Genomic DNA, 72,089 nt, shown 5'->3' on the forward strand with positions numbered 1-72,089 from the left:
CCAACTTGGTCATAATGTGTAATATTTGTAATATATTGCTGCAATCTTTTAGCTAGTATTTTATTTAAGATTGTTGAATCCTTATTCATTGATGAAATTGATCTATAATTTTCTTTCTCTGTTTTCACTCTACTTTCACTTTTTTTTTTAAATTTTACACTGCTTTCTATACATGTTCTCCCTACTGTTCTGAATGGAAAGAATGTCAGAGGAAACCTATGGTTTGAACTTGAGTAATGTTCTACTCTATTTCCTCTTTGCTTTTTGTTTTCCATTGAGTCCTTGCCTCTATTGCCATTGTGGGCAGATAGAACATAACTTGGATTCCAGATACCTTGTCATCAGAAATGTTCAGTCTGGATGATGTCAAAGATTCTAATTACTATTCCCTGTCCAAAAAATTCCTCACCATTCAACACTCCCATACACACACACACACACACACACACACACACACACATACATATATACATACATACATATACATATATACAAACACATATATACATATAAACACACACATAAATATATAAATACATATACATTTTTTCTTCCATTATAAGAATATATAAGTTCCTTCAGAGGACTGTTTTGATTGCATGAATTTCTATTCTCAGCATTTATTATAGTAGCTAGCATTTTGCATGTGCTTAATAAATGCTTTTTAATTAAGCCATTCCATAGCATACCTCTTCTCTTTCCTTTCATGGTCACCAAATTTAGAAAGAGCTCAGATTTTAACTAGACAGTGACACTAGCACAACCTTCCAGATAACCACAGCCTCACCAGAATCCAGCTCTGCCCTGTGTCTGTATTTCTTTATCTCATCCACATTCCTTAGTACATCATCTCATATATGGGGTTACCGATCTATAAGTCTGATAAGTAACATGTTTCATGTTCTTCAGGTTTTCTTCTAATATCTCTCTTTATATCTAGGTCATGTATCCATTTTGACCTTATCTTGGTAAGTGGTATAAGATATTGGTCTATACCTATTTCAACCATACTGCTTTCCAATTTTCTGAACAATTTTTACCAAATAACGAATTATCCCCAAAACTTAAGTCTTTACATTTGTGAAATACAAGGTCTTTGTATTTATATTTGGAACACCAAAAGTCTTAATGAAGTTTTAGGTTTTAATGGCTTAAAACTGCGTTGAGACCTTTGGGAAATAAGAAACAAACTCATTTCCAACTCTCTTCAAAAAGAAAAAAAAAAGAGGCTGCCAAAATTCTAGACACAAAGAAAAACTAAGCTTTTAGGCCTTTTCCATGTCATACTTGTATTTAGATATCTAAGTCTCACAGCAATTTCATTAACTCTACTAAAAGTACCCTAGCGCAAACTTCTTTTTAAATTGTAGTTTTGTGTATTCTTCAGATTGTTTTTTCCTTCTGTATCTGTGCCCTTCCACTCATTGCTTCCTTCATATCTGTAGAGTTTATGTTTGTATCTGGACATGCCATCATGTGGATAGAGTGTAATCATGGCAATTAACAAGATCCCACTTGTCTAAGCCTTCAAAGAAACCTAGTTAGTGGGCTTAAAGGGAATCAAGAAGGGGGCCAATGTTTTTATACACATCAAAAGTTGCTTGGAACTTCTTTTATGTTCTTAAATGTCTACATTGTGAAATTGCTGCCTCTTATACTGTAGACACTTAAGAAATGTCTATTGAATTGACATGAATTAGATGTGTATATTCAATGTTCTTATAACCCACAATGATCTCTATCTCTTTTATGTACAGCACCATCATAGCTTCTGAATTATGCAGGCCTGTAAGGGGGAATAAGGAGTGGAGGGAGAAAAAATATTTCAAACTGATGTCATTGTTACATTTTGCCATTTTATACACACAATCAGCCTTTAGTCATGAGTCATAATGACTCCAGAGTCATAAACCATTTATTATTAGGGTTTTTGTTTGTTTATTTAAGGTTTGTTTGAGAAAACTGAGTCATAGTGATGTAACACAGTAGAGGAAAGAAGTCTAGATTTGGAGCCAGAGTATCCAGAGTAAAATCCTGACTCTGACACTAACTTTACAACTTTAGGTAAGACATTTATTTCCTCTGTTCCTCAGTCTTCCTTTTCAAAAAAATGAGGCAGTTGGACTTTTAATGTCTCTCCCACCTTTAAACCTAGGATTCCATATTATTTTCCTCATTTTACAGATGAACCTCTGACTTAAAAAACTTGGGTGGGGATGCCTGCTGACAGGTTATCCAATATTACCCAAGTTCTGTTTTCTACCTTGGTCTTATCTTGAAGGGGTTTGTGGAAACAAGAAGGAGGAAACAATTGTAAGGAGGATGCTAGTAGCTGCTGGGAAGAGACCAGATAAGTGGGCAGATAAGCCAGGGGAATGCATGATGAAGATAATCAGGCTATGGTCTGGAATAAAACTATATCATTGTTCAAAGTTTAACATTCTGTGTGCTGTTTATTCCTTTCTACTTCTGGTTTCTGTTTGTCCTTCTTAGGGTTTTTGAAAGGAGCAGCCAGAAGTCTTGGAGCTTTTCCTGGATGTACATTCTTTCTTTTACACAGTTAAAATATGGTAAAAGTTGTTGGCTAACAAACTCCCAGCCATGTTTGTCATGTTTTATTAAAGTGCAGATGCAGATAGGAGAGGAGTGAGAGGTGGTGGAAGGGAAATTACCTTTTCAGAGACAAGAGGCATTGTCCTGGAAAGCCTGGATTGTAAGTTAGTGCTACACAGAACTAGAGCCAAATTGATGTCTTTTCCATTAGCTTTAGAGAAATATGCAGGATCAAATATTGGAATATATCTCTATACTTTTTTTTCTCTCCTTTGTGTGAAATAAATCACAATTCCAGAAAATCTGCAGCCTAAGAGTTCCCTTTAGTGTATTCTTTCAGTAGATCTTTGAGTGGATCATTTCACTAAACATATCAACCCATGGCCCCTTCAAAAGAAGGAGAGAGGAGAGGGCAAAAATATGTATTACACACATACACACACACACAAAAAAAAACTAAGCTGGAGGGCTTCAACAGGGTATTTCCAGTTGGCATGATGGTGCTATCATAGTTATTCAGAGATAATACCAATGCCTAAACTCCCATATGATCACCCTCTTATTTTTAGAAATTATTTACCTGGAGTCATATAGTTAGTGACAATGAGAACCAGGATTCAAACTTAGCTCTTTGGATGTGAGACCAGTGGTGGTTTTTTGTTTGTTTTTTCCCCATTATACCATGTAGCCTTTCATTATACACACAGACTTTGAAAGTTGGTAATAACTCAATCATAGTGTGTTATTTCCTTGAATTTTAGTAAAACACTCAAGAAACTGGCAGGTTGGGTAGAAGGAAGTTTTAAAAATAATACTATAATCATGGTGCCAAAATTTAAAATTTGAAAGAAAAAAAAAACCTTCATTTGGATGTCAGGCTCTTAGCCATACCTAAATTCAGCTTTAATAAATAATTTTGAAGGTAAACAGAATTTGGTGTGCCTTCAGCTGCAGACTGAAAAAAAAGTCCATTCTGAATTAATATTATCGAGGAGAAAATGAGAGAGTATCCCTGGAAACAGTAGACAAAGACTGAGAAAAGGAGACTTTCAATGAACACCGTTTTCAAAGTTAAAGTAAGAGACCAATAATGAACATAAAAGACTGATAAGAAAGAAAAAAGAAAAAACAACTACAAAAATATCATCAAAGATGAAGAGTGCCATTAAAGAAAACATCATCAAAGGGGAAAAGAGAGATTAACATGAAGAAAGGAATACATCATCAAAAGGGAGAAGATATGCTGCAAAAGGTAAATGCAGCTCACAACAAGTGACTGGAGCAAGTCCAAAACCAACTGAAAACAGAGGAGTAAAGCTGTAAGAGACAATGTGTTACATCGGAATTTGCATTAAAATTAAAATCAGTCACCAGAAAGGAAGCAATGTCCGACACAAAGGAAAGGACCAGCATCAATGGGAAGTGGACAGGGAAGGCAACCAAGAGAGTAGAAACAGAGAAATATGTCTTAGTCAAGGAAATAAAAGGAAGTAATACAAAATGGGCAATACAGCATTTATAGTTTATAAGCAAATAAATGAAACAGTAAGATATAAACAATGTGCACCATGAGGAAAGCTGATAATAGAGAATGGGAGTGGCATGTATGAATATGGATATTTGGAGTTTTAAAAACAAGCCAAAGTAATTTCTCCCTCCCTCCCTCTCTCTCTCTCTCTCTCTCTCTCTCTCTCTCTCTCTCTCTCTCTCTCTCTCTCTCTCTCTCTCTCTCTCTCCCTCTCTCTCTCTCCCTTCCCCCCCTCTTCTCTCTCTCTCTCTCTCTCTCCTTTCTGTTGTCATACTACCAGTCATTCTTTCTATCAGTAACACAAATAGAGTAGTTGACAGAATTGCTCATTCCTGGGCAGCTAGGTGGCACAGATAGATAGTGCTAGATAGAGCGCCAGACCTGAAGTCAGGAGGACCTGAGTTCAAATCCAGCTTCAGATCAGACACTAGGTGCTTACTAGCTGTGTGACCCTGGGCAAGTCACTTAACCCCAATTGCCTCTCAAACAAAAAAAAAGGAGAGAGAATTCCTTATAAATGACATTCTTTATTTCAGGAAAAACTTTTTGGTCTTTAGCTAAGTTGTGGTACCCATTTTTGACATTCCACTCCCAAAAATTATGCTAAAAAAAGGCTGACTCTACTAATAAGTTCAGTGTTATATGTGAGCATAATGGACTTTCACTTCTTGAATGTTAGAGAAAGAATTGGTACAAATTTCTATATTTAGGAGTCAAGTAGCAGCCATCATCCAAGGGAGTAACTTCAGGGGAAAGAAAAGGTACCAGGTCTCTTTGCCAAATATGTAGGGTAGGCAAACTAGCTGGTACTCAGGGGAGAGAGAAAGTGGAAAGGGCACACAAGTGAAACCAAACTCAGCACAATTAAGACAGAAAAAGAGAGAGAGAGAGAGAGAGAGAGAGAGAGAGAGAGAGAGAGAGAGAGAGAGAGAGAGAGAGGGAGAGAGAGAGAGAGGAGAGAGAGAGAGAGAGAGAGGACCATAAGCTCAAGAGCCCTGGGAAAAGCAGCATTACCCCAAATCATTGGTACTGATTCCACCCTGCCCCTTGCCTCCAGCCACCAATCTAGTAAAACAGCTCTTCTGAACGTCCAACCTGGCAATGGGCTGTGCAGATGCTGTAGCCCCATGTCCTTAGGAGCCACTATTACCAAAACTCAAACAGATTTTTACTGCCAAAGTCCTTGGCACTATCAAATGGCTGAACATCAGAAATGGGTACAGTTTTTACTGTGGAAATAGCATTAAAATGCATTACCATCTGCTTTGCCACTGTACCCTAAGGACCGTGGGCCTTTCCATATCACTTGCAGCTGAAACATCTTCTACATATTGTCTCTCTCTATTAGAATATGAGTTCCTTTGAAACACAGGATTGTCACGCTTTTCTATTTTTATACCCAGAGCTAAGCACAGTGCTTTGCACCTAATAATGAATCATAAATACTTTTTTCATTGCTTCATTCCTTCATTCAATGGTGCCTGAGGTTAGGGGGCCCACAGACTTGATGAAACACAATATGAGTATTTGAAATCATTTGTTAGGGCCTAGGTTTCTATCATATTATGTAGCTGACAGACTCAAGATAAATGCTACTTAACATGCACTAATCAATACTGTGTGTTAGGTGTGCTACTTAAGTCCTCTCTTCTTAAAACAAAAACAGAGCCCTTGTCCTTCAAAGGCTTGTCCTGTCAGCTAGACAAGGCAGTTACAAATACATAGTAGATACATGAAAAGTATGTTATAAAATACCTTAATGGTTCAGTTTGCTTGTTAGAGCCAGGGGCTGAAGAGTTTCATGGGTTAAAGACATGAAACATGAGAGAAGATATTGATTAATTACTTTGGACTCAAAATTAAGATCATACTCATAAGACTGTCTAATATCTTTTTTTGTTTGTTTCTTTTAATCACGGAGGACTGAGAACAGGCACCATTCTAAAGATAGCTATTAGACCTTATCCTTGATGTCTCACATAAAATCATGTTTTACAGAGTACAGTAGAGATGAATTGGAGACATATGGATCATATTTCCTGTATGTTTCAATAAATGTTCAGAAAAGAAGAGGGGGAACTCACTGTCAAAATTAATTTGAGGCTTTGCTGAACCCAAAATATTGAAAAATAATTCCAGATGTTGGGAAGCTTGGATATGTCACCAGATTTCCCATTTCCAAGTTTTTAAGATTTCCCCTCTTGGATAGCAATGTCCATCAACCTAGCATAGTCCCTGGTCTCTGCCATTCTTTTATTACTATTGATGCTATTTCTTAATTAATGATAAACATTTACCATTCATTAACACTTTACTGTAATATTTCCTGGCCACCACAGAAGTCAAAAAATTCAAAAGGTGGTTTCTATTCAATAAAAGTGTCATCTGGTAATGGATGGTAATACCATTAGTATCATACTTGCCTTTTGTTTTTTTTAGTTCAGTTCTTAGAAGCCTCAATCCTCACTTAGTTGAGATTGGAGTCAGAGTAAAGGAAATGTCCTCAACCACTTATAAAATATTTATTTTGGATTTGACTAAAATGTAGCTTGTTGAATTATGAAATAATCTTTCTTTTTAGTCTCTCTCACTATGTTTATCACTTCAGTTTTTAAAATTGGACTACAGGGTCCTCACTTATGTAAAGTGGGAGGGGGAGGACAGAATCTTGTTTTTAGCCTGTGGGTACATTTTCATGTTAGAAGTAGCAAATGGAACATCTAAGCCCAGAAAATGTTCTTGTTAGTCTTCTAAAAAAAAGTAAGTCGTGCCAAGAGACTACCATATTTAGCCTATCAACCACATGGTTGAAAATCCAAAGGAGAAATCAATTCACAATGCCACAGGAGTATTTGAGGGGTAGCTAGGTGGTGCAGTGGAGAGATACCAGGCCTGGAGCTAGGAAGAACCCTCTTCTTGAGTTCAAATCCCTCCTCAGACACTTACTAGCTCTGTGACCTTGGATAAGTCACTTAACCCTGTTTGCCTCAGTTTCATCATCTGTAAAATTAACTGAAGAAGGAAATGGCAAACCCCTCCAGTACTGTTGCCAAGAAAACTCCAAAATGGAGTCAAAAAGAATTAGACACAACTGAAAATGATTGAATGACAATGATGGTATTTGGCCTTTGAGTAGGTAGACCTATGAAAAAGTAGAAAGTTCTCAGACACCATGTCTAATGCTGACAAACCACAAAACTTGAAGCAGGCTGGGAAAAGAAGAAAAAGAAAGAAAAGAGTGTAACAAAGTGGAAAAAGTAGGTCAGAAGAGCAAGAATATCAAGAAAGTAAAGAAATGGAAGAATCTAGTTATTAATTATGGAAGACAATAGGGGATTGGGCCTCATTTCCTATGTGAATCATGATAAAATGGGAAGAAAAATTAAACTCTCTAAAAAAAAATCTGAGTTTGAAAATGAACAGGTAGAGAGAAATACCTACTAAATAAGAATGAAATAAACTAGATTCTTGGCAGAGTTGAAAGGGATGGAATGGTTTGGAGAGCGATTACTGTTTGAATTTATGAAGAAAGTAGAAGGTGGCTCACAGGCCCATCATATTGTAGACAATGGGCACAAAGTATATTTAGTCCTGCACAGAGATAGATAAAAGAAATGACAATAGAATTTTCCAAATGTACATTAAATTAAATCCAAAGTGTGACAATCCTTAATTGCTAGTTAGGTAGGTTCAAGTCTCTAATAACCTCCCCAAACCTCAACATGGAATGATAAGAGAGGTAGCCAAGAGGGATTAACTAAGGACAGTCCCCCTTATAGGACATTCTATAAAAGTAGAATTTTAGTTCTTATCTCTTAGGACTGGCATTCTAAGTACAACCCAATCCCGTTAATCAGGAAGTCTATTTAACTAGATGGCCTAGCTCTAGGGGACAGCACATTAGATTTGGAAACAGAAGACATGAATTCAAATCATGCTTCAAATGTTTCCAGGATGATTATGAGGATCAAATGAGATTATATATATATATATATATATATATATATATATATATATATATATATATGAAGTACTTTTCACAGTTCCTGGAACATAATGAGTACCTAAAAAAAAAAATCTTATTTCATATTACCAACAAAGTCTAGCCAGAAGAGACAGAAACAGAAATTCCATTTAAAATAACTGCAAGGGGCAGCTAGGTGGCTCAGTGGATAAAGTACCGGTCCTGGATTCAGGAGAACCTGATTTCAAATCCGGTCTCAGACACATAACACTTACTAGCTCTGTGACCCTGGACAAGTCACTTATCCTCATTGCTTAACCCCCCCAAAAAATTAAAATAACTACAGAAAATATAAAATTTAGGGGAGTTTACCTGCCAAGACAAACCCAGAGACTATATGAATACAATTACAAAACCCATCTAAATAATTGGACAAATATCAATTGCTCCTGGCTAGCTGAAATAATATAAAACATCATAATTCTACCCAAATTAATTTACTTATTCAATGTTATAACAATCAAACTACCAAAAAATGTTTTATAGAGCTAGAAAAAATGATGACAAAATTCATCTGAATAAAATGTCAAGAATACCAAGGGAATAAATTTTTTAAAAAATTAGGGAAGGTGGAATAGTACTACCAGATCTCAGACTATATTACCAAATGAAAACAATCTGTTACTGGCTGAGAAATACAGTGGTGAATCAGTGAAATAGATTAGGTGCACAGTACACAATAATAAATTACCATAATAAGTTAGTGATTGATAAATCAAAGAACTAAGCTTTTGGGGTAAGAACTTAAAATCTGACAAAAAATTTCTGGCAAAACCAGAAAGCAGTTTGGCAATAGCTAGGTATAGACTAATATCTCACACTGTATATAAAGGATAAGGTTAAAATGGATACAGGATTTAGACATAAAGAATGGTATCATAAACAAATTAGGAGAACATGGAAAATTTTACCTGTCAGATCTATGGATAAGGGAAAAATTTATGTCCAAACAAGAGAAAGAAAAGATCATTGGAAGGAAAATGGATAGTTTTGATTACATTAAATTTAAAAGGTTACACATACACACACACACACACACACACACACACACAAAACAATGCAGCCAAGAAATTGCAAGGAACAATTTTATAGAAAGTTTCCCTGATAGAGGCCTCATTTCTCAAATGTATAGAAAACTGAGTCAAATTCATAAGAATACAAGTCATTCTGCAATTAACAAATAGTCAAAGGAGATAAGCAGCCAGATTTCAGAAGTCAAAGCTATCTATAGTCATATGAAAACAAATGCTCTAAATCAATATTGATTATAGAAATGCAAATTAAAACAACTGAGGTACTAGCTCACAACTATCAGATTGGCAAATATGGCAGTAGAGGAAAATGACAAATGTTGGAGGGGATGTGGAAAAATTGGAACACTAATTCACTGTTGGTGTTGTGAACTGATCAAAGCATTCTGGAAAATAATTTGGAATTATGCCTAAAGGACTATAAAAATGTTCATACCCTTTCATCTACCAATATCACTACTAGGTCTATATCCTAAAGAGATGAAAAGAAAAGGACCTATGTGAAAAAAAAAAAGTATATGTGTGTGTGTGTGTGTGTGTGTGTGTGTGTGTGTGTGTGTGTGTATATATATACATATATATATGCATATATATATATATATATATAGTAGCAAAGATTTAAAAACTGAAGAGATGCCCATCAATTAGAGGATGGCTGAATAAGATGTTGTATATGATTGTATGATTTTGATGGAATACTAGTGCGCTATAAGAAATGATAAACAGGATGGTTTCAGAAACCTGGGAAGACATATAAAATGAGCAGAGCCAGTAGAACATTGTACACAGTAACAGCAATATTGTACAATGATCAACTGTCAATGAATTAACTATTCTGACCAATGCAATGATCTAAAACTATTCTGAAGGACATGATAAAAATGCTATCCTCCTCCAGAGAAAGAACTGATGGAGTTTGAGTCTTGATTAAAGCATACGTTTTTTTACTTTTTTTCCAACATGGATAATATGGAAACCCTTCTCAGTGGGTAGAGGAAGGATTAGAGAGGGAAAGAATTCAGATACAAAATTTAAAAATAATGAATGTCAATTAAAATTTAAAAAAAGAAAGCATATGCTAGTTTCCTTTCTTTTCTTCCTTATGTGATAATGAGGTCAAATCATTGACTTCTCAGCCTCAGTTTTTTTGTTTTGTTTTGTTTTCTGTAAAATAGAGATAATAACAGCACCTATCTGAAAAGGTTGCTTTGAGGATCAAATGAGCTGGTTTTAAAAATATTAAATTGCTATATAAGTGCTAATATTTCTTTTTAAGACTATAACTTACAACCAGTAGAACCAATGTTATTTTTTCCAAAGACTCTCCAAGCAGACAGCTTGGAGCTTTAGATCTATCTTACTATTAAATAACTGGTGACCTAGAAACAATAGACTTTCCTGCCAATGCATAATTCCCAGAGCTATCCATTCCCTTTATGGGCTTTTGGAAATCTATAAAACTACTGTATATTAGTCTTAGCTTGTCTGAATAAATAGGTCACATCACACAAACTTACAAGGAATTTGAGTTAAAGTCAGGTTAGCCCCAAGGATAGAAATGTACCACAGTCCTTGTTATTTTTTTTTCTCAAGGGACACTCCTTTATGGTTATGGGAGCTACTAGGCAACACTGTGTAGTATGAACCCTACTAAAGGTGGTGATGACTTGGGGGAAAGGGTAGGAAAAAGAGATGCTCAAGGATATATATATTTTTTTAATCTCTTGAAAATAGAAAGCACATTATTGAAGCTCATGTACATTGTAGAGCCAAATACAAGATGGATGTCTCAGAAGAGAGGGTTGTGTAACATGGTGCAACATCTTTTTAAAAAACTGCCTGATCAAGAAGGCATTTCCTCTCCTTGCCCTAAGGAAAGCAGGGTCAACATAGAAACCACCAACTTTAACTAAATTTCCATGGAGTAGAAGAGTTCAAGTGTCTGGTTCTTCCTAACATGAGGCCAGTGTCCAGATGAACAAGTACATACCTGTAACCTGAGGAATCATTTCTTATATATCAGGAAAGAAGGGATTTAATTACACAGAATAGAGTATCTTTATTCTAATGCCTTTAAAACTATCGCTTTCTGAGCAGCTGCCTTACACATAATAATAGCTTAGTTTCCTTGACACATTCCCTCCTCCCTGTACTTAAAAAAATTAAAATAAAATAAAAAAGTCTAATCTCTCTGTAGGTTGACATATCCATTAAGTGAATTTCTTTCATTCAGAATCCTTGTACCTCTGCTGGTTTGGGGCTTTTTATGACATCCCCAATTACATCTCCACACTACAATTCTTGCACCCCTAAGACATTTTGTTCATCCTTACCAGTTGTGTCATTTAAGAATCACCAGTGTTTCAACAGCAGCTGTTCTATCTCCTTACAGGAAAAACTGGGCTCCCCCCAAGGCTGCAGTGACCTGCCATCCTAAGTCCCATACTGAATGATCTCAGTTATTCTTGGTAACTAAGAAGGCTGACGAGTACATAAAGACGGCAGGGAAGGAGGGGGATGATATTTGTCTCCTTCAAAGATAATATAAGTGAACTATGACTGAGTGAGAATTTACAGGTTCTCGAATCTGAAACACATGTAGGGAGTAGGGTGGGAGGAGGATAGAAGACATAAACAGAAATGATCAATAAGCAAAAAGTGAGGAAAAGTTTGGTTTGTTCTCTCTCCCTTTGCTTTCTCTCCTTGTCCCTCTCTGTACTCCTTTCTCCCTTCTTTATCTTTTTCCTTGTCTTTTCCCCTCCCTATTCTGCTCCCCCTATACATCTCCCCTTTTCCTCTTCTCTGTCTTCTCTTTGTCTCCTCTTCCTTTCTGCATTCTACTATGTCCCCTCTATATCTGTCTTCACCTTCAGCCTTTTTCCTTCAGTATCCCCTCCCTCTGTCCCATCTTCTCCCTTTCTCCTTCCCCTGTCTCCTCTCCCCTTTTTCTCCTTTTCCTCCCTCTCTGCTCCTTCTGCTCTCTCCTTCCTTTCCTTCTCTCTCCTTCCCCTCTTTCCTCTCCTGTACCCACTCTCCTCCTTCCTCTCCTTCCTTCTCCCTTTTCTCTCCCTCTTCTCTTCCCTCTGCCTCCTCTACCTTTTCATTATCTTCTCCTTCTCCTTCTTTCCACTTTCCTTTCCCATTTCTCTCTCTCCTCTCTGTCTCTCTTCACCCTCCCTTTCCCTTTGTCTTCTCTCTCTCTTTCTTTTTTTCCCCCTCTTTCTATGAATCTTCAGAGCTCATTAACAGTTGTAAAACTATACAGTCCCAAAGACAAACCTAACAGCAGGCCAGTAGAGAATGAACACTTAGGGAAGGAGTGTTTTCAACTTTTAGGAAAGGAATTGAGTTAACCATCTACAATAATTTCTTTCAGATTGTTGTGTTCTAGGAGTGATTCGGACCTTGAGATGCAAGGGCAAAGGGTGTGGGTCTGCCTAAAACAAATTCAACCACTGAAGCCTTCTTTCAATCAGACAATGTTTATTGTATGGCCAATACAAGCAGGTCAGATTTTAAGAATATGAGCATTTGGTAGACAAGACTGACTTTCATTTTTTTTTTTATCGTGAAAAAGATTGTGGGAAGATTTGGATGGGATCAAGGAGTAGCTAATAGACTGGGGTGACCAGGAGGTAACAGAGCAGGAGTCTAGATGGGATTAAGGGTGGGAAGCAGCCTGGGATGGTCAGGAGGTAGCAAACATTGAAGGGCTGGGCTGGGTCAGAAGTAACAGAGAATTGAAGGTTGGGCTGGGTCAGATGTAACAATGAAAGAACAGTTGAGAGGATTATAGTGGGATGAGCTGATGAAACAGGCCAACACTGGGGATCTGAGTTTAGGGGCTGGGTTGCTTAAATTCATGGGAAAGTTCAAAGAGGAGAGGGAGGGTCCAGAGCCCATACCACATCAAGACCTCTGCATGTCCAGCACATCTATAAAATCTATGTCTTTCTTGCCCTAAGTCCCAAATCTGTTCCTGGGTGGCTTCCTCTTCACTGAGTAGCAACTCTGAAAGCATCTTTCATCTATTGCTATTACTATGGCCAAAGACATTTCCCAAAGAGATATTTCTAAGACCCAGATTATATCTCTCTTCTTGGTCAGATAATACTAATCCTACTTTCAGCAAAACTTCCTAATGCTGAAGAGAACCTCAAAACCTTGCCTGAAAGGGGAAATAATCTAAGCGTTTGAATAAGTCAATTCTTCATATAAACCTCTGATGAGTATGGTCCAGTAAAGATGGGAAAATGAAGATAACCCTGATTCTGCCCCCTTGGTCAATGACCCTCATGAGAACAAACAGTAGTTGTGTTATTTTAAATTACTGATAACTGTGTTTTTTTTTCTATCTCCAGAATTTCTCCTAGTATCCCTCTCCCTCATCCTTTCCAGAGACCCTTCGCATATGGCAAATAGTGTTTTAAAGAAAAAAAAAGAGAAAAAAGTTAGCAACTTTGATCAATATATTGAAAAACTCTTAAAATATATGCAGTATTCCCTACCCATGCGGCTATTGCTCTCTTCTTTCCCTTTTTCTCTAGTTCTTCTTCTCCTGCTTTCCTTCCTTTCAATCTTTGCATCCCCAGTGCCTCACAAATAGGGAGATTAGACATGTCATTTCATTGCCATAGAAACTCCCAGATGAGGAAACCCCCTCTACTAATGTAGATTAGAAACCTTCCTGTAATTTATAGTCTTAGAGAGTTGCCTAGGATGTTAAGAGGTTAAATGATTTGTCAGAGTCACACAGTCAGTATGTATTAGAAGTGGAACGTGATCAGTCGACTTCTTGGTTCCCAGGTCAACTTTTTATCCACTATTTACCAAACTGCCTTGCTGCCTTATACATAGTAGGCACTTGATAAATTCTTACTGAATTGAATTCAAGCATTTATTTTGTGCCGCCTACATGGAAAGATTGGTGGTAGGCCCTCTGATGACACAAAAATAAGTGGGAAATAACCCTTGGTCTCTAGGAATTTACAATTTCAATTTACAATTACAACAGGCTCTGTCTCTGTCATAGGAACCTAAGGAAGGCTTAGAACTCAGAGGGTTCTCAGGGATATTATTTCAGCTAACCCAGTCCACATATTTTAATTTTTAAAGTAGTTTGTTATTTTTATTTATCAGACAAGTATTTTAATTAACCTGTTACTCTCACTGTCCTCCTACCCATTGGGAAATTAAGAACAAACCAACAAATCCCTCAACAGTTAAGCTATGTAGTCTGGCAAAACAAATTCCCCATTAAATATATCTGAAAAAATTGTACATCTTTCTGCATTTGAAGTTCATCATTTAGCAGGAGGTGAGTAGCATGTTTCATATTCATTTTTTTGGACTCATGATTTATAATTTCATTGATCAGAACTTCAAAATCTTTCAAAGTTATTTTTCTCTATAATGTTGTTACCATTGTATAAAATTGTTTTCCTGGTTCTTCTTACTTTATTCTGCATCAGTTCATAAAAGGTCTTACCAGTTTCCTCTGAAATATTCATTTCAGCAGTTCTTCTGGCATAATAATATTTGACTACATTCATAAACCTCAAGTTGTCTAACCTGTTCATGTCATTCATCACAGCCCAACCCACTTGGTAAAAATGTGCTGAGCACTAGGGCAGGGAACAGCCTTGCCACAAACAAGACAGCCTAGGGTCACGCATACCACATTTTGCCTGATTGCCCTTCCCATGGAGAGGGAGATTAGTAGAGCTCAACAAAGAAAACAAAAGGAACATGTCCTAGGGCTCCAATCCACTGTCTTTGTGCTGAGGCCACATTCATAAACCTCACCTGGTTTCTTCCCTTGTTCTAATCTCATTCTTTGTAAGTTTACAATTATATAAGTCATTTTTTTAAAATTTCCACTGGTTGCAATGGCTCTCCTTCAGGACTTCCTGTTAAGTACACTGATTATTACAGCTCTGGTTAGCAAGGGTGATATAATCAGACTATAATACTCTCCTTGCCAGTTGTTCCCCACTATCTGAGAATAGGTGGGAACATCTCTTGTTCACATTCCCATCTCTGACCTAGCTGCATTTCTTTTTCTCAGTCTACTGACAATAGTCAAAGAGATAGAACAAATACAAAAATAACTATAATTCAAGACAGAATATGGGAACCATAGTAGATATCAAAACCAAGTAATATCTGGGGTCCCTCCTCTGAAGGAGAGATCAAATCTAATAGGGGTGTTCAGGAAAGGTAACAGACGAATCCTGAAGAGGGATAGGATGTTGACAAGCAAAAAGAGAAAATGAAATAATTATTGAAAGAGGATGTAACATGAACAAAGGTAAAAAACCAGACAGAATTTAGATATGTACAGAAATGAATGACAGCATTTTAAGATAAGGTGAATCCAGATCATGGTGGGTCTTAAGGAACAGACTAAAGATTTTTATAATTAATCTAGCAGGTAATAGGGAAAGTTTGCACAGACTTTCTCAGAGTCATTCATTCTGTATTACTTTCTATGCAAATATTATTAATTTGAGGTAAATACAGAGTAAAAATTTTGCACCTGGTTGTAGGAATGGAGTAAGGGGTTTTAGGGGTGGGAACTGAAGAAGTCTAGAGGTTTTTGGGGTGCTGATGGGAACCCCCAAGATTGTGACACCAGGCCCTGCCTGAATGAACTCAGCTCAAATCTTCTTCCAGCCAGAAGAAAAGTTTATTAGTGATAAAATACATAGGCCAGGTGATACCTGTGGGGATGAGTGGGTATGAGAAAATCTTGGCCTTTTGGGCATTAGATTCTCCGCATCTGAATGGGGGCCAGGGTGGATCTTGTATACAATAAAATCACTTTGGGTGGCCAGAGGAGGGGGCTGGGAAAAGGGTCTAGGTAAGAATTCTGATTGGAAGATCTGAGAGATTGAATAGACAATAGGAATAGATAATGAAGGGAACTGGAAGATATCTGAGTAAGGTCAAAAGGGGCTAGGGCTTTCAAAGGGAGATAAGGAGCTGGAGTGTGTAGACAAATGAGAGTCAGATTCCCTTTGGGGCAAGGGACGAAGATCTCTGATTGAGCTCATGCCATCAGGAACCTGAGGCCTTGAGGCCACATATGCTCCTCTATGTCCTCAAGTTCGGCCCTTTGACTGAATCAAACTTCAGAGAACAATTCCCCTTAATAAAAGTATTTGTTCTGTAAAACTTGGACTCAGTCAAAAAGCTGCACCCAAGGACCTAGAAGGCCACATATGGCCTTCAAAGCAGCAGGTTCCCCACCCCTGTTAAGGGATTTTGCCTGTGGTAGATCTTTAGTAGGGGAAGGAGGACAGTGAAGAAGCATTTCCTATGATAATAAAAGGTTTCTATACTGATAAAGGACTGGCTACTGCTGGAGATGGGGGTGACTGAAGAGTCCATGAGTCAGGGATACAGTCTGTAGGAAGAGTGACCCAGTTTAATGCAGCTATTGCCAATAATAGGGTCAACTGGGGAGACAAGATGGGTGCGAGGGAGAGGAAACATGACCTGGGACAGTACTATCAGAATCCTCTAACTTTCTTCATCTTTGGGCAAAGCTCCAATTATCTCACCCTAGTTAAGGCTCTGGAGGAATAACAGAAAAGTAATCATGGTATTTAAGACCATTTAGTAGAGGTGGTTTACAAACCAGTATTCTTAGTCAACAGGTGTGGTCTTCTATGTCTGTTCTTACATGATTTTCTGGCAGCTTTCCTGATTACTCATAATCTGCACCTGTGAGTACCAAGAGGCCTTCTATCATGAGGGGTGGGGGATTTTCGTAGGTTTTTTTTTCTGTTCTGTTTATAAGTTTTATTTTAAATTGTTTGCTTTATCCACCTATCGACCTAGCTATCCTTTGGAGAATATGCTCATTATTAAAGTCAAGACTTGCAAAACCTGTTCTTGAGAATAGAACACACACAAGGTTTCTAATCAACTTCTAATCCCACCCTTACTCCTCACCCTACCCCCATAGTCTTCCAACCTGTTTCCAAAACATACCCAAACTCTCTCCTAGAATTTTGGAGAAGCATGCTTTCTACCTTGCTGTAGTTCAAACAGAGGAAGAAAACAACAGAAAATCCTTTCCCACACACTGTCACCTATGAGAAAAAAGGTCCCCCAAATGGCTTACCCAAGTACCAAAAGGTTAATTCTAACTGAAATCCTCCAGCTAAGGATTCAGTCTCTGCAGATAAGAAGGCAGAATCACTAGAGCAGATGGATTGATGCTTTAAAAATCCATGACACCAGCCACAGTATTTTTAAAACCTTCCCTCTGCTCCTGAATAATTTTCTGTCTCTGTTAACCTGCCCTCTTAGTTCAGGGACCTTTCCATGACATTGCAAAGAGCCATGGGACCAGAACAAGGTTGCTGTGAGGCTAAACCATAACAAGGACACTAAAATTATAGAATTTATTTTTTTATGAGCACAGATCTTCAATTTTGCTTTTCATCCATGACCCCAAAGAAGATAACCATAGCTCAGTAGAATGCAGAAATAACCCAGAGTTTAGGTACTTGTGATTTCCAATCCAAACTAGATCAATTGTGGCAGAATTTATCTTTAGAGCCTCTGGGTAAAAATGATCAGTATTTTTTTTCTACTATTTTTTTTTAATTCTGATGACCCCATCCCTGAAAAAAAAAAGGGTCTAGCTTCTGACAAGTGTTCTGAATTCTGCTTGATAACAGCTGCAGGCAAATTCATCTGTCATACACACTGAAAGACATTTTCAGGTCTTGTCTTCAGTGAAATATGACACCAGGGTGGTGGCACTATGTCAAAATCCTCAGGTTTTTTTCTCACCTTTAAGTCCCCACAATTGGACAGGTGCTCCCAATTCAGCAGGTGATCCAATTAGCAAGAGACTTGACTGTCTTTCCTTGTTGTGGGTGGTTCATTATACAAGTCATTCAATTAACTCATTCCTAAACAAACAGGATAATTATAACTAACTCCAGTAGAGGATTTAGGCAGCACCTTTTATCTGAGTTGTTTCCCCTAGGAGCTTTGCATATAGTGTGAGGGCATGTAGTTACATATCATCCTGTCTGTCTGTCTTTCACTCCTAAATCTGTGGGTTTGATGATATGTGTAGTTGCTTATTTGAAAATACAGGCAAAATCACATAATCCCATCTTAAAATCATTAAACTCAAATGACCCTTTTAACCAGATTCATATACAAAGAGCTCTCCCAATTAGAATCAAAAGTTCCAATAATGCTGGGACATTAATGGATCAAGCAGATCAGTGTGGTTATTAGAGGGGTCAACATATTCCCCCAACCTGTACTCATCTTCCTCTATAACCAAATGCTATCCAGACAAAGGGGAAATTGTCTTTTATGTGGGAGGTGCAGGGAAAACTAGTCATGCTAATGACTCTTAGTCTAATCCTTCCAAGTTCCCTAAAACTTTTTAAGTAAGGGGTGCACACATTAGAACCAACCGAAAATGACTTGGAAATTACCATGAGATCCAAAGTAGCCAAATGATCCCTGAAAGCCAAGCAAAGTGCTTTCTCACCTACCTATATGTAATGAGGAAAGAGGTTAGAATGACTGTATGATTAAAATGAAAGGGCTCCTGAAAATGTGGGTATGAGTACGTGGAGAGGCTGACAGAGAACAGGAAATGCAGACCTTATATATTCTAAGTGAATAAGCATTTCCCAAGAGTCTGCTATGTTGCAGGCACTTCGCTAAGCTTTTTATAAATATTATCTTATTGATCCTCACAACAACCCTGGGTTGTTGCTAGTATTAGGTTCTAGAATTATCCCCATTTTTCAGATGAGGAAACTGAGACAAATAGAGGTTAAGCGACTTGCTCAGGTTCGACTGAGGCCAAATTTGAACTCAGATCTTCCTGACTCCAGGCTGTACTTACATTTTATTGCATTATGAAATAGAGAAGTTCAATTACTCCTGCAATTAATTGTCATCCCATTGCATCCAGAAGAGAAACTTTTCAGCTCTTCTTACTAATTTAGAAAACTTAACAGTTTATAAAACATTCTTTAAAGGATATTTCTAGAGCAACAGAAAACTGGACAATTCAGGAACAAATCTCAAATGTGTCTGGCTGGTTTTGATGCTCTTCCTCTTGATAAATTAGTAACCAACTAGGACATAAAAACAGATTGAGTTTAAGGGATTTTCTACCAGCATGCAAACTTTTCACTGTTTGTGGCTACTTTGTAAGCATATGACATTTGGGATTGGATTGAGGTGAATACCTGCAGTATTGATACTGTTTCATTGTTGATGGTGTTGAAGTTTTCAGCCATTTGGACTGAGATTTTGTTCAAAGTCTCTCTCTCTCTCTCTCTCTCTCTCTCTCTCTCTCTCTCTCTCTCTCTCTCTCTCTCTCTCTCTCTCTCTCTCTCTCTGTCTTTCCCACTCCTAGATCTGTGGGCTTCTACTAATTTTCATGACTAGGTTACAAAATGGGACACAGCATCTCAGCAAATCAGGTTAACATTGCCCACTAGCTCTCTTTGGCCTCAGTAAAGCCCCATGCATCTGATAAGAAGAAAGGATTTTAAATCAGAACACTAAATCCCCAAATCAGGAAGTTCTAATCTCTGTCCATTTCTCTCCAATACATAATGTAGAGGAAAAGTGAAGGAATTCTTCCATTCCTCATTCTCTTTATGATGCTTCAGTACAAGGCAAAGAAACAGCCAGACTAGACTAGGCCTGTCCTTCCCATCAAATTTGTGGTAAGGTAACAAAAGACTCCTCCCCTAGATTTTCCATGATTATGATGTTCTTAATGGCCAGTATCAATAACACCGATCATAGTAATGTTTACATCCAGGAGTACCTAATCACCACACTGAGATACATCACACAGATACTCTAAAGCAAACTACAGTGCTGTTAAGTGACTTCTTTGTACATTTTTGCCTCGGTGATCATACATTAATATCAGACATTAGTATAGTAACAGCTACATGGGTGAGAAGAGGAAAAGGAAGAGGAGAGGTGAAGGTAAAGATAATCTGCAATGTATTCACAGACATCACAGAACAAATGGAAATGATTTTTTTTTCCCTGGGGAGCAATGTTTTGACTACTTTTAAAATATATGACTGTGGTACAATGAGATGGACCTGTTTAGACATTTGCCTTTAATTCCTCACCTCTACCTTCATCCTTTGGCATTTTTCTGTCTAGAAGAGAGATACATAGCTTTTCACTACATGTATGTCATAGATCCTTTTAGGCAGTGTGATCAAGCTTTTGAACCCCTTTTCAGAATAATGTTTTTAAATGCATATATGAAATACATAGGATTGCAAAGGAAACCAAAGCTTAATGATAATTAAGATGTATTATTTTTTCATCAACATTCATGGAATCCATGAAATTTCTCCATGAAGCACTTAGTAGAGGAAGACCTCAGGGTAAAAACCTCTGGTCTAGTAGGTTTTCATGAAAAACCAGATAAGCTGAGAGTGTGCTGAAAGTATATTTCTTTGAGATTTGGACATGATACATGGTGATTCTGCCACTGAAAGGATCTCTCCTAAAAACCTTTGCTAATTTTTAAAAAATAAAGAAGGTTAAGGGATGATTTTGTATGGAAGTGAAGAAAATAGAAAGCATAAACCTAGAATTTCTTCTCTATAACATTAGTTTATGTTCTTCCTGTGAGTTTCCTTGAAGTCAAGTAGTTAGGCATGGAGTTAGGTAGGGAGATTATTTTCTCCCAACCCCAACCCTTTATTCTTCCTTGGGATCAAATGTTTAATTAGAGGCTTACCTTCCAAAACTGCAAAGAAAATATTAATCTGTGGTTCTTCTAGTGCTGGAAAAAGCATTTTGTTGAAATGATCAAATTTAACACCAGCTTATTTTGTGCTACTCTGTTGGGGCTATATAAATGAAACATCACATTCATGCATGGTTGTGGGAGGAAGCCATCAGTCATACACTGGGCAGAGCAATCAGGGATTTGTCCCAGGGCACTGAAACTTAGAGGGTACAAATCATATTTGTATTCCTTAAGGAAGTAGAAACAAATGGATCTAAGATCTAGTTAGCATGAATAATTAGCTAAAATAGGAAACTACCAGTTAGTTATCCCCAATTTCCCTTGGACACACTCAATGTCTATGTCTCTTCTTTCTCCCACCCCATTCCTTTACCTTATAGGACAGAATCCCAGCATCTCTGTTTCTACATATTTGGGTGGTAGCTTAGAGTTTCTCCTTGGGACATAGTGTGTTAAAGTCAGAATTCTTTCCTTCCCTTGACCTCCACTCAACTTTCAAGCGAAATTATCTTACAAAATTGATTCATGCTTCTTTCCAAGGCACCAGAATTTCTAGCTACTGCTCTGCAGCAATCTTGTCCCTTCCCCTTATCTAATGGCAATGGCCATTCTGATATGGTAGAAAACACGCTTAATATTGGTTCCCTCCACACTGCTCTCACCCCTGGGGCTTCTTTCAGCAAAAGTGAATTATAATGCATAGAATCTTAGATAAATAGGTACATAGATAGATAGATAGATAGATAGATAGATAGATAGATAGATGGATGGATAAATAGCTATAGATGCACATGTAGGTGATGTAGATGTAGATGTAGATATAGATATCAGTTCCAGGATTTTCTCTAGACCATGATTTTATCAAGCTAGGCATTATGTACACATCACTATGCATACAAAAAGATAGAAATGGAGTTAAGGTAGGAGGCAATACTAAAAAAAAAATTCCCCATCTCCCACTATCCCTACATGTATACCCTACTCCAGGGTATCTACAATTTTACTTAATATTAGCCTTGTGTTTTGCTTGGACCTTTGAGTAACTTTTGCTCTGCTGGTTATGTATGTTCTCACTTATAGATTCTGCCCATTGAAAAACAAAGGTCCAGTCAAATTCCCTGTTGTTCATTATCATTGAGGCTTCCTGTGTATTAAGCTTCCCTGTGACAGTTTGGCAAGGTTGTGAGATCTATGAATGTTAAAGAAACTAAAGCTCTGAGTATCAGCTAAAACATTGAAACACTTTGCTGGTTTATATGCTATCCCTTCTATATACTGCTAAACACAGGTTTTCTGTTAAACTTCTATGTTAAACTTTTATCTATGTAACCTAATAATAGCAGAAGTTTATCTTTGTTCTTTTCTAAAAGAACTTGTTGAAGGACTCACAAATTCTTTGATTAAATTAAATGGCAGGGAAGCTGGAATCACTTATCTATTGCCTCACCTGTAGGTAAAATTACAAAAAAATAAATTTAAAAAAAATTTACTTTGGGAGGCTACAGGGCCGTAATTTTGTTTCCATTTGCCAAATGAGTTTATTAGTCCCCTGATAAAAATTTAGAAAATGCATGAAGAAAAAAGCAGATCAAACAAAACAACACAAATTGTGAAGCACAAATGGTCTCTTTGTACTTTTCTTCCTTTTCTGACATTTTAGAAAAGGGTAGGTTATTTTTGTTTATTGAAACTCTATAGTGAATATATCAAAGATGGCCATATTTGGATAAGCCCACTAATTGGTTATCTCATACAGTTTCTTCAAGCTAATATCCTAGTTCAGCTTCTCACAGGCTTTCAGGCCAGCTAGGCCTTTGGCAAAAGAATGGCAGACTTCTAAAAGACAAAAAGCCAACATGAAGGTGTTAAAACCTTAAAGAAAACATCTGAGCAAGGACATGCTTCAATACAAGGTAAGAGGATTTGTTTCTTAACCAGATAAACAAAATTCTAACTGGGGACAGAGGCTACAAAGAGTATATCAGTGGGGCAGGGGACCAAAGTCCTTACATGAAGAAGAACCAAGATGAGGGAGAAGCTACAAGGCTAAATGAGAAGCCATTAGTGAAAAACAGGATGATAAAGGGAAAAGAGCTCTCGATTTAGGCAGGTAGTTGGCATGGTAGATAGAGTGGTGGATTTAGAATCTGAAAGATCTGAATTCAAATCCTGTTTCAGACACTTACTAATTTGTTATGTTAGGCAAGTCAATTATCCTCTCAAAGCCTCAGTTTCTTCATCTGTATTTCAAGGATAACAACAGCAACTACTTAAAGGGTAATTGTGAGAAACCCATGAGATAATATATGTGATGCATTTTTCAAACCTGAAAGTCTGTATAAATGCTAGCTATTATTATTGTTTGTTGTTGTTGTTGTTGTTGTCAGAGGAAGTTGTTTCAGATCTTAGCTTATAACCTTGGGAAAACTACTTAACTTCTCTGGGCCTCAGTTTCCTCAACTACAAATAAGGAAATTGGGTGAGATGATTTTTAAACCTATGAGACTATGAATCATATCTTGGCTACTTAATTTTGTTGTGTGCCCTCGGGTAAATCTTTTAAACTCTGTGAGCCTCAGTGTCCTTAACTATGCACAGAATAATACTTACACAACTCATCTCATAAAGTTGTCATGAAGAAAACACATTTAAACTGCAAAGACTTGTGTAAATGTGAATCATTACAATTCATGAAGTCAGGGCTAAGGATCTCAGAAGGATCTCTGTACTTCTTGATTCACTCTTCTGCATCCTTAGAAAATGGGATTGTATTACTTGTCTTAGGTTCTACAATTAGACTACAGATAAAAAGATAATATAATACTAAAAAGTAAGTTTCCTAAGTCAGTCTCAAAACCAAAACAGTTTTGCTGTTAGTCATTACAATTAATCTCCAAGACTGGGCTTTTGAAGCTCAGTTCCCATAGCTGTTACTTGTTGCCTTCATGATGTCAAAATCCTGCCTGGCTAGACCTACTAGTATTTCAGAGTTTTCCCCCAAACACTTCTCATATCCCTGTAGGTCAGTTGAGTTTCTGGTCCCATTGATTGGTAGAAGTCCCAACACTGATTGAACCCCAATTGTTGTTCATCCTTCATTTTCAAAGAAAACCAATGACATCACAGGGTGATGTCTTGAGTTGCAAATGAATTGGATTGAAGTGAGGCACAACTACACAAAGCATCACTCTCTTCCAGAGTCATCAAAGTCCAGTGGCAGGACAAGAGTCAAGATAACTGGCAGTGGCCCAGGATGGACCTCTGGCATCTTTAATATATGACCAAGCTCTACATGCTCCACAGCCCCTGCATTAGCAGCCTTCGTGTTGGGAAAAAAAACAAAAGATGTTCTTAAGGGTCCATTTGTCTAGAACAACTCTTCCCATGCTTGAGGCAGACATCCCTCTAACTCACTAACGGGTTTGAGGCCTGTTGGTTACCCTCATCCAGGTTTTGCTCATCTACCAAGATGGTTTTACCAGAGTGTGGCTGCTAAGCGTACTATAGCTTCTTGGAGCCACAGGAAACAGTTGGAGGACAGGTGGACACCAAAGGCAGATGAGTAGTTCTGAAACAGGGCTTGGCAAGCCCTCTCACCAGAGGTGCTAGTTCTCCCTGAAAACCCCATATGTCCCAATTACAATAGAACTGTAATATATAGTTTTTTGATCGTATGGTGAAAGGTGAATATATATATATATATATATATATATATATATTTATATTTATATACACACATATATACATATATAGGGAAATATCTCAATCCAGAAAATAGAACCAGAATGATCTTAGGACTATAGAATTTAAGAGTCTAAAGAGAACTTGGAGATTATATATTCTAAAATTTTTATTTTACACATGAAGAAAGTAAGGTCCAGCTAGTAGTATCAGAACTGGGATTCAAACCCATGTCCTCTGACTTCAAATCGATTGCTCTTTCCATAATTATCTAGAAAGGAAGGATAATTAGCAAATATATTGATAAGTCTTATTTTACTTCTTTTGTCAAATGTTAATGATTTCTTGTTTGTACTAAGCCTCTGTTATTGATTGGTACCTGCCAAGGCAATTATAACATATTTGAATTTCAATAGGTATCCATAAATTGTACATAACCTTGGTTTTGCAGAAGGGACCCAGGTTCAATCAATATATAGTATATCAGTCAGTATATTACATAATGATAATTGTCATCAAAGTGTAATCTTGCTCAAGATGACAAATGACAAATAGAACCATAAACTGTTTAGAGTATGCTTACCTATTTTTCTTATTATATTCAGCATTCACTCTTCAAAATTTTCCATAGTATAAAAGTCAATAAGAATTTATTAAGCACTTTCTGTGCTCAAGGCACTCTGCTAAGCCCATGTGCACACATAGATCTCCTCCCCTCACTAAGAGGGTGGGCAGATACTAAGTAGGTAGTCCCTCACAGCTATATGTGACAATGCGAAACAATTCAATAGGATCTTTTGAATTATTAAGAGAGGGTCATGGCACCCATATTTGTCCTTGGTATATTGAAATTGTCACCAGTAGAGTGAATGCCATTCACACAGAACCAACCAAAGTGGTGTCCATGGCTGGCTTGTTCAGGAGTTGTAATTTATTATGGCTACTACTAAGTGAATGTAAAATTACATTTGGAAAATAGTAAAGCTACAAGAAATCCCAAATGGGGTCCAAAAAGAGTTGTTCATGATTGGAAAACAACTCAACAACAGCAAAAGCTACCAGGGCTTGATTTCCCCCCCTACAACTCAGACTTAGACAGAAGTATATACTATTATCAGATGGTAGTCGTACAGATGCTAACTGCTAAACTGGCTTGTGTATGAGTCAGAAGAGCTGGGATACCTTCAGACAATTCCCATTTATCATCTACCCCAGTAAATATATACGTCTTTCTTTAGGAGCTGCTTAGATTTAAGAACTGACTTTTCAGCATGGCAGTCATCTCTGTGTACTGTCAACACTGTCTCAAAGGGTGTAAACATGCCTTAAGACTCTGGTAAGAGAGTCAGCAACTTTATTTATTTATTTACTTGTTTGTTTTTGGTCTGTCTGGTTTCATGCCATATGGTTCCCAGATGCTCACCTCAGTACTTGGTTTGTTACCTAATCATAGCCCTTATTTCTTTTGTTTTTCAGAGGGCACGACTGTTTATCACAAAAACGTACTGTTTACATTTGAAGCACCTGGATATTGCAAAACTCCTTTGTTGACTTAATTACAAAGTTTCCAATTTAATATGACACATATTTTTACACTGGGATTTTCTCAGCTGCTTATAGAGGTCTATTATTTTACATTTTGGTTTGGGTCTACATGGTAGACACACTGTTCCTTCTTCCTCCTCCTTTCATCTTTTCCAGTCTCCCTCCATTCTTCCTTCCTTCCTTCCTTCCTTCCTTCCTTCCTTCCTTCCTTCCTTCCTTCCTTCCTTCCTTCCTTCCTTCTTTCCTTCTTTTCTTCCTTCCTTCTTTCTTACCTTCCTCTCTTCCTATTTTCCTTCTTTCCTTCTTTCCTTTCTTCCTCCCCCTTCCTCCTTCTATCCCCCCCACCTTCCTTGTTTCAATCTCTCCATTCCTCTCCTTTCACTCCTTCCCTTCCTCCCTCCTTCCCTCATGCCTTAATTGCCTACTATATAAAGAGCTCTGTGTTAGACCTGAAGACTAGAATTTGATGTCATGGAACTTTCAGTTGAATAAGCAGATAATTACAAAAACAGAGAACTAAAATACATAAATCTGATACTTTTATCTGGTGAGAGTAATTGCCCTGAGGGGACTCAACCTACCAGTGCAAGTGGAGTTTGGTAGACTTAAGTCCAGAGCATGTGCTACACAAGAAATGTCAAAATTAAAAATTAAAAATAATCCCTAGGGGAAGATCTCTAATGTGTTGGGATTGGCCCGATTTTAAATAATATAAAGAATTACAAAGGATGTGAAAGTATAGAGGAATTTTGTTCTATCACTCCATACACCCATATATATGATATCAGTTCTTTTTCCTTCCCTAAAACCTTTAGGACAGAAGTTCCCAAACTTATTTAGCCTACTGCCCCCTTTAAAAAATTACTCAGTGCCCCCTGGAAATCTACTTATTTAACCCTTTCATGATGTTTTTGCATCATTTCAAAAAATACGATTTTTTTTAAAACAATGCATCTTAAATTTAATAATTTATTGTAAATGGATGGGTTTTCCTACATTGAAATTTTGATGACACTATATTGTGTCATGTAATCGTATAGTATCATATTGTAAATAAGTCATTACATAAACATATTCCAGCAATGCATGGCCTTCCTACAACGCACAACATACTCATATCCCAAAACTTGCTTGTTAAGACCTGTGGGAGGACTTGACCACTGATAATTATAGCTTGCATTTTGTGTGTTTATTTGGAAAATAATGTAATCAATATGATTTTAACCCTGTTACACAGCAGATGAAACACATGAATCATTTTTCAAAATGTTCTTACATTCTCTTCTTTCCTTATGCTTCCACCACCCCCTTATTTTTATTTAATGCCCCTTAATTGTACCCGAGGCTACTACTGCCCCCTGGATCATTTCAGCACCCCTCCCAGGGGGCAGTATCGACCCCTTTGGGAACCTCTGCTAAGGACTGTGCTCTCCATACAGCAGACTCGACAAATCTTGCATTTTCTTGGAATCTTGATCTCCCTCTGTAGCAGTGTTGCATAAAGCAGAGAATGTTGAAGTAAGAGTCAGGACACCTAGGCATCTTGATACTCCCATTAAATAGAATCATAAAGCTAGAGCTGAAAGGGATATCAGAGGCCACCTAAATTAATGCCCCTGTTTTACAGATGAGGTAGTTGAGGCCCAGTGAGCTTAAGTGACTTGCACAAGGTGACGCAAGTAGCAGTCAGCAAAAGTGTGGTTTGAACCCATATCATTTAATTCTTTTGTGCTGACCTCCCCAATTATAACTAGTTTAGTCAATTTCCTTCCTCTCCTTGGGCTTTGATTTTCTCATCTATAAAATGAGAAAGTTGAATTAAAAAAAAATCTCCACATTCCCATCTAACGCTAAAATTTAATGGTTTTCTTATTTTAGAAATAAGTATTTTTATCATTTGTCTGTAAACCTCTTAGCAACTTATTAAGGAATTGGCTTATCTTTTCTATAATAACTAGTAAGAGAAAAGGGAGTCTAAAATCCTATGACTTCTGGACAAATCCATCATATGCTTCTGACTTACTATATTAGACTATGTGATGGCCCAGTGGCAGGACCTCTTTCAGGGGTAATAACCCTGTTGTGTTTATAAAAAATAAATAAAATAAAACATAAAAAAATTCAAATTGGATTAAAATGACACACAGATATTCTGATATTATTAACATAATTTATTTTGGCTATACAGAAAACAGAGTTGAATAATTTTATTAGTGCAAGTCTGAATCATTTCCTTCTGTTACCTCAGCTACATCAAGGCAACAGGGAACTGGTAAATGGGGGCCCAAGCCCTAAAGCATATTCAGTGTGCTTTGCCTCCTGCTAGCTCACATGGAGAGCTTGGTGAAACTGTTTCTGGAAATGCATGGTGAAACATAATGGAAGGGATCTACCTCACTTTAAGAGTATATGCAGGATATCATCTGATTGCTTCCCACCCATTTCCTGTGTGGTGAAGAAAATCTGTTTAATTGACTAATGAAAGGGAACTGAGTGAGAAAAGACTCAAATGGAGGGAGAGAGAGAGAGAGAGAGAGAGAGAGAGAGAGAGAGAGAGAGAGAGAGAGAGAGAGAGAGAGAGAGAGATTTCATCTGGTGTTGATGAAAGAAAGAACTGCTGTAAGCCTCTGGCCATGGAAGGTAAGAAGTGTCAGTTGCCACTCCCTACCCAGATCAACTTGTGGCAATGAAGACATGGTATATCTATTTCTTTGACTTCTAGCATTTGTTCTTTCCTGCTCCCATGTGAATGAGTGCTAAGATGTGATTGACAAGGATGTGGCTTCTGAGCTTAGAAAGCTCAGATGAGTGACCATATGCCCAGCAGCCCAAAGCAGAAAGGAACCCAAGCGACATGATTGACCCATCCCAGCAGTGGATCAACCCAGCACTCAATACAACATATCCTGCAAACAAGGGAGTGACACCCCTATTCACTATACTATACCAGCAAGTCAACCTAGTGGTTGAAATGCTTTGTAGTGATCACTTGTTTCAGTCTATCCCCTTTAGGGACCAAGCTGTTGTGCAGAGAAGAGATGACACCCCACATTCTGGGGGTGTTTGTACCTTCATTGTCGCTATATCTTTCTTGAAAATATTCTTTTGTGAAGCTAATTGATATTATTTATTTATAAGTTAAATCAAGGAGATATAAGTAGGTTAAATTATATTGGGGTTCTAATCACCGGTAATCATACTTGTGGTGAATATACCATATGTTGGTTTGAATCAAAAGTGCTAGAAGAGCCCCACTACCCCTCAGAATACCCTTAGAACATTTAGGGGTAAAAGTAGATAGCCATTCCCCATATGACTTACCTGTTAATTCTTGCATAGATTAAGAGAGTAAGTCCAGTATCTCTCTACATCAGTCAGCAGTAACTTAGAGTCCTTCCCTAATCCAAAAGCTCCTTGAAATCTATAACATGAGGATACTATACTTTGCTCAAGTATTTGTCAAATATTTCACAAAATAATCAGCATGTCTGACAAAGGTAGGAATATACCACAAAGCCAAATATAATGGCTGGTGAACATTCAGGGACATTCTGTTTGATTTCAGAGCCTTTATATTTATTCCTCACCATAAGTGATAACTATTCTACCAGCATGTACGTTAAATCAAAACTAGAGACCCTGCCTTTTTTTGCAACCTGATTTTACTCAAAAACCTTTTACCAGTGAACCATCAGATAACAAAATGTGATTGAGAATAAGACTTCGATTATCTGCATCAACTAAGGATTTAACAACCCAGATAATGGATTTTTTCTGAATAATCAATCTCATCAGATTTGAGCAAATGTGTCATAAAGGAATGAGATGGGAGGTTGGTCTTGGAAATAGACTCATGGGAATAGAAGGCTGAAGGTCAAGAAGGAGGGAAATACCTGGGTGGTGGTAAGAGAAAGGACAGATTCATGAGACCTGAAGGGAATGGAGATAGAAGAAAAAGGATCTGAGTCTTCCAAATGAGTAGGACTTAGATAATTGATAATTAGCAATATTTGATAGGGAGGGTACTTAATACAAAGCTCACTGACTCTGGAATGTATTCACATTATCTCATTTTTATCTTTATGAAATACTATGAGATATATAGTTAAAATATTGTTGCATCCATTTTATAGAAGGAGAAGCTAAGACCCGTAGAGATCAATTCTCTAATCAAGGAGATATATCTTACCAAATACCAGAGCTGAAACTCATATCCAAATCTTCTGCCTCCAAAAGCAGCATACTTTTTATTTTCCCACATTGCATATAGGCAGGGGGGAAAAAAATAGTATCATGGAAGACAGATGAAGGGGGAAAAAAACTGGTCATTAAGATCATTTTATTTTGGACTTGCCTTCAAGTGCACTAGTTACTCTTTAGTGATCATATTTTTATAGGAATACATATGCATATAAGTATATAGATTTCCTTGATACTTCAAAAATATAATCCCTGTAAAAATATAAGGATGAATACAAATTAAGCAGACAATATACATTTTTCAAGGGATTAATAAATGTTAAGGATGAGTAGGCTAATATTTGAATGTCCAAATAGTTCACTTTTATAACATTTTGTATCATTATTGATAATAGTTGACATATGATATTTCAATGTTTGCAAAGTGCTTTACATAAAGAATTTTATTTGATCCTCACAACCCAGTGAAGTAGGTACTATAGATGGTTGGTTGTGGTCCTCCCTTCTTGAAGAGGATCAAAATAACATCACTATGCTAGTCAAGTAACAGTGTGCCTGACTATGGCTAATCTGACCAAAAAGAGTTTGGCATGTTCTACCACAGGTTGGGCACAAATACTCCCTGTGAACACTTAGGGTGGATTCTCTAAATTTGCATATCTCACATTTCCTTTGAGCTACTTCAACTCTGCTTTACTTGTAGAGAACAGCACCTTCTCTGATGTGGGCATGCCATGTGGAGTGGTCCTGTGTCTGTGTCTCCCATGTCACACAATCAACTCCTAAATTCCTTTTTGTTGTTAAAAATTATAGTGTAATTCCCAAATACATTTCATATGAGAATCTTACATAAATCTTCCAAAACACATGGGCATTATCTGGTTTTACCTGCCACTAGTTTTCTATGGCTGAAAGCATGAAAGAAGGAAGTGTAATAAAGTTTGACTATGGCCTATATCTCTCATTGGATGGGGCTTCAAGATAATTCTGGGTCAAATTCACAAGAAGTTTCTTGCATGGGCTGAAGTGAAATCTGTACCCCTTCACTATGCAGAAAGAACTCTGTAAGGCCTCCACATGAAGCTGCATGTTCCCACTTAGCATCTGACAGTTTTAAAGAATGACCCTAACAGCGGGTGAAATATGTATGGGAGTATGGCTGGAGCTTTCCAACATGACCCAAGACCTGATGGTCTCATTTTCCTTTTGGGCTTTGGCCAAGTCAGTGTGAGACCATGTGGGTTGCGGTGGGTGAGGAAACAGCACCAAGTTCACCGTAGAGCCTGAGGACCCTGGACCTGTGAATTTTGTCATCCAAGGGGGGCTTTAATTAATCTAAAAATGTGTTTAAATGTCCTGATATCAAGGCAGCAGTGGGAGAGAAGAAGGTAGGAAAGGAATAAGTCCAGAAGATAATGACAAAGTTATTTATCAGCAGCCCAGGTCTGATGGCACCACTAGGAAGTTGCCCTCCCAAAGAAATTGTTAATAACAGTCCCCTGATGAGAAAAGTCGATAGAAAATCCTAGATAGAGGGGATTTTGCTTCCTACTATTGAGGAAAGGACCAGGAAGAGTGTCCTATTTATAGTGGGCACCAAGAAGTCAACTGAAACCCAGTTTTGTTAAAAAGTATCACAGATTTACTTATAACTGTCCCTAAACTCCAGGGATATATCAGGATTATAACCTATAAACTAAACTCTTTCTTAATGCTGGTCAATGGGGTAGCTGTTCTCTCCAGGGTACAGTAGGGGTGAGTCAGGGGGTTATCTTTCATTTTCACCATAGGTTGTAGGGACATGTGAAGCTAATATGGCATGGGGTGAAGTGAAGAGGCCAGGGCTGAGCAATTCCCCTCCCTTCATACTGCCCATATAGAACACTAAGCTGGAGAAACAGTCCCTTCCCCCTCTGGTTGGTGAACTGAGAGGGAGCCCAGCCTCTTTAGCATCCTAATCTCAGCTGCTCCCATGTTGGTATTCATGCAAATAGGAATTAGCAAGGGAAAAAGAAGGAGTCACTGTATGAAAATATCAAAGGAGAGGGAAAGAAGAAAAAAAAATAAACAACTCCAAAGATGCTTGCTCCATGAGTGGCCCCACTGCTGGAAAGACCCATTATTTTCAGGATGCTAACAGGTGGTCCCCACCATCTGTTGTTACTGGGCAACCTAGGGTCATATATCTGTCAGCTTGCACCTGGCCAGAACAAAATTGACTAAGTATGGTATATAACACCTATTATATACCGTGTCTTAGTTCTCCCTTAAATAGTAACAGAAAAGTACAAAACAATAGAACTTCACTTTCTTAGCACACAAGAACATCTTTTTAAAAACTAAAAAATGGGCAGCTAGGTGGCACAGTGGATAGAGCACTGGCCCTGAAGTCAGGAGAACCTGAGTTCAACTCCAGCCTCAGACTAAACACTTGTCACTTACTAGCTGTGTGACCCTGAGCAAGTCACTTAACACCAATTGCCTAAAAATTTAAAAAAAACCCTGAACAAAAAAGAATTCAAAACATAAACACTTTTTAAAAAGAATCAGCACACCTTACCCTTTCCCAGTCTGCCCTCCTCTCTATCATCCCCCTGCTCTCTTGTCCCCTTCTCCCCCTATTTTCCTGTAGGGTAAGACAGATTTCCATACCCAATTGAATGTGTATGTTATTCCCTCTGTAAGCCAAATCCTACGAGAATAAGATTCACTCATTCCCTCTCACCTTCCCCCATTTCCCCTCCAATGTAAGGGACTTTTCTTTTCTGTTTTTTTTTGTGAGATGATTTACCCCATTCTACCTCTCCCCTTCTTCTTCTCTGAGTATAATCCTCTCTCATCCCTTAATTTTATTCTCCACATATGACCTCTTAATCTTCAACTCACCCTGTGACCTCTATCTATCCATCTATCTATCTATCTATACATACATATAATTTTTTCCAACTACCCTAATACTGACAAAGGTTTCATCATCTTTCCATGCAGGAATGTAGACAGTTCAACCTTAATAAGTCTCTTATGATTTCTCTTTCCTGTTTACCTCTTCATGTTCCACTTGAGTCTGTATTTGAAAGTCAAATTTTCTATTCAGCTCTGGTCTTTTCATCAAGAATGCTTGAAAGTCCTCTATTTCACTGAATGACCATTTTTTCCCCTGAAGGATTATACTCAGTTTTGCTGGGTAGGTGATTTTTGGTTGTAATCCTATCTCCTTTGCCCTCCTGAATATTATATTCCATGCCCTGTGGTCCTTTAATGTAGAAGCTGCTAGATCTTGTGTTATCCTGATTGTGTTTCCACAGTACTTGAATTGTTTCTTCTGGCAGCTTGTAATATTTTCTCCTTGACCTGGGAACTCTGGAATTTGGCTATAATATTCCTAGGAGTTTTCCTTTGGGGATCTCTTTCAGGAGATCTGTGGATTCTTTCAATTTCTATTTTGCCCTCTGGTTCTACTATATCAGGGCAGTTTTCCTTGATAATTTCTTGAAAGATGATGTCTAGGCTCTTTTTTTGATCATGGCTTTCAGATAGTCCAATAATTTTTAAATTCTCTCTCCTGGATCTATTTTCCAGGTCAGTTGTTTTTCCAATGAGATATTTCACATTGTTTTCTAATTTTTCATTCTTTTGGATTTGTTTTACAGTGTCTTGATTTCTCATAAAGTCACTAGCTTCCAATTGCTCTATTCTAATTTTTAAGGAAGTATTTTCTTCAGTAATCTTTTGGACTTCCTTTTCCATTTGGCCAATTTTCTTTTAGGGCATTCTTCTCCTCATTGGCTTTTTGGACCTCTTTTGCCATTTGGGTTAGGCTATTTTTAAGGTTTTTTAGGTTATTTAGGTTAGTTATTTTCTTCAGTATTTTTTGGGTCTCCTTTAGCAAGCTGTTGACTTGTTTTTCATGATTTTCTTGCATCACTCTCATTTCTCTTCCCAGTTTTTCCTCTACTTCCCTTACTTGCTTCTCAAAATCCCTTTTGAGCTCTTCCAAGGCCTGGGACTGATTCATATTTTTCTTGGAGGCTTTGGATGTAGGAGCTTTGACTTTGTTGTCTTCTTCTGGTTGTATATTTTGATCTTCTTTTTCACCAAAGTAAGATAATATAGTCTGACTCTTTTTGCACTGCTTGCTCATGATCCCAGCCAATTACTTGAGTTTTAAACTCTTTGTTAAGGTAAGAGTCTGCTTCCAATGTGGAGAATGTACTGTCCCAAGCTTCAGGGGTTTGTACAGCTGTTTTCAGAGATACTTGTAGGGACCTGTAAATTTTCAGTTCTTCCAAGTTGGTATGATAAGGCGGGAGGTGTTTACTCCTTTCCTGGCCTGTAACCACAAGTATTCCTTTCTGTCCTGTAACTGTGAGGAGGGGTTCCTCTCCACAGCCACTACAAGCTCCACCATGCCAGCGCTCCTCCTCACCCCAGCACTGCTGCCCAGAACTGTGACCCAGATCCACACACGGGCAAAGCAAGAGATTCCTGCCTCAGCACTGGCAAAGAGATCCCTGCAATCCCTCTCTGATCAGCCACTGGATTCCCCCTCAGTTTATGGGCTGGAAGCTCAGGAGGCAGCTGCCCCCCCAGAGCCACGCTCTTGGGGAATGGAGCTGAGACACTGCATTCCTCTCTCAGCACTGCAGAAACAGTCTTTTCCCACTGACCTCCTAAATTGTCCTTGGCATTCATGGTTTGAAGAGTCTGGAAACCACCACAGCTGCCCAGGATTCAGTTCTCTGAGGCCTGATACAGGTTCACTGTGGCCTGTGCACCCATGCTGCACTGGCTCCACTACCAGCCTGGCACAATATACTCAAAAGCATATGGAAGTGATTGTTGATAAATCAAAATAAATTAATAAAAGAAAAAGAAAAAGAAAAACCTGGAAAGACTTACATCAATTGATGATGAATGAAGTGAGTAGAACTAGGAAAACGTTGTATACAGTATCAGAAACATTGTACAATGATCAAGAATGATAGACTTAGCTCTTCTCAGAACTGCAATGATCCAAGATAATTCCAAAAGACTCATGATAGGAAATGCCAGCCACATCCAGAGAAAGAACTATGGAATCTGAAAGCAGACTGAAGCATACTTTTTTCATTTTTTTTGTGTCTTTTTTTCTTTGTAGATTTTTTTCCTTTTGTTCTGTTTCTTCTTTCACAACATGACTGATGTGGAAATATGTTTAATATCATTGCACATGTATAACCTATATCAGATTGTTTGCCATCTTGGGAGTGAGGGGAAGGGGAAAGGAGGGATAGAATTTGGAACTCAAAATCTGATTAAAAAAATGAATGTTGAAAACTATCTTTACATATGATTGGAAAAAATAAAATTCTATTAAACAATTTAAAAAAATTTAAAAAAGGATCAGCACAATAGAAACCCAACCCCCCAAAAAGATATTGGACACAGGAGGGGAAGGAGGAGTTAGTGAAATACCTACTGGGCCCTTCAATGCTGCCTGGGGGTTTGGACCTGGAAAACAGGGGCCAATGGAAAGAGTGGGTTCCTGAGGCTGGCCAGATTGCCCTTATGGTGAAATGGACCAGATGCAAAATACTCATCCTGTCCATTCTCCAAGGAGCCTAAACTTGGGAGGTGGAGCTGTTTGAGAGTGATGAGTTAGGGGAACAGAAATTGCTCAGTGTTTCTTCCCTGCATCTGAGCAGGGGTTCTAAGAATCAAGTGGTAACAAGGTGAGGAGGACAGACAGACCTAAAAGCCATTGCTAAAGCCCAGGGGTTGCTGCAAAATGAGTTTCCAGAGGCTGGTGTCATAAGAGCTCCTGAAGAAAAGGAATCCTCAGGTCATGAGGAGCGGTTGTGTGTGACAAATCAATGCACCATTTCAATGAAAAGAGGAGGAAAAAAGGCTATTTTTTGCTCATCAGGATGATGAGGTTTCATGTCCCAAACCACATTCACGTAGTTTTCTGAGTCTGCTTTGTGTGGAATCAACTGCTCCAGGCCAAAGAAACCCAATTCCAAAGTTCTTAAGAGAGACTTGAGAGTGTCTTTGTATCGCTTCTTCTGACTACTTGTGTTGAGTTCTCCATAAAATAGTGGTATTATTAGTTCCAATTTACAAATGAGTAACCTAGAGCTGAGAGAAGTTAAATGACTTCCCCTTACTAATTAAGGTTGTCGGCAAGATTCTAATAGGGATCACATGTCATAGTTCTAGAGCTAGAAGGGACCATAGAAGACACCTAGTTCAATCCCAAAATTTAAACCTGAGCAAACTGAGAGGAAAAGAGGTTGTAACATGCTCATGGTTCTACTGGTAGTAAGTGTCAGAAGTGGAACTTAACTCAGGTCCTCTGAGCTTTTCATATTGTACCTTGCTTCTTTCCAAGGAATTATCAAAGGGAATTGTAAAATACCTGGAGATCACTCTATTCAGGACATTTTAAGAATAGAGGGGATGCCTCAAGGTCTGAGGACCTATCTCATCTTATGCTGATGTGGTAATTTCTACTGAGAAGTATAGCAAAACTAATCCACATGCTGGCTGCAGCCTCTTTAAATTGAAATATGAAAAATCAGCAATGGCTTGATTTAAGTAAACCTTCTGGTATGTTTCTGATCACCATTTAAAATATGGCTTTGGGAACAAAAGTACCTGAATAACTCACATTTCCCTCAATCCCTTTTTGATCCTGGGAAGTAATTCTTTGATTTGCTTCATTGCCCACTATCTGTAAAAACAAATCAAACGTTTGTCATCTACCATCTAACTCAAAGCCACCTGACTGGAGTTGTGAAAGGAGCTCTTTATATTACACCTTTCCTTTAGCAACAAAGAGCATCTCACTCCAAATCTCAAGCACAATGCTCACACTGCACATAGTTATTTGAACACTAAATGGATTGACTACAATAGAGGAACATACTGTTACCATCAGGTTTTCCCCCAAGTTAGGTTTACACAATTAGAATAATTCTCTAAGGGCAGCAACTGGCTTTTCTTTCCATTTTCCAGAAACTGTGCTTTTGTTGCAGGACTCTGTTTCCTATTTGATGGTTTCAATGTTTGTCAGGGTTTCCATTTTGAATTTCATCGTGTTGAGTATATATTTTTTTTAACATTTTCAACTGTGCTGACTTAAAATACTGTGCTGCATATTTTCTCCTTACACGAATTTTTTTTTAAAGTCTTAAGTGGTCAAAAATCATTTGTGAACTTTTTTTAAAGCAATGAGTTATATAGTAATAATATATGTGTATCCACATATGAGGCTGCTCCAATAATATACATAAACTCTTGCAATTTCCTTGCATTTTCTTTAAATTTAAATCCCCACATGTACTTTGTCTAAAATGCAACCTTCCTTTTAGGAGAGAAAGAGGAGAGATAGTTTGCTGGTGGATACAATAACATTGCCTTTAATCTTAAGGGGAACTTATCCATTTCTCACATCATGTGAACCATGAAAATGTTTGCTTAGTGACAATAAATTTTTTACTGAGAGCACAAGTTGTGAAAAAAACCAACAAAATCTGGTGCTGTAAATATTTATTAACAATTTGTTCTCTAACACAATTCATTGTCATTTAATTATTTAGGGTTTCATCAGTGTTCCTGGTGGCAAGGAATACCATGACACCAGTGCAAACATTTCTTTTAATTATTAACTGATGCCACCTGTCCTTTTTCCTGGCCTCTCCTCCACTCATTCCTCTCAACTGAAGACATATTTGCCTGTTACTAGAAAGGCTAAGTAACTTGGCCAAAGTCACCCAAATAGCAGAGCTCAGAATTGAATCCAGATCTTCTGATTCCAAATGCAGGCCTTTTCCCATTTAATTATTTCTATGACCCATTGGGAAAAGTCATGCATTTTGAAGTCAGAGACCTGAGTTCACATCCCAGCTGTGCTACCTCTGTGACTTTGGGGAAATCATTTAGCCTCACTAGGTCTCATCTGTAAAATAAGATGGTTGGATTAAATTATGTCTAAGGGCCATTCCAATTCTAAACAGATTTCTAGAATAATTTTAATTGATATCTTAATTTTTGTATCAACAAAATGTCTCCTAGTTTACCTTCTTCTCCCCCGACCCCTGAGCTAGCCTATATAACAAATAATAATTCTCTGATGGTTTTTAAAGGAAAAGTTGGTAAACTTTATGAAGCAGAGTATATTCTTATAATCGAATATTACCCATGCTTCAGGGGCCCAGAAAGACTCTGGGTACATAAATACAGGGTTTGAAATTAGGGGACCCCCAAGAGGGTCAAAGTTCTCCCTTAGCCAAGTATCCCTATGTGAGAGATTATTCTGAGGAACTTTCCAATATAATGCTGAGGGAGAGCTCATGTCTGCATTTTACCACATGTGGACTCACTCATGCATAGTTATTCTTTAAAAAAAATGTTTTCTTTTCATTTTAAAATTCTCTCCCTCTTCCCTCCCTCACCCATTGAGAAGGCAATAAATATGATACCCACTGTACATTTGAAATCATGTAAAACGTATTTAAACGTTAGCTGTATCATGAAAAAAAGGAAGAAAAATGAAGGGAAAATCTTTCTGTTTGCATTCTGAGTCCATTAGTTCTCTCTCTCTCTCTCTCTCTCTCTCTCTCTCTCTCTCTCTCTCTCTCTCTGGAGGGAGACAGCATTTTATATCATGAGTCCTTTGAAGTTGTTGTGGATCATTGTGTTGATCAGAAATACCGTCTTCCACAGTTGACGATCCTTACAGTATTGGTATTACTGTGCAGAATGTTCTCATGGTTCTGTTCAGTTCATCTTGCATTAGTTCATATGGGACTTCCAAAATTTTCTAAAACCATTCCCTTGATTATTTCATATATCATAATAACATTCTATCACATTCATATACCATAACTTGTTCAGCTATTCCCTAACTGATGGCATCCCCTGCTAAGTTTCCAAATTTTTTTTTGCCAAAACAAAATAAATGATACAAATATGTTTTGTAGATAAAAGTCCTTTTCTCTCTTTTTCTTTAATATCCTTGGAATGCAGACCTGGTAGCAGTATTTCTGAGTCAGAGGGTGTGCATAATTTTATAGCTGTAGGGTCATAATTCCAAATTGTTCTCCAAAATGGTTGAACTAGTTTCCAACTCCACCAACAGCCATGCATAGCTATTAAATGTACGATATCATTATTGGACGGAAGACAGCCTTTATTTCATCCAGCACAGAAAATGCATGTTAGGCAAAGGACTTGAGGTAGCACTGTGTAGTGGTAATAGTGCTAGAGTGGAGGTCAGGAAGACCTGAGTTCAAAACACATTAAGACCTAACTGTATGGCATTGGGAAGTCACTTAACATCCTTGGGCCTCAGTTTTCTCATCTGTAAAATGAGGTGTTTAGAATAAAAGATCTATAACTTCTTTTCCAGTTTTAAATCCATCCCATGCTTCTATGTCTCATAGGAATCTATAAACAAATAAAGAAACATAAAGCACTCAAATAGCCCATTAGACTCCACCTAGAAGTTAAAGATATTCTGGGAGGACAGCGGAACACATTCTTTATGTTCACCTACTGCCTGTACCAGCAGAGACACTCACAATAACAGTAAGGTTGATGAGGTCAAGATTTCCTGCTGATGTCTTGACTTTAGGTCTTCACCTAGACAGTTATCCCCTGTTGAAATTCTTCTTTCAACTTCCAATAAGCAGGTCACTGAGAATGTCTGTATTACTAAGAAACTTGTGCCCAAATCTCAAACTAAAGACTTCTTCATCTCTTAGAAACTCTAGAAATTGCATGGAATGTCTGTTCCCAAGAATCATGGTTTCTGAGCTGTGCTATTAAAAAAAGTATGTGTGTGAGGAGGGGAGGTGGAGTGATAAAGATAAGAAGAGCAGAATGCAGTCAGCAACATCTTACATCCCTCTTTTACTTTGCTTTGGATCCAAGGGAGAGATAATAAAAAGTCCTCCACCCTCTTCTCTATGCCCCCACCAAAAAAAATAAAAAAACAAATACCTCAAACTAAATGGACCATAGTTTGCTGACTCCTGGTTAGGGCATCAAAATTTTAAAATATTCACATTTTAGCCTTCTGATTCCTTTGATACTGTGGACCAGTGAACTGGTTTGAATCATATGCCCTTGGCTCCTCAGGATAGATGTATGCTAAAACAAAAACAAACAAAAAAAAGAAAACTGGGTATAGCCACCATCCAACCTCTTGCTACATGGCACAGATGGAAATTCAATTTAATTAAATGGAAATTTAAGTCCATGCTTCCTTCCTCCTTATTCTTCACTCCTTATTATACAATTTTGTTGCTACTCTTCACTGGTCACTGGTCCTGCATATATCAGTTTCCCTAAAGGATGACATGGTATGCTCTTCCGGGTGCCAGGCTAGATCTCTGTCTAAAACTCTATGTAAATTTGAGTACTGAGGGGCTCTAGGCCTTCAACCAGAATAAAGATACATTTACACAATTGTACATGTAGAGCCACCCTCCTGTATGCTGACCTTGGAAAGAGAGCAATGGGGGTCACACACTAAGACCATTCCCCATTTGCTTCTCTTCTCCCCCTGCCCTTGTGAGTAGTAATAAAGTTTTATTAACTGCTTCCCCAATGTGACACTACTGTTTTCCATTTCAACTTTCTTGCGTTACAAATTGGTGTCAGATGTGGAATGAAGAGCACAATTAACTAGACAGCTTTTTGTAGGGAAAACTCCTAATAAAGGGAGCTACTGCAGGGATGGAATGCTTCACAACTGTGCACTTCAGCGATTAATGACAAAACAGAAGACTTAGACATGTTTAAGTTTTTTAGACGTTGGAGCTCAAGTTACCATAGCACCATGTGGGGTTATGTAACCTACATAACCTATGTGACCCTACATATGTGGGGCAAGAGAATTCCCCTCAGCCAGTTCAGCTTATATTATGGAGAAGTTATAAAGGCAGAATTGATGGGACTTGTCAACAGATTGCATATGTAGGATTGATGGTGAGAGAGAGTAATGAGTTGAGGATGATACCTACATTTTTATCTCAAGTAACAGGGAAGATGGTAGTGTTCTTGATAGTAATAGAAAAATTAGGGAAGAGAGAAGAGTTGGGGGAAGAAAGTGTTAATAAATTCAGTCTGGGACAGATTGAATTTAAGATGTTTGCTGTCCATCCAATTTGAGATCTTCAGGAGGCAGTTGAGGGAGGAGTTCAAGAGTTGAGGAGGACAGGAGAGGCTAGTGTTAAGGAGAGTTCAGGGATAAATACTATTGAGAAGCATCTGCATAGACATGATAATTGAATCCATAGGAGCTGATAAGATCACCAAATGAAATAGTATAGAGGAAGAAGTTTCAACACAGAGTCTTGGGAGACATTTATGTTTAGTGGAGCATGAACTGGATGAAAATCTGGCAAAGGAGACTGAGGAGTAATCAGATAAGAGAAGAACTTGGAGAGAGCCTTGTTACAAAAACCTAAAGAGAAGAAGAGTATCAATAAGAGGGTTATTGACAGTGTGAAAGTCAACAAGTGTCACAGACTGCATTAAGGATTGAGAAGAGGTCATTATGTTTATCAATTAAAGATTATTGGGGGTAGTGAGGTGGTACAGTGGATAGAGCACAAGCCCTGGAGTCAAGAGGATGTGAGTTCAAATCTGGACTCAGACACTTACTAGCTGTATGACCCTTGGCAAGTCATTAACCCTGATAGCCTCCAAAAAAAAAAAGTATTGTTGGTAACTGATGAAGGAAGTTTCAGTTGAATAGGATCAGAAGCTATAATGTAGAGAGTTAAGAAGATAACATAACCCTGTCTTTCTTTAATACTTGTGATTCCTCCACTTTCACCCATATTTAACCTTTCAAATTAAATTTCAGGGTTGGAAAAGACTTTAAATCAATCAGTTAATTAATGAGTATTTATTAAACACTTGCTATGTGCCAGACACTAAGGCTACAGATACAATGAATGGAAAAAAAAATTCTTCTATTAAGACTAATAATAGGGCTAGACTTTTGATTGCATTAGTTTAAGGAACTCTTAATTGATTAAACTCTTTCTCCCAATGCAAGTGAGCAACTTCTCTGCAACTTCATAGTCTTGGTGTTATCAAGAAAACTAAAAGGTTAAGTGATTTGCTTAGGGTTGTACGTGCAGTATACGTCAGAGGCAAGGCTTAAACCTGGGTCTTCCTATCTTCAAGGCTAGCACTTTATTTATCCCACCTTGGTGACTCAAAAGGCACTTACATTAAAGGCCGTCTAGTCCAAATATTTTATAGAGCAAGAAACTAAAGCAGGAAAATATCAGCCATGGTAGCAGGGCTAGTACATTACAAATTTGAATTTGAGCCCAGGTCTTCCACTTCCAAACCCAATATTCTTCCTAGGACCCCACCTATCTTCTTTCTATAGTAATCACTTTTTTCCTTTCCCCCCCTGGACCATTGAAACTACACATTCTAACAATTTTAATCAAATATCTTATCTAGGCAGGATGAACCCAGAATCCCGTGAACTATACATTGAGTATGCAGTTTGACTTATACTACATATTCAGAGTGGATATCCCTTGGGCAGGGAAACGTGTGAAGTATTTTTTTTTAGCCATCTATAAAATAGATTCATTTGAATATTTTGTAACATTAGTCATCTATTTACCCAAACTAAAATGGATCAACAAATCACCTATAATTAGTATTGGGGGTGTAGTAAATACACTTTCAAATCTAACTGTTGAATTGAATTAAACAATCTCAGATGATAGTCAATGTGGCCAGATACACCTCAGCAAAAGTGAGCAATTAACACTTAGTCTGCAGGACTTTCACAAAAAAGCTTGTTTCTTGGAGCAGAACCCCCCTATTCCTACAACATGCCTTCAAAGGCATATGTTTTCATGACCTCTTACTTTTCCATCCTCCAGCTAAACCTTCTTTGTTCTATATCATTCTTTTAAAGCTAATATATCTATTAACTAATATGTGCTGTTGTCCTATTGGGCTAGAAAAATATTCACAGATAATGTGTTGATTTTTATTGAGGCCTTAAGCTCCATATGCATAATGTATAGGCTTATATATGCACACATTATTTTCCCTAATATAATATAAGCTCCTTGAGGGCAGGTACTATTTCATTTTTTTTCTTTTTATCACCAGTACCTAGCACAGTGCCTAACATATAGTAGGGTACTTAATAAATACATTGATTGATTCATAGGTATTTTGCTTTACCAATGGAGACAGTGGCCACAAGTAATTTTGTTTTCTTTTGTTTTGTTTTTGTTTTTTGTTTTTTGTTTGTTTGTTGTTGTTTTATATAAGCCATGAATTAAGAACTCTGGTGGGTGAAAAATTTGTGAGGAAAATGCTGTGGACTTCATCCAACCAAATTCCCCTTTCCTACTCCAGTTTTGCATAGGTTGGTTCCACTTCCATTAGGATGTAACCGTAAGATATAACTATCCAGTTTCTCCCCACTTCTCTTCCAAACTATTCCTTCATGAAAGTCATATAAGTCATAACAGTCAAGTAAGGTTTAAAATGTACATTTTTCAAGTATGAGGAATCTCAAATACAAGTGACATGTAGGAAAGCAATACATACATCCTTAAATTAGTCAGTTACAGATACCACCCTGATGCTAATGCACAATGCTAACATGTTTCACTGCCAGGTAGATTAGCAATCTGTTATGATCTGTAATGGCAGCTAAGGCTGGCCCATGGAAAAACATACGGAAGTAAACTTTGCCTATGTGTTCCTACCATCCCAGCCCCTATTCAAAAATCCTTTCTTCAATATTCCCAGTAAATGATATCCAAATTCTACTTGAAGACTTAAACTGAACATTATCATAGAGTGGGAATTAATCTTGGAAGCCATCAATCCAACTTCTATACAAATCGATAATGCTTTCTACAACAGCTACAACTGGTAGCCATCAAGCCCTCAGTTGAAATATCTAGTCATTGAAATTATTATTTGACTATGTCAAGTAGGATTTAAGTTGCTTTAAAGCAGGACATAATTTTGTTTTTCTCTGTTTATTTCTACCACTAGTAGAATGCCTGACATATAGTAGGTACTTAATACATGATTATTTTACTCAAATTGTTTTCTTGAAACAACGCATTCTGTTGTTGAATAGCTTTGATTTTTGAAAAGAAATTCTTCCTTAAATTGAATGCTATCTGTTTCCAGTCATTTCCATCTAGTTGACTTATTTCTTTCCTCCAGAGCAAGGCTTCTTAACTGAGCTCCATAGACCAATAAGTATATGTAGATTTGGGGGACAGGAAGGTCCATGAACTTAGATGGGAAAAACATTACATTTTTTAAATATATATGGACTTCAAAGTAAAATTTAGCATTTTCTTTGGTTAAAAATATAAGCCAAAAAACATTCTGAAAGGGGTCCATGAGTGTTCACAAGGCTGTCACAGAGGTACATGCTATTAAAAAAAAAAAGTTAAAAATCTTTGCTCTAAGCAGCACTTCTTAAACTGTGGGTCATGACCCCATATAAGTTTATGGCCCACAGTTTAAGAAGCACTGAAGGGGTCACAAAATTTTAAGAAGCCCTGCTCTAAAGTAATACAGAAAAATGAATTCACTTTTAAACTTAAGAGTCTTTTCAATATTTATAAGGGATAGTTATACTCTGTGTCACTGATGCAAGACTAATGTACATGAAGGAATGTAATCCTACAGTAAGTTTTTACTTAGGTGCCATATTGTGATGATCACACTTATATCAAATTCATGCTGTGCCCAGCTGCCTGGTTAATGCCCAGTGTCCTAATATTCTCTTCCCTTTCTGGCTATCGAAAGCTACTCTCAGTAAAAGTTCTGACATTAAGAAGTTATAGTTTCATGTATATGGAGATTTTTGTGTTTACCTCTCTCCAGTATATTTGCATGTTAAATATTTTTTCTCTGATCATTGACTGAAAGGTTGTCACCAGTTAAATGGCTTTCCAACAATTTCAAAATGGTGAAGAGATTTGGAAAGAACAGGATGGCTCTCTTTCCTGGCTGTACTCTAGGTTGAGTAAATCAAGACTAATAATCAGATGAACTCTGTCCTAATCTTGGTTCTAATATTAATTACTTAGGAGGAAGAAAAATAAATATTATGAAAAAGATAACCATATTAAAAAACCTATGGTAATTATTACCACATGATATGAATGCTTGTAGGATGGGGGGAGGCTTTGATAAAATATTTATTCTAAAATTCTTAAAAAACATAAGAAAAAAAGAGCCATTTGAATATGATGCAATGTGTGTTTAAAATGTGAGGCATTGTGATGAGGTGCATAATACAGTAAACTTGGAGTCATTTATCCTTGAATTCAGATGTTTCCTCAGACATTTACTAGCTATGTAACTCTTTGTAAGTCACATACCCTTTCTGAGCCTCAGTTTTGTTATCTGTAAAATTGTGAGGTTGGAGTTGAGGTGCTTCTAAGGTCCCTTCTATGGCTAAGTCTCTGTTTCTAATATTTTATTTCATCTATGATGTATTGTAATTAAAATAAATATAAAAGACAAAGAGACAATGGATAATTGGTCAAAGGACATGAACAAACGGTTCTCAAATTAAGAATCATAAGGGGCAGCTAGGTGGCACAGTGGACAGATCACCAGTCCTGGAGTCAGGAGGACCTGAGTTCAAATCTAGCCTCAGACATACAACATTCACTAGCTGTGTGACCCTGGGTAAGTTACTTAACTCCATTGCCTAGCCAAAAAAATATTAAGAACTATAAGCTACCAATAAACACAAAAGATTACTCCAAATGACTAATACTAAGACCAATGCAGTCAAAATGTCACTGGAGTTTAACCTCACATCAAGCAAATTGGCAAAGATGAAAAAAATTGAGAAGATTCAATATTGGATTGGGTGCAGAAAGACTGACTTAATAGTATATTGCTGGCAGAGTCATTGATTGTCCCGTTTATTTTCTGAAGAATTGGAAATTTTGCCACCCCTCCCAATTGACCTGAAGATTTCTCTGCTAGACATATGAACAAAGGAGGTCAATGACAGCAAAATATATATGACAAAATTTTCATTGCAGCACTTTTTGTTGTTGCTGTTGTCATAGCAAAGGATCAAAAACAATGTAAATATTCATTAATTGGGAAATGGCTAAATAAACCATGGTGCATGAATGTACTGTACTATTATTACATTATAAGAAATGACAGATATGAAGAATTCATACTAACTTCAGAAGACTAAAATAAACTGATACAACATCAAGTAAAATGAACTAAGAAAAATGTACATGATTATAACCACAAAAATGAGGGGAAAAAACAATGAAATGAAACTGAACATTGCATGATTATAAAGATGTCAATTTTTGCCCTGGAAAAGAGTTAAGAAAATGCACATTTACCCTTAATTGAAAAAGTGGAGGACTCTGGCTGTGAAATGTCGCATACACTGTCAGACACAATACTTTTGATGGTGGTTTTGCTGAACGGCTTCTTCAGCTTTTTGTTTTTAATCTTTGTCATAAAAGATGGCTTACAGTGAGCGTAAGGGGGGGGCATACACATATTCAGAAGTAAATGAAATATAACAATCAAAGGCATCAATAAAAGTAAAATAAAAAGGATTTTTAAAAGAAAATATGAACCTTTGTTTCAAGAAGAAGCTTAACTTCTTTGCAAAAAAACTGCACAATTTAACAAAGTCAATCTTACCCACTCTCTTCTCACTTAATTTTGGGCCTAGTTCATTATCCATTTGTATATTTCAAAAATATATGTGTGTATATATATATATATATATATATATATATATATATATATATATATATATATATATGTCTTGATGTTCAGCACATAGACCTGAGTTCAAATCTGTCCTCAGCCATTTACTAGATATGGACACTGGGTGAGTCACTTAACTGTGTTTTCCTCAGTTTCCTCATCTATAAAATGAACTGGAGAAGGAAATAACAAAGAACTCCAGTATCTTTGCCAAGAAAACCTGAAATAGAGTCACAAAGAATTGAACATGACTGAACAACAACTAAAACAACTATACATATGTGTGTGTTCTTGTGTATAAATATGTATGTGTGTGTGTGTATATGTATATATATATATATATGTATATATTTTTTCCAATGAATGATCTCTGAAGGTATCCATCTATCTCCATAGCATAATCTCAACATTGGAGATTTTTAATCTACATTTTATCGTAGTTTTTTTCAAATATAGATAAGCTACATTTGTTTGAGTCTCTAACTTAGGAGGCTTTACAGTTTTCCAGGATTTAATGCAATCAGTACCATATCATTTGCATCTGGAAAATATCCTAATCTGTGGAGAAGCCCTCTTCCTTTCTGTCTTTGTACTTTAACTTCTATATGACAGTCATAAATTGATTTGGTGAGTGTGTATGTGTGTGTATGTATATGTGTGTGTATGGATCTATATCTCTATTTATCTCCTTTTTATACCTTGTTTTATGTTACTTTAACTACTAGGTGGCCATGTTAGGCACTAACCTGATTATGTTCAAGAAGAAGTATGGTGATCTGGGAGTTCAATCTGCACCCTAGTGAAATTAATATGCTTTAGCACACTGAATAAAAGAACTCTGAAGAAGTGCCACACTAACTGTTTTTCAGAGAAAAGATAACCTAATTCAACTTCTCAAGATCCAATGTTTTTCACCTTGTCATTCCATCTGCTTTCAACAGCTTTTTATATTGACCAGTTTATTATCCACAGACATAGCAGAATAGAATCAGTCATATTCCCCAGCAAGGATAAACCCTCCATTGACATCTTTCCATGATACCCTTCTACCTTTTGCTATCTGCAGCTGTATCTTTTCACTTAGTATTATACTCTTTCTCTATTTTTTTTGCTCTGTTTTTCCATTCTTCTTACATCTTCTTCCATACCATGTACTCTTTAATTCCGTGACATTGGCTTCCTTGTCCTACTATAAACAAGACACTCCATCTTTCAAATCTGGGCATTTTCTCCAGTTGTCCCTCATACCTGGAATTCTCTCTATTCTCATCTCAAACCACTGGCTTCTTTTAAGTTACATCTAAGACCCCATTTTCTATAAAAAGACTTATATACAATCAGAACAATAGAGAACAGAGAAAAAAAAAACTTCTTACAGAAGATAGGACTATAGAGAAAGTCATGGAAGCCAGGATGTAGAAATGAGTTAGGAATACATTCTAGGCATGAGTAAAAATGACCTAAAATGCCTGGAGTAGGGAGATTTAAGTGTCATGTCTGAGGAATAGCAAGGAGAACAGTATCACTGTATTGTAGAGAATAGGAAATAAATAAGATGTAAACATTCTGGAAAAGAAGAGAGGGTTGAAGTTATGAAAGGCTTTAAAAGCCAAACAGAGGGTTTTTATATTTGTTCCTCCAGGTAATAGAGAGCCATTGGACTTTATTAAATGGGTGGGTTGTTGAGGGTAACATGGTCAGGCCTATATTTTAGAAAAAATCCTGTTGATAATTTAGTGGAGATTAGACTTGGGTGGAAAAATACTTGAGACAAGGAGACCAGATGACACTTATTACAATAACTAAGTGGGAGGTGAGGTTTTTCCCTATTTTTGTCCATAGAGTTTCATCCTTAAATGTTAGAGGACCGCATATTATAGTGAAAAGACTACAGGATTTGGAGCTAGAAGATAAGACTTGGTTCTGGTACTTACTAGCTGATCTGGTAAGGGTGTTCAGGATAGGGATGAGGGATAGGGGCTAGACCTATGATTTCATTTTTTTTTCAGCAATTCTTAGCAGTAGAAACTCCCTCTAGCCATGCAAATGGATACCATCTCTGTAAATTATAGTCTTAAACAATGACCTGGGGGTCTGAGAAGTTCATTGTCTTGCCTAGTTTTATAAAGCCAATATAAGTCAAATGTGGGTCTTCCTTCTAGGTCTTAAAGGCTTCCAGGACAACTTCCTGTCTATTATACCACCATGTTTCTTTTCAGCTCTTGCCCTGATCAAGTTAATGAGTCCCCCAATAAACTTGATGAGATTATGAGATATGTACTTTTGTGAGAAAAGACATGTACTCTAGCCCCTGATGAGAGGACACAATTAACTATGATTGGTTCTCAGGAACTAGGGCCATTTTCAAGTTATTTGCAACTGAGTTTAGAAGGGTGGCCTCCAGAGAGAAGCTTCCACCTCTCCAAGTACTATGAAAGCAAACTATAAAATAGCTTGTCTCTTTTATCCTTTTTGTTTTCTTCATTTTAGTCATTTTCTTTCTATTAGAATACACACTGGAGTAGAGAAAAGAGACTGGAAGAATTTCTCCCTCTCCCACCAAAGATTTCTAAATGGTGACTTGAAGAAGGTAAGGACCTTTTGTTTGCCTAGTCCAGCCTGAGAGATGAGTTCATGCACTTTTACTTCCTGGAAGTCTTTTTTCTGCCTTTCTGTTTTCTTTTTAGATGAAAGTGAAGTGGTATAATAGAAAGAGCATTGTACCTAGAGTCAAGAAGACCTAAGTTCAAATACAGCCTGAGACAAGTATTAATGCTGTAAACCTGGGCAAGTAACTTAATCTTTGTATTTCAGTTCCCTAATCAGTAAAATGGGGATTATAACAACTCTTACTATTATAGGGCTATTGTGAGAATCAAATGAGTTAATAATTCTAAATCTTAAAATGATATATAAATACTAGTTGATTATTATTATATTCTGAGCATATTTTGGAGATTAGCAATAATAAAGATGGATGTTTTTCTTCCTTGGGGATTACCTCATAGGTAATCCTAAATTCAAGAGTTTCTGAGTTGGAGCATTAGGCACCCTGTTCCCATTGTCTGTTCCAGTCTCAGGCCTTCCAGTTGGAGTTCTCACCTGGACCCTTTTCCTGCCCCCTTACCTGGCCACCCAAGGTTACTTTGGTGTGTGTGGGATCCACCCTGGCCCCCATTCAAATGCTGAGAATCTCTCATGCCCAAAAGGCTGAGTTTTTCTCATGCCTGCTAGTCACCTGGCCTATATGATTTGTCTCTAATAAACTTTTCCTCTGGCTGGAATAAAATTTGGGTTGAATTCATTCAGGCAGGGCCCATGTTGAGACCTTAGGGTTCCAGCACCCCAAACCTCTGGACCTCATTAACAGCAAATGCATAAGATACAAAGGAATCACAAGCATGCATAAACAAATATAGGAAACATAAAAAAAACCAACTCAGATAACTAGACTCCCTGCTAAAAGATAAAGGTCCTTTTGTTGGAACACTAAACTCCTCATTTGTTTTATGCCTAGAAAGTTGATGTGGCCAGGTCACTTGTGGCAGTTATCTTTTTCACTAAGAAGCCTCCTGTGAGGAAGCAGACAATGAGAGGAACCTGAAGGAAGAAGCCCTAAAGGCATAAGATCAAAAGGTAGGCGAGGGCTTTCAAAGGGAGATAAGGGGAGTTGATAAGGGTTTTCTGGGACCCATAGACAAATAGGAGCCAGAATCCCCCTGGAACAAGGGGCTAAGATCTCCACTTGGGCCCATACTCCATCACTGTGGTGCAGGGACTGAAAAAAAACAGCTAGACATATTATACATTGAATTGCATTGTGGGAGTAAGTAAACCTATCACTCATTTTGGGAAAAACCTGGAAGTGAGTCATAACTGAAAATCTTTTCTGAGATTTCCCTGAATTTCCTGAGTTAGAAGCATGAGCCAAAGAGAGAATTTAATTCCATTGGGGTCAGATCAAGAGGAGACTAGATCTTTGTGAGCCTATTGTCCTTAGTGATTCTTGGGCTGTGAGTCACAGTGTAATCATGGACAAATAATTTTATCTTCATGAATCTTAGTTTGCCCATCTATAAATATCCTAAGAGTTGCACTATATAGATGATTGGGTCATTGTGAGAAAGCATTTTATAAGTCTTAAAGTCCTCTATACACCTGTACTATTATTGCTGAAATAGCTGGGTTTTGTTTTTGTTTTTTGTTTATTTTTTGCCTATCCATCCTGGAAAGTTCAGTATTTTTTCATTAATCAAGGCTATATTGATTGAAGTTCTCATAGATAGCTGAGCCCAAGAAAAAAATTGCCCCATATTCTTTGATTATGGGCTGCATTTTAGACATTCTAAGGATGTAAGATGCAATAATTCATCAAAAGAAAAGTGGAATTAATGGGGATGGTATGGGATCTGAAGCCCTTTGGGATCTGGAGTCCCAAAAGGAAAAGACCCTGGACTTTCCCACACAACCCAGATCTCTGGCATTAACCTGAGGTATCTCCTATCTCAGTAATCCTTTCAACTGTCCTTTGATTGTCCTCCCCACCCCCCCAACTGTCAATGCTCTGTTACCTCTGCCCTTCATTGTCTGTTACCTCTGGACTGCCCCAGGCTACTTGCCACCCCTAAATCCCATCCAGATCTTCCCACAGGCTTTCTGTATAAAAGTGTCCATTTTGCCTTCATTAAATTGCTCAGATTCTTAAAATCAGGCCCTCTTGTATTGGTGTCACAAATGATCAGATTCTTAAAATCTACTCTGCTTCTATGGGCAAAACAATTAACCTTGTCTCTGACTGAAAGAAGGCTTGAGTGGCCGAATTCTTTTAAGGCATACCTGTGCCTTTTACCTTTGAATTTCAGGGTTCCCAAGACCCCTAAATCACAACAGAATGAGACAGTGAGAAGGTGGGGGAAGAGAGAGACAGAGACCAAGAAAGAGACAGAGACAGAGAAAGACAGACATACAGGCAGGAACAGAGAAAGACAGACAGAGACAGAGAAACACAGACAGATACATAAAATTTTGCAGCATTCAAAAGTCAAATGTCTGAAAGCAGCTCCACAGTGAAATCCTAATTTCAGTCTCAGCCTTTAATTTGTTGTAACTAACCAATTGTAGTCTCAAGGTTTATTTCTCAAAGTACAATTACAAAGTATAAGATTCCCAAAGTAATATTGTAGCAGGGGTAGGGAACCTGCGGCCTCATTTCAGTCAAAGAGTAGGGGATTTTGATTCAGTCAAAGGGCCACACTTGAGGACCTAGAGGGCCATACCACATGTGGCCTCAAGGCCACAGGTTTCCCACACCTGTATGTAGACTAATTGCTTTGCTCATAGGAATTATTATGCAGCTAGAAAATATATTTGTACCTGGTATTTAACAATGGAAATGTCCATAAGCTCATGCCCATGTATTCTTGGGATAGTGATTACTCTCAATAAATATTATCTGACTGACTCCAGCCCAAAGAACCTGAAACATCACTTTCTCTTCCCATGTCCCACTCTGCTTGCTTCATTTTTAACCAATGTTTCTTAATATCTATACTTACTGATAGCACAGCTCTAATCCATCTTTACATTTTTGTTCTGAAACCCTAGACAGGAGTTTACCAAGGTACAAAATTCCCTTTGCCCTTCTCTGTGTACACGACAATTAATTTTGGGGGGGCATATAAACACAATGGGGAGTAGGCAGCCAATACTTCCTGCTTGGCATCTGGCTTTTCTGGATTCCACTAAAATCTCTAGAGCATCTCTGTGTCCAAATACTTGAAGCTGGGCATTGAAGATGTCAAACCAATCGTTTATCCAAAGCATAAATCTTCCTGTATGAAGAGCAAAGATCCTTTTCCCCTCAAAGAGTTCATTATAAGGTAATTCTATATTTAGGATAGCCAATGTTTCTTGGAGAACTCTATCCTATTTTTCTGGCCTAACAGTACCAAAGAGAGCAAAGTCAGAAAGGCAAGGGGAAAAAAAGAGTACTTTTTGAAGAGCTAAATGATGTCACCAGGACAACACAGAGATCAAAGAGCCACCAGAGGAGAAAGAGCCCTGGGCAGTCGAGCCTCCAGGCCTGCTGCTTTCTAAGCCATTTGATATTCTCTGCCCTCACCCCCCAATTATTGTCCTCCTACTCTCCCTCCAACTAAATTCTGGAAATTCTGCTTCCATTTGTTCTAAAATTCTCTTTATCTGCCTTATAATTACAGAAGCTTTGAAGAGCCATAATTCTGCTAAAAGAAAAATAACCTGACTGCTAGGAATTTCGTGAAGACCAGACAAGGGTGTTTTGTCAGAACCTCTCAAATAGCCAACAGATGCTAATTAGTTTCAGCCTCCACTTCCCTCCATTCCTAAGGATCTATGGCCTCTGTGGGTGGGGTAGAGGGGAAGTTCTGTGACCACTTTAATCTCCTAAGGAACTCAGCTCACCTTGCTTGCTGAATGATCAAAAGATAATATGTAGAAATGAAAGAAAGCATGCAGTTCCAGAATTTGCTTTTTACTTTCTTTTTGATTCAAGAGCAAATTTGTGAACAAGGGGCATTGTGTCACACGAGCAAACCAATTAGATTAACAAAGAACAGTGGTTGAATTAAGAATGCAGTATTATAGTCACAGACTACCTTGTTCCTGTATTCTGAATTGTACATAACAATTCTAATGAAATTGCATTGGGAAGATGCAAATACTGAGGATAAATCTGTATAATCCTTTTTGTTCTTGTTGAAGCAGTTGTACTTTGTGTATTTGAGCATTGGCTTTCTCTCACCTACTTGATCCCAATTTAGTTAGAATCAATGGGATTTTCAGCTCCTGGAAAGACATTTTGGCACTCACTCTTAAGTGAATTTCTGTAGGAAAAAAATTAGAAAGAGGCTGTAAACATTAGTTGCCTAAGCGTAAAACTATGTTATTTCTATATAGTGACAACCAGAGGTTTGAAAAATAGTGAATGCAATATTTTTAGCTGTCTTCATAACTAAATAAGATTGACAACATGATCAATCAATCCATTCAGCTGCACAAAAGTCAGTTGTTAAAATGGTACAATAACTAATATTGATGTAATACTTCACAGTTCAATGTTCTATGTCAACCAGGTCTCTATCAGGAATTATCTTTAGGGTTAGGAATAGATAGGAGATGTCATACCCAAGGGCTGCCCTATTCTGTTGCCAACAAAGGTTCCTAGGGATGGGCATGACTTCTTTCATGTGAACCAAAAGGTTTTGCATGTCACAGATTTCCCTATTACATATTTGACTATTTAATAAATTTATCCAAACTTTTTTTTAAAATTCATTTACATTTTTCTCTTGTATCACCTCTTGAAAGGATGAATTGCTTGATATTGTCTGCCACTTCTTTCTTTTCTTAGTGTGGAAAAGAGCACAGGACAGGGAGTTTGGAGATTCAGACAATAACTGAGTATTTTACTTTGGAAGGATTACTTAACCTCTCTCTTCCTCAGCTTTCATGTCTCTAAAATAATAATGGTGGAGTCATCGATGTTACAACCCCTCTCACATCTAAAAGCATGTTGTTATTGTTCGGTCATGTCCAATTCTTCATTACCCCATTTGGGATTTTCTTGGCAAATATATTGGACTGGTTTGCCATTTCCTTCACAGTTCATTTTACAGATGAGTAAATGGAGTCAAACAGGATTGAGTGACTTGCCCACAGTCCCACAGCTAGTATCTGAGGAAGATTGATCTTCCTCATTCCAGACCTGGTACTCTATCCATTGTACCACCTAGCAGCCCCAATAATCTAATTATCTTTTAGTCTCCAGTTTGTTGGGTAAACTAATAGGAAGACTTTGTTAAGAGTTTTATAGGCATGGTTGAGTTGAAATCTGTATCATTGAATGGAACTCAAAACATGATGGGATCACGAATCCTTTCAAAGAATGCCTCTTGATATTAACATTTCATTATTTGATAATCTAATCTATGTTTGCTTTATTCCCGCTATTCACAATTTTAAACAATTTGGATACTCTTAATAACCCACCCCTCTCTTTCTCTCTCTCTCTCTCTCCCCCTCCTCATCATTTGTCTATCTTTCCTATCTTCTATATTTGTTAGCATAGAACCATTGTGACATTTTTTTAATAGTCTTTACTTATGCACACATTTTAAATCTGGCATATGTATATTTTTTAAAATATTTTGATAATTATTTCAATATTATTGGCTTTTTTTCTTATCCTATATATTTTATCTCATGCATTTAAAAACATTATTCTAAGAGACATCAGATTGCCGCAGGGGCCTATAACAGAAGAGTTGTTAAGAACTTCTGGTTTAGCAACTTTTTCTTCCTCAACATTTCTAAATAAATTGTCTGCACATGATTTCTGTTTGTAGGAAACCATATTGCTTTTACCGTTGTTACATTTTCCTAAATATTCAGTTATCCTACACTTCCTTATACTTTCTTTCAAGCTTCCCTACAATGGATGTGAGGTTCATTAATCTATATTTCTCCAGGTTCCTTTGGAATCCTTGTGAGAATATGTGTCATACTGGTCTTTTTTTCTTTCTTTTTTTTTTTTAAGAATATATGTTTTGAAAAGTAAGTAAATCACGTAACCATAAGATCTCTTATAGTTCCATGATTTTATTTTAGTGGTATTTTCAAAATCTTATACCATCTAATGAACTGAGGTTGAGAATTACCCAATGGGCAATGGAGAGTTACATAGGGGACAAAGACAGACTGTAATACAATATAAACAAAATATTATGCAAGTGAAGTGTTATAAAAAATTAATACAAATGTAAATACAGAAGAAAGACCAATCACATAGTAAGCATCAGAGACAACCAATGCATACATTATACACACACACACACACATATATATGTATACATATATACATATATATACATATATATATGTATATATACATATATATGTATGTATGTATATATATGTATATATGTATACATATATATATATGTATATATATGTATATATGTATACATATATATATGTATATATATGTATATATGTATACATATATATATGTGTATATATATATATATATATATATATATATATATATATATATATATATATATATATATATGTATGTATGTATGTATAAATATATCTGCCAACCATATAATATCAAGAGGATGCTAGGATTTCCCAGCAAACCAAGTGGATGAGGTTAGGAGACCTGAATTCTAATCATGGCTAGAACAATATAATTGGGCATATTACCTTGTGAAAGCTGCTTAAACTTTATCATCCCCAACTCTAGCAATCTAAATATGTTTGTAATGGGGTATGGGCCCAAGCCAAGACCTTTGCTCCTCACCCCAAAAAGAATATGATTCCTATTTGTCTATGACCCCATAAAACCTTTACTCTGGTCTCAAACGGTTGCCTAAGGCTATACTGCACTCAACTGGCTTTTCCTTATCTTTTATTATTATTCTGATGTACTGGCTCTCCCTATCTCTCTTTGAAGAAGCCTAGTCTTTGATCCCACCTTTGATCTTATCACCCTCTTCCTTCCAGTTCTTTGTTCCATTGTCTCTTCCCATTGTCTATTCAACCTCCCAGACATTCCCATCTCCCTAAACTCTCCCTAAATTCTTCATAACCTCACCCCAGCTTCAGGATCTTTCTCCCAATCCCTCCTCCGAACACCTAAAATTACTTGGCTGTATATAAGATTCATCCTGGCCCTAAACACTGAGATTTCCTCATGCCCTCCCAACCTTACAGGTGTCACTAATGTTCAGATTCCTTAACAGTCTGACTTGTATGTTATATCTCTAATAAAACTTTGTCTCTGGCTGAAAGAAGATTTGGGTTCAACTCTTTCAGGCAGGACCAACCATGCCATGATTTGGGGGTCCCAGCACCCCAAGAATCTACACCTCATCATTTGAGTCTCCTCTAACCCTTACAGGTAATTATAAGAATACCTGGATAAGAATCATATAAGATTGGTGGCCAGGGATAGATTTTAATCTATATGCTCAAATCAAAGAGATTACAGATCCATTGGAATATAAGATGATTTGAAAACAAGTCTGGGTTTTATGAGGGGAGAAAAATAGAGGAAATTTAAATTTCAAGAATTGTCTCCAGCCCTACCCCATAATCCCTTAAGTGATACAAAAAATGTTTGATTTCCTAATGACATTTTAAATGAGCTCATGGTGAAGTGTGACTTTGAGAGAAAAGACTGTCTTTGGCTGTTTTTTTTGTTAGTTTTGTTTTGTTTTGTTTTGTCTCTCTAAAACTTAACAAAATGACTGGTACATAACAGGTGCTTAATAAATGCTTGTTGACAGATTGTGCCATCGTTTTGCTATTTTCTGCCTATATTTGCTTTCTCTGATACATGTTTCCTTGTAATCTCTGTTCGGTTTGCCACACTTAATCTACTTTTTTTTCTCCTGGCACTTCCATAGGCCTTGTACTTTAAACTGGATTCTATTTAAACATTACATACAGTACTTAGCATTAAGTTACAATTACAGTGAAATTTCAGCTAGAATCAATATTAAGTGTTCACCCAAACCATTGAATTTGACTTGATTAATGATGCCAATGGATTGATGTGAATTAAGAATGGCAGAACATTTAGAGACAGTGCGATTACCATCTTTATTTCATTTTCATAGAATGTGCAATATCCTCAGAATTACCTCATCTAGGACTTTCTCTGTGGTCAGTTGACCTTGGACTTATCAGCTAGGTGCCTTAAGTGTCGGGCAAAACCACCAGGGCAAACTGGTTCTCCCTACGATTAAGATGTCCAAATGAATGAATCCACATTTCCTAAGAATGATTTGACTTGTTAAATGAATCTCACAATGTATCCTCACATTTCTAACCTTCTTTCTGACATTTCATTTGCTTATACATCATGAGAATATGGGCCCATAAACATGTATGCATTCACCTAAATGTTGATATAAAATATGCAATACATGTTCATAATTCTATTGCTATAAAGGACTCTAGATGCAAAATAGTCCAACTCCTTCATTTTAGTGATAAGGAAACTGAGGCCCAGAGAAGTTAAGTAATTAAAATAATAATAGTTAGCACTTATATAGTACCTGCTATATGCTGAATGTTATCTCATTTGATCCTTACAACAATCCTGGGAGATAGGTGCTATTATTATCTCCACTTAAAAAATGAAGAAACTAAGGTAAACCCAGAGAGGTTAAGTAAACAGCAATTAAGACTCACCCATGGTCACATAGGTAGCAATGCTCAGAGGGAGCAGTTTTATTGCTGAACTGCCCCTAGTTGGATTCAAAGTAATTTTCAGCTGTAAACTAAAATTTCAGCATCACTTTCCTTGTCTAATAAAAGCAGGACAGGGGTAAGCAGGTGTGTGCACTTTGCCTGTCTCTAGCCTTGAGGGCTGGCATGAAGGAGAGATATACAATTTTGTGTGTGTATTTGACTTAGACAATTACATTTTACCTTCCTTTCTCAAAGACCAGGAGAAAAGTTGACTACTTGATTACAATGGATAAATTAAATAAATAGGGGTTTTGATTCAAGCTTTCTTCTGAGCTGAGCAACTTTTTTTTTCTAGGAAGGGGAAAAACACATGAAAGGAAATCTACTTGTTAGTTTACAAAGATGAACTATAGACTTCACATATTACAGACATAACCAACATTACCTTGTAGAGACAGGCACTTTTCAGGATCTGCAGCCCACTCTGGTTGGTGACATTATGGTACTCCTTTTGTTCTGGCACTCACCATAACAAAAAATGGGAAATATCCAGTTGTAAAGCAAAGGCTGATTGATATACAGGATATGCAGAGGGAATTTTAAGCAGATCCATGTACAAATATCATCTGCTGTTTTCCCAGGCCAAAATGAACAAACTTCCTATTGAACTTAATATTCACCTTGGAGCCGATGAATCATTGGGACAAGAAGGGAAGGAGTACTAGACAATACCTTAAAAAATGTTACTAAGGTTTACTCAGGGAATTCACTACAACCTTATTACTCCAAACCCTACCTAGTCTAGAATTTATAGTGATTAGGAGATCTGAATTGTACTTTTTCATTATCATCTACTCCTTTATTGAATCAAGGATCTCTCTGATTTGGACAACCTCTCTACTGTTAAAAATGGCTATGAATGGATGTATGCTTTTTTCTCATATCTTTCTATAAACCTGCTATAGAGGATCTACACAATATGCTGGAGGCCTTCCTCTAGACATTTTATATTATCTATGGAGGACAAAGAGCTACTAAGCAAATTAATAGAGCAAACATATTAATAGGCAGCTAACCTTTATTTGTCACTTCAAAGTTTACAAAGAGCTTTACATGTATGACCTCATTTGGTTCTTACAACAACTTTATGCTGTGGATGCTATTATTATTTGCATTTTATGCAAGGAGGGAAGGAAAAAAGGAAGAAAGGAAGGAGGGAAGGAAGGAAGGAAAGAAGGAAGGAAGGAAGGAAGGAAGGAAGGAAGGAAGGAAGGAAGGAAGGAAGGAAGGAAGGAAGGAAGGAAGGAAGGAAATTGAAACTGAAAGGGGTTAAGTGAATTGTTCAAGGTCACACAGATAGTAACTGGGTCTGAGACAGGATTTGAACTCAGATTATCCTTACTCCATTTCTGACATTCTATCTACTATGCCACCTGGCTACCTCTAAACATGATTGCAGGATTATTAGCCTATTTAAAGCACACTGCTTTTATGTGCTGAAATCATAATTTTTGAATAGGAGAAATATCAAAATTATCATTTTTATCAATTCATTAAAAATGGTCCAAATGAATTTCTATTTAGAAAAATATTATTGATTACTAAATATGACACCTTAGATTTTTGAATATAATAAAATAGTAAGTTATGCATCTATAGTATTTTAAGTATTTCAAAGTACTTTACTCGCAAATCTGTGAAGAGAGCAATGAAAGTATTATGATACCTATTTTACAGATGAGGGAATCTGAGTACTTGAAACATAGTAAGCACTTTACATATCCTTTTTAACTGACTGATTGACTAATTGACTGAGTTACAAAGAGTGACTTGACTTGGCTTAGGTCACACAGCTAATAGCAATCAGAGTCAAGACTTGAATTAGAATCTTTTCATTCCAAACCCATTATTCTTTGAACTAATCCTAGGCCTCTTAACCTTAGGTCCCCTGAACCCTAAGGGGTCCAAAACTTAGATGGGGAAAAATTACATCTTTATTTTCACTATCCTCTAACTAAAATGTAGCATTTCTTTCAATGATGAGGGTTTTTTTTAAAAGATAAATATTATTTGGAACAAGGATCCATAGTCTTCACCAGACTGCCAGAGGTCCATGATATAGAAGATGAATAAAAGGGGGGCTTAAAACCCCTGAACTACAGCATAAAGCCTCCTATGAAATATAGCATATTTTCAAAGAAATAATTGAAGCTTTTCAGAAATTCATACAAACCTTCTTTCATTATTCCAAATCAAGTTTTACTAAAATCTAGTTTCTAAAAAATTGGGTGGAAAAAAAGATAATCATTTCATTTTGTTTTTATATCAGCTTTTCTAGTGCAATTGAGAAAGCATTTCTATACAAAAAAATATCTATTTCCCAATGGAGCAAGCTGAAAACTTTGTTTTTCATGACATTCTGAGAATTGTAGTACTTCTCAATTAGAGCAAAAGAAAGAAATACTTTAAATATAAACCAACTTTCCAGACCTATGTGGATACCTTGACTATGTTTCAGACTTACATAAGCTTAGTCAAATCAAACCTAAGGTCCTGTTGATTTCCAGAAATCTCTCATAGAAGAAAGATGATTATATACATATGTATATACCTAAACATTGTTATATTTATGTTTGTACATATATGTCTATCTATAGCTTGATATATATATATATATATATATATATATATATATCATATATAATAGCTGTAAGTTCACTATGTTTTGAGCAGCATGTTTTAATGGGAAGAGAATTAAATCTTAAGTCAAAAGACTTTGAAACCTATCCTTGCTACTTGCTACTTCTGTGACCTTGAGCAAGTCATTTTCAAGTTCTGGACTTCAGTTTTCAAATCTGTAAACTAAAACTTTCAGGTCTGTAAAATAAAAAAAAAGAGGTTGAACTAAATGACCACTAACATCCCTCCCACCTCTAAAGCCTATGAGACTATGATTGCTAAGTACTATATGCCTACACAGGCACGGATAAAGCATAGGCAAGTTGTGTCCATGTTCTATACATATCTCTGCAGACATCGATCAATCCTAACATACCAACATATGTCTATTATGTATACTTTCAGAAAAGGCAACTTAAAAAAAATCTATGTAATCCTTTGTATTGTCTTTTGGGTACACAAAAAATGGGACTGCAGTTTGAAAAGTTGTGACTCCTCATTTTTTTCTCAATTCCTTACCTTTCATCAGACAGAAAGGCTTTCTTTTTGAGTACTGAATCCTTCTTTGAAATATAGGAAATGGAAAATATGCTAAATGGAACACATATACAAGGTCAAACAACTTGATAAATATCCTTATTTCAGCAAACCAAAGAGTCATTGTATTTGCAAGTAACTAGAAAAGGACGTGGTGACTCTACTGTGAATATGAGTATTGTCTGTTGTTAGGTGAACCATGTCCAGAGGTACTGAGGGGGAGGCAGCTGCCCTCCTTGACTGAACACTACGTTGATTTGTACTTTGTTCCACTGAGCAATGCTTTCTGCAAGAGTGATAGACTCTATCTATCTCTTAGATCACACAGTAAGCCTAGGGCTTGGGGAAGAAAACTTAAATATTTCAATATGACTTTTTTTCTTTCTGAAGATTTGGGAGATTAAAAAGTAGCAAGCATAATTTACTTTTCTCACTTTACACAACTGCCTCATCAGCTTTCCATCTACATAAGCTGGGAAAAGGTGTCTAACCTTCATAGTGATGGGGTCTCCACTTCAATTCTTCAGAGTCTGATATTATGTTAAGATTCAGAGCCATACAAGGTCTTAAAAAAAGCTGTCTTTCTCTTTGGGAGAATTTTTTTTTATTAAATGAGCTGCAATTTTCAGAAGGGAACTGTTCACTCACTTCTTCCTATTCAAACATGGACCCATTGTGTTAACTTTCTCCAGTACCAAAGAGGAGAGAGCCACAGAGTGAGCTAATCTCAAGGGTGGATACTGAAACTTCTGAGTGTAATCATGAGCAGTTGCCACCTTGCCTGGGTCATGAACCCCGCTTAAGGATAAGAATTTCTTGTTTGCCGAGATGAACCCATTTGTCATACTGTGGGAAATGGTGAAGTTACTGCTTTTTCACTTTTCTTGGCCTCATCACTGCATAGTCAACTGGAATCCCTGAGGAGTTTCCTCTTTCTATGTCATTTATGGTTATTTATTTACCTTACTTCTATTTTAAAAAAAAGTTGTATCTTCAGATAGACATAAAGTAATTTTGTTGCATTATGAGCAAATATTTGTTACAAAAAAGTGGACTATGCTAGGGAGGAAAGCTCAAAAGAGAACCTGAGACCAGTTAATCATGAGTCTGTATTAATCTTCCTGGGTGACTGTATAAAGAAAGACTTTATAACTGATTTAAGTTTAAGTTTAAAAAAAAATTAATGTTATCTCATTTGATCTTCACAATAACTCTACGAAGTTAGATATTACTGTTTGTATTTTAGATATGATAGAACTGAACCTCAGAGAAACTTAGTAACTAGTCCATTCACCAGTGTAAGATACAAACACAGTTCTCTCCCCACTGCCAATCCAGAACACTTTCCACTGTGCTACTCTAGTTGTCATTAGCTATAAACATTCTAAATTGTTCCCAGATAGTCATACATATTCCCAGTTCTGAAGGATATTTTTCTTTAATCCTTATACCACACCGTAATCATCACATGCTTTGTTTACTTTTACTACCAAATTAAAAAAAAAGTCACTTAGACCTATTACCTTACTTTCCTGCCCATTCATTCTATCCTCAGGTTCATAAAATTTGTCTTCAACGTGTACCACTCCAAAACTGCTCTTTCCAAGCAATGACCTCTTAATTATCAAATTTGATGGACTTGCTACTTTCCTTTGTCCTTTAGGCTTTTTACCATATTGGCACTGCTGAATTTCCTCATTTGGCTTCAGAGATGTTGAATAGTTTCTCCTTTTTTTGCCTCTCACTTTTCACAGTCCTGTTCTCTTACTGATCTCATAAAGTCAATCAAAGTTCTTTGTCAATTTCTTCTCCCTCTAGACTGTATCCCTGTTAAATCTTATTCACTCCCATGGCTGCAATCATATAGATGAATTCCAAATAATCATTTCCAATCTTTCCCTCTGTTCCAACTCCTAGATATGAATTTTCAAATGTCATCCTCCACCTGCATATTGACTACTACCTCAAACTCAACATGCCCAAAATCAAGCTTATTTTCTTTCCCTCTACAACAGACCTATGACTGAGCTCTGATTTCCTTTCCCAACCTCCAACTACATTTCCAGAAAACATTTCATTGTGGTTACCTAGTAGGTAAGTCATTGAATTATCCTCAAGGAAGAGTATGAAACGTGCTTTTCAAGGTGAAAGGAGGAGAAAGGGTAGATAAGAAGAATCTCCCAATTTCTCAGCCTGTCTATGTGGCCAACATAGAAACTTTTCATTCTACTCATAGAAAAGCAGTGGGTGTGAGCAGGGAGGAGCAAGTGGGGACTTGTCTAGACCAGCTGATGAGTGAGCAAGACAGAGAGGTAGGATTGCTATTCCTGTAGCCCTTAAAGTGACAAATAAAAATCTAGCTTCCAGTCATTGTGTGGGACTAGAATTTCTCACTTCTTGTGCTGAGAACTATAACATTTATAATCATATATTTTCCCTCTATCTTCTGACATGGAGGTAGGGGAAAAGAAAGCCAAATCTGCTTTTTCTTGCTGTGGATTTTGTAGTACAGAATGAATGAAAGGCATGATTACATTTTGATACCAATACACTATTACTTTGATATTAATGTGCTTATATTTATTTGCTCACTTTGCCTTAATATTTTTTTCTAAAATAATGACATTTCTAAAAGTGATTCAATGAAACATTCATAGGACGTGTAAAAGAAAGGGTGTGGCTAAGTAGGTTGGGAATAACAAGCCCATTGGTAGTTCACTGGAAATATATGCACGCCCCTATACAGATAAGAGAACCTAGCATGACCCATGCAAGGGACAGAGCCATGGCTTAGCAACATTTTGTGTGAAAAAAAAATCTGAGAATTAATATGAGCCAATGATCAGATAAAAAAGTGAACAATAGCTTATGCTTCTTTGATAGAAGTGCAGTGGCCAGATCACAGAAAGTAAAACTCCCAATGTACTCCATGACAGTAATGTGTTGGATGCTACAGTTTAAGGATAATGGCGATCAATATCCAATTCAAAGTAGAGGAGTCTATATAATGGAACGTCTAAGAACCATGGCTTATGATGAAAGTCAATCAGTCAACTAATATTGAAGACACTGGGTGTGTTTAGTTAGGGGCAGGAGAAAGAACCTGAAGCGTTGCATTATAGCTGTCTCCAAATCTATGAAGTGACATAATAGAGAAAAGAAAGCTGAGTTGTTCTGTGTTGTTCCAAAAGTAACAAGCAAACAGGTTTCATTTCAACATAAAGGATAACTTCTTAAACAATTAAGTATATTGGAGCAGCTAGGTAGCCCAGTGGATAGAGCACCGTCCCTGAAGTCAGGAGGACCTGAGGTCAAATCCAGCCTCAGACCAAACACTTGACACTTATTAGCTGTGTGACCCTGGGCAAGTCACTTAAACCCGATTGCCTTTAAAAAAAATAGATCTATTGAACAGGGAAATGTTTGATGAAGTAATAAAAACCTAATCCCTAGGGATATAATCATAATGAACATGAATATATTACTTTTAAGATTTTCAAACTTCTTTACATATAATATTTCATTTAATCCTCACAACAAACCAGTGATGTTGATACTAGTATTATCCCATTTTACAGATAAGGAAACTGCAACACAGAGATTAAGTGACTTCGCCATATAACATAGTATGTAGGTGTCTGAGATGAGATTCAATTTCCTCTCTCTGACTCTGAAACCTTCTCTCTAGCTGCACTGCCACACAAATTTCTGCCAAGATATTCAACAAGGGCCTGATAACAATCTCTTAGTGCTACTGCAGAGGGAATTTCTGCCTTCGAGTAGATAAGCTCTAGGAACTCTGCTAAATCTTAATTCTCTTATTCTGTATAACCCGGATATATCAATAATAACTCTCCAAAGCACTTATGGAATTTTTATAGTATTCAATGGTCTGTATTAGTCACTTGTGTGTATCAGATATTTAAAAGAAAGACTGGGGTCTTTTCTAATAAAGGATTTTACAATCTCATGGGAAAGATGAAATCCTCAGCACTAAAATTTGTTTTTAAAGAATCATCATACTAACACTCTAAGGGAGAAAAGTAGGTCAGTGGTTATCCTCTACATTGAAAGAAATATGCTATTTTGATGTGGTGATCGAAGAAATCAAACCAATTACTCCAAGTTTCAGTGCTCTTCTTCAAAGACCAAGAAAAAAAAAAAGTCTAACATCCTAGGTAGTATGAAAATCTGTTCCTACCAGAACTTGAAGCAAACCATGCCTTAAATTAAGGACTAGTTTCAGCTAACAATTTCACAATGCAAGTATTTATAAGGATACTATTAAGAATGGACAGCAGGGTGTCAAAATAGATAGAGTGCTAGGCCTGAAGTCAGGAAGACTCATTTTCCTGAGTTCAAATCTGGCCTCAGACACTTACTAGGTTTGTGACCCTGGGCAAGTCATATAACCTTGTTTGACTCAGTTTCCTCATCTGTAAAGTGAGCTGGAGAAAGGAATGGCAAACCACTCAGTATCTTTGCCCAGAAAACCCTAAATGGGGGTCACAAAGAGTCAAATGTGAATGAAAATGATTGAACAACAATAACAAAAGAATGGACAGGCCATCTTTAAAATGTAAGCAAAATCTGGTCCTAGGAGAAACTTGGGAAAAATTTTTTTTCCACATTGCTTTCATTGCTATTTCCTTACCCAGTTGATCTAGTACCTACTCTGATAATTAATGGATATTTTATCTTAGTATAAGATAGTATCTTTCTTCTCCCTCCCCCCATTCAACTCTATAGACCACACTTCATTGATACCTTCTGATCCTATGCAATTCTTTTCCATAACCTTTAAAAAAAATCCTTCATAAAGGACCTTTCTAATGTACTGGAGGCCTTCCTGTTTTTCATGTTTTAATAGTTCATGAATATGAATGCAACACTTTGACTTATTCATCCATTATACTTTGCTCTTGCTGAGCATCCCAACTCTTCTCCAGTCATACTATATATTCTAAAGATCTCCTTTAGGTCACTTCTTATAAGAGTCACATACTGTAGCATAGAAAAAACTTTCATTGACCTTTGGGTGAACTTCAATTTAGAATTTTTAGACATTGCAGGTTTTCCTCCCTCACGGTTATAGTAATAACCACAACGATAACAACAACTATAGCTCACATTTATGTAACACTTAAAGTTTGCAAAGCTGTATAGCATGACCTTGAACATACTGTATTAAAAGTGGGCTTCCACAGTAGAGAAAAGTTAGAAATTGTTTAAGGTACCATTAAGTTTTCAAAACCCAATCTACTCTGTCTCTCTGTTCAGTTCTGGGCCCAGTTCATTGTCCAAGTGCCTGTCTAAGAAACATGCATTGATAGACTAAATAAAAGTACAGGCCATCTAATTAAATGTCATAATCTGATATCATAATAACAATAATAATAAACATTCTTTATCTCCTTGGCTTTTCCTGTGTAGATTGCTAGGGCAATTTTTATTGAGTGCTTGTGAATCTCATTAAGTAGGCTGAAAATGTGTAGCTCAGTGTAATATTCTAAGCTTGATATAATCTAAAGGTTCCAAAATCATTTGGCCTACTGCCCCCTTTTAAAAAAATTACACATCACCCCCCTGGAAATTTACTTTCCTTAACTCGGTAACAGGTTTTTTTTATTTGCATTACTTTAAAACATATAATTTTTAAATGACATCTTAAATTTAATTATTTATTGTAAATTTGTATTTTTTCTGCATTAAATTTTGATGACACAATATTGCATCATGTAAGCATATAGTATCATATTGTAAACAAATTATTACATGCATATATTCTTGCCATGCATGCTGGACTTCCCAACAATGCATGAGAAGATTGCCTGCCAACATTTGCTTGTTAAGACCTGTCAGCAGACTTGCCCACTGATTGGTTATAACTTACATTTTGTGTGTTTATTTGGAAAATAATGGAATCACTATGACTCTAACTCTGTTATACAACAGATGAAACATGTATGAATGGTTTTTCAAAATTTTCTTGTCTTTTCTTCTTTCCTTATGCTTCTGCCATCCCCTTATTTTTATTCAATGCCCCTCAGTGGCATCCGAAGCTACTACTGCTTCTCTTGGATTGTTACAGCACCCCTGCTGGATCAGACAGTATCACTCACATTGGGAAACACTAAGTGAATTGATGGAATTCAAAAACATGTGTATCTGGAGGCTCTCATTATCCACCAAGAATTCCCCTTGCATTTTGCCTTGAAACAGAACATCTTCAGGGGCAACTAGGTGGCACAGTGGATAGAGGATCGGCCCTGAAGTCAGGAGGACCTGAGTTCAAATTCGACCTCAAACCAAACACTTCACACTTATTAGCTGTGTGACCCTGGGCAAGTCAGTTAACCCTAATTGCCTAAAAAAAAAGAAAAGAAAAAAAGAAACAGAACATCTTCTATGACAATATTAACCCTTTTGATAAATATAAGTATGCATTATTTCATGCTCATTTCTCCATGTCTCTTATAGCATAGATTCATCAACAAATAATTAAGTGATTAACTTTTCACCCATAGCAATCCATAAAGCTCATCTACTAATTTATATAGGGTTGACAATGTGCATCAGTACAGAGAGATGCTTAAAGAGAGACAAGATGCCATATAACAAACAAATAAATAAATAAACAAGCAAATAAATAAATAAATAAATAGCTAAATAAATAAATAAACCTTCATTGGATTGAGAGTCAGAGGATCTTGGTTCCAATTGAACTTTCAGACTAACAATCTGTATGACTTTGGGCAAATCATTCTACGTCTCTGGGCCTCATTTTCTTCATTTATAATTTGAAGTCAGGGTTGAAGTAGATGTTCTCTACTTGGGGTTCTTAACTTGGGGGTGTCCAACTGGACCCATAGACAGATTTCTGGGAATCCAAGACCTCAAATAGAAATAAAATTCTCTTTATTTTCACTGAAGTCTCAAGAAATTGAACATTTTTTTATTTATTTCTTTTTGCAAGGCAATTGGGGTTAAGTGACTTGCCCAAGGTCACACAGCTAGTAAGTGTCAAATGTCTGGTCTGAGGTCAGATTTGAACTCAGGTCCCTCTGACTCCAGCTAACTGCTGTGCCACCTAGCTGCCCTATTTCATTCTATTTAAACTATTCTGAGAAGGGGTACAGGGGACTATCACAGACAAGGTTAAGAACCCCAGTTCTAAGATCTTTTTCCAGCATTCAAGCTGTAAAATTAAATATGAAAGTATTACTATTGTCAGAGGAACATTCCACAAAGTTATCTCTCATTGCATCCATTAACTCATTTTAAATTCCTTTTACACATTCATGGGACACACCTTGTTGAAGGAAACAGATTAAGGATACATTTTGCTCTATTGAGTCAAATGCATTTTTAATAAAAAACAGAAGCAGAAACGCATTTTATTCTCAATATGTCTCTGCAATCCATGTGACAGTGAGGATCATAGCATCATAGATTTGAGCTAGTGTGGTCTGTAGTTGAAAAAAAAGGGTGCCAAATACATATAAACTGTATCAGATTGCTTGCTGTCTTGAAAAAGGGGGAAGGGAGGAAAGGAAGAAGAAAAATTTGTAACTCAAAATCATAAAAAATGAATGTTGAAAATACTTTTTACATGTAATTGGAAAAAATAAAATGCTACAGATGAAAAAGAAAAAGAAAAAATGTTCCCGAGGCACTCTTTTTTCAATTTTGTCTTTGTATTTCCAGTGCCTGGCATGGTGGCGCCTTGCTACCTCCTCTACCATCCCACCACTGATTAAAGTCTTCCCAATGTCCTTCTCTGATATCTGCCTGTAAAATGGAGTTGGCATTGAATTCTTGAAGTCTATATCAATTGTACACAGCCTCTGGTGGCTTTTACCGAAGTGAAAGGGCTTGAAGTATGTTTCTGTGTTTTAGGTATTGAAATATGGATAACCTCAAAATGTATAATTGTGTGGGGTAATTCTGATCAAAAAAACATTTTCAGCACCTACTACACATAAGTCACAGTGAGAGGTACTAAAAAAAACAATGATTAAAAATATGGCAGTACTTTCATTTCAATAGCTTACAATGGACTGAGGAGAACAGAGCATTCTTGTAAGTAAGTATAATGCAAAGTTGTATAACATAGGGGAAGTGAAGGCAAGGCCTAAAGTTCTCCAGGAAAATTTAAGAAGGAAGAGAATGCTTTCAGCTGAGGGGATGAGGGACCTTTATATGGAAGAGGTAGCACCAGAGCTGGGCCATGAAGGTAAATAAGGTATCTAAAATAGATAACATCTATGGTCCAAAGACTAACCTAGGTAAGCATGGAGAGACTCATCTTTAGCTTGTTGGTCAATAGGTGATGGTTTAGAATCAGGACCCATTGCCACTGATACTATCTAATCAACATCCCTCACTTCTATCCTTTCCTGTCCACTAACCTGGTTATCATGCAAGTTCAAACCTTCATCAGATCTCGCATTGACCAGTGTAGTGACTATTACAATAGCTTCCTAACTTGTCTCCTTGCTTCCATTGTCGCCCCTTTCCAGTCCATCCTTCACAAAAGTGCCAAAACAATTACCTAATGAACAGACCTTTCCACACCACTATTCTCAAAAACCTTCACTTGTTACCAACTGCTGACGTAATGAAATACAAACTCCAGCCCAGGATTTAAGGCTCTCTACAATTTTTTTTCTCCAATCTCCCTTACACATTATTCTTTTTTGTTTGATCTGTGTTCTAATCATCTAACATGCTATTCCCATCTCCATGTATTCATGCATGCCACTCCAGCACCTCATCTGTGGAGTATACTTTCTGCCTTTCCTCCTTAAATTTTCCTAGAGAACTTTTGACCTTGACTTTAACCCTACTTTGTACTACTTTGCATTGTACTTATTTAGGAAAATCCTAATTTCAATTCAATTTAATTAGTTAATTGTAAGTTCTTCAAGTAAAACACTACTAGATTTTTAATCATGTTTCCTCTAGTAGATCTCAGTGCCTCACATGTAGTAGGTGCTAAAAAAAATTTTTCACTAGAACCACCCTCTGTTTTTTGAAATTATCCATATTTTAACACTTAAAACACTTTATAAGCACCTACATTGTGTTAAATATCAAAAACTTACCTGAATTTAATTTCCAAGGCATTTTGTAAGTCTTCTAGGTTACCTAAAAATGGATTACCATAATTTCACACAAGTCTATGTAATATCAATGAATTGCAGAAAGATTCTAATAAGTGTCTTAGTTAACAAATACTTTAATTACTTGTACACAGAGATATGACAACTAAAGGTAACACTAGATTAGACAACCTTGTTTTTAAAACCTTTTTAGAGGAAAATGATAGGATATCACAAACAGTATTTCTTCATAAAACAGGGAAGTAGTGAAGAGCAAAATGAATTCAAAGAAACTTTTGTACATCATCTTAAAGGCACTTACCAATGAAAATGAAAGGATATTAGAAGAACATTGCAATCTGTCTACAAAGATTATTTTATATAAAAAAATTATTTTCATCATTAAGGATAGTAGAATCACTGCTTAGCCTCTAATATCACAGTTCCAGGTCTGTTTATAGAAGAAATACGAATGACTCTAAAGGTAATAAATATAGGAAAAATAGTTGAATTATACCAAGTATACTAGAAAGATTCATGCCAGAAATGGTAGTATTATAGGGATGTTGAGGGATTGTTTCACATGATATTTGAGGGAAAAGAGAATTTTTCAAAACTGTCATATAAAGGAAAAAACAGAACATTAGCTCTGGAGTGAGAAGACCTGGGTTCAAATTGTACCACCAGCACTATCTGTGTAAGTTTGGGCAAGTGATTTCAACTCTCTGGCCCTTAGAGCATCTGAACAATGAAGGAGATGGATTAGATCGTCTCCCATGTCACTTTCAGCTCTAGATCAATAATTGTACGATATTATTGATACTAAGAAAAGGTGACAGAGAACATTGACAAGTAAAAATCTATATGACTACTTTACCAGCTATATAAACCTTTTAAAATGAAAGCAGGTTAGACATGCATCCCTGATAAGGTTACTAGTAGTGAACATGCAGGCATATACAGGTGACATCATATCAGACCATACCTTTACCATCACAAAATTGATTGAAAGATGGAGAATCTTCAAGATTTCACTGTATCTATCTAATTCTCATCCTCACCTCCTCACTTTATCTAACTCCCCATAGCCAATCTATTGCCAGGAACTGTCATTTATACCTTGCATTTCTTTCATACACCTCCTTCCAGCACGGCCACCTGCCTAGTGCAGGCACTAATCACCTCACATTTGGACTATTCCAACAGGCTGCTGGTTGGTCTTCACACCTCTTGTCTCTCTCTACTCCACCCCCTGTTCTGCTCAGCTGCCAAATTAATCCTCCTAAAGGGCTGATCAGACCACATCTTCCCCTTCCCCAAAATTAAACTAACTCTCGTGCTCTATTATTTCCAGGATCAATTATAAAATCTTCTTTTTGGCTTTTAAAATCCTTCATATCCTCAATCT

The sequence above is a fragment of the Phascolarctos cinereus genome, unplaced genomic scaffold, assembly GCF_003287225.1.
Source record: "Phascolarctos cinereus isolate Bilbo 61053 unplaced genomic scaffold, phaCin_HiC Scaffold_726;HRSCAF=1367, whole genome shotgun sequence".
Taxonomy (NCBI): Eukaryota; Metazoa; Chordata; class Mammalia; order Diprotodontia; family Phascolarctidae; genus Phascolarctos; species Phascolarctos cinereus.